The sequence below is a fragment of the Humulus lupulus genome, chromosome 2 (genome assembly GCF_963169125.1).
Source record: "Humulus lupulus chromosome 2, drHumLupu1.1, whole genome shotgun sequence".
Classification (NCBI taxonomy): domain Eukaryota; kingdom Viridiplantae; phylum Streptophyta; class Magnoliopsida; order Rosales; family Cannabaceae; genus Humulus; species Humulus lupulus.
In genome coordinates this window covers 100780100-100852188 of record NC_084794.1, presented here as the reverse complement: position 1 = coordinate 100852188, position 72089 = coordinate 100780100, and the positions used below count along the sequence as shown (strand labels likewise).

General features: G+C 40.1%; 1 long non-coding RNA gene across 1 annotated transcript; it reads right to left on the bottom strand.

The window, feature by feature from the left end:
- Positions 1–40090: 40090 nt before the first annotated feature.
- On the bottom strand, positions 40091–47054 carry LOC133816223 (uncharacterized). Its single transcript, XR_009885091.1, has 3 exons — positions 47037–47054; positions 40731–40816; positions 40091–40268 (listed from the first exon to the last, which is right to left on the bottom strand). It is a non-coding gene; the product is annotated as an uncharacterized LOC133816223 (long non-coding RNA).
- Positions 47055–72089: the final 25035 nt, after the last annotated feature.

Sequence of the window (72089 nt, the reverse complement as noted above, 5' to 3'; positions counted from 1 at the left end):
TCTTTCGGTGTCCCTCTTGACCACAGTTGTAACATCCTTTGGTGTTTTCCCGGCATTCCCCAGGATGTTTCCTTTGGCACTTAGCGCATGGCGGGTATCCTACATAACCCAGCCTACTACCTTCATTATTTGTCCGTGCCCTTTTATCGTTGTCGGACTGCTTATTATCAGGATGCCTTCTTTTCTGACCATTGCTGTTGTTGCTGCTGGACTGATTGTTGTTGTTGTGGTTGTTGTTCCGACTTGTTTGAGATTGACCCTGCTGTCTAGGCTCAGGCTTACTGGCTTCTTCTTTACTAACGTTAGCCTGCAGCCTTTCTACTTCTATTGCCGTCTCTAGAACGTCAACATAAGTAGTATGTCCTGGGTTCGCTAACTTCACCCCTAGCTCGATCTTCGGTCGAAGTCCTCTAATGAACTTAGACACCCTCAGATAGTAAGTTGGAACCATTTCTGGTGCGAACTTAGCCAAACAGTCGAACTGCCAAGCATACTCTGCCACTGATGAATTCCCTTGCGTCAGACCAGCGAACTCTTCAACTCTTGAGGAGATGACAGCCGAATTATAATACTTTTTGTGGAAAAGCTCCACAAATCAGGTCCAAGTCATAGCAGCAACATCATGCGTCTGCTGGACTAAGTCCCACCATATTCTGGCATCTTTCTTGAACAGAGACGAAACGCAGGATATGCGGTCCGTGTTGCTGAGGTTCATGTGCGTCAGGATTGGCTCCACGTTTCTTAGCCACTCTTCTACCTCGAAGGGGTCTGTAGTCCCTTCAAAGTTCGGAGCGTGTTGCTTATGGAACTGCTCGTAAACTGGCTCCATGTGCTGTACAGGATACGACGCATAATTCTCCACTGGCCATCCCCCATATGGACCAACTTGTTGGGGTACTGAGGCCATTTGTTGTGGCTGTGGCTGCGGTGGAGGCTGAGTCTGGGGCTGAGCCTGTTGTCGCTGTTGCTGCAATAGTTCCTCGACTTGTTGTCGCAGTCTGGTGATCTTCGTAGTGTTGTCAGCTGGCAGCGGCGGCGCATTGCGGCTGGCAGTAGCACGTACTCCCCTTCTGCGAACTAGAGGGGCTTCATTGTTCACCGGAGCAGCGTTGGAGGCGTTTCCGTTGGTGCGAGCAGATCTTTGAAGCGACATCAAAGCAGAGTTCTAACAGTTGAGAGAAACATGTCAGAACTTTACCCTAATAGGCTCTAAGGCAAAAACTTAATCTAAACAAACATAACTCGGACCTATTAATTATGACTTCTTATGAAAATTATATAAGCCTTTTTTATTATTAGAGTGGGTATCTATACTTAGAAAAATAAGCCATCTTTATTTTCTAAGTCTGTTTCTAATCATCCTATATGACTTAATTCTCAGGCTCGAAACTCATCTTTGTTCCAAAGTTAACCATATTGAGGGAGGGCTGGGATCAGTAAAATCGTTCCCACTACTATGGCCCCCTAACTCTCAATATAGAAACTCGGTTCATTGATTTGTATCCACCCTCACCGAACTTAGTCATTATTTATTTTATTCATTATTTATTATGATTGCAAAAGAAAATCAAACTCATAGAAAAGAAAGTTTTCACTATTTACAACCATAAATGAAAACAAATAATAAATTAAAACAAACAATGAAACTAATTATTCTAAAAATCAGGATCTTCTATATCTGATCCTTCATCTAGCATATCATCATTTAACTCCTCATAGTCCTCATTATCATGTGCCTCAAAATGCCTTCAAGGAAGGTTCGTAAAAATTCTATGCTTTTGCACATTTGTAAACTGAAATTCTATTTTTGAAGTGAACCTAATTAAGAGAAAATAATATCTCATTGCTACCGGTAATTCATCTTCATCATCCATTATTTCCCATATTTCCTCTAAGGCTGCAATTACAGTATGATAATCTCTAAATAGACTAATTACTAAAATGTATTGCTCCGTTGCTCTCATCATGATCTGCTTAGATTCTTAGAGGTGACCTATTTCTCTGTGGAACAAAAGCAGCCTCCGAGTGATTCTTTCTAGCACTCCTACGGTGTTTCTCGGTTCTCTAATTCTTTTTAAAGCCTTAATGGCTCGGATATCCTCATAAGTTAATGCTCCATTCATTCTTAACTGAAAACATAAAGACTAAAATTGTTAGCTATACATATAAACATAATAACTATAACTTAAACACTTACTTGGTGGTCAGATTCAGAGCTTTGAGTGTGTGTATCGAGGAGAACTTCATGCGAATGAACCGTTTCTCTGATACCAACTATAACGACCCAACTTATTCTAGACTTTGGACCATTAATAACTACTATACACAGACACTAATCTTAAGAAAACATACATATGAAATAACCATAACTTTATTATAAACTGTAAAGCAAAGGTTAAATACATGAAAATTTATTTAGGATATCGGATCCCATTGTTTTGAAAATATTAAAACAATCATAACTTTAAATCTTAAAATTTGTTACAAAACAAAGTGCGGAAAATACATGTAAAGCATAATTTTAAATGACTAGAAACAACTTCATCCTCGAATCGCTCACGCAGTCCACCGATTCCATTCTCCCTCAATACACATTCCCAAGCTGCCAAGAACCTTCCCACCACCATAACTATTTTCCTGCACATATAAAACATAAAGGAATGAGTCTAATGCCCAGCAAGGAAAATCTACTACAAGCATGAAACATAATCATACACATAAACTATGAACATATATCATATACTATACACATATATCATAATTCTAACCCATGTACATGGTAACTATTGGGGTTTGCTAACTAAGCAACTATAAGCCTCAAACTAAAATGAGGTTTGCTAGTTAAGCAACTATAAACCCCAAAAACATAAAAATTTTGGGGTTTGCTCTATAACAACTATAAGCCCAAAACATAAAAGTGTTAGGGTTTGTTATATAACAACTATAAGCCCCAAAACATGCATATATCATAACACATAAAATCATACTATAGCATAATCATAACACTTTTATATAAACATAGCACATATCACATAAGAACTATCATATTTTCCTTACCAAAATACCGGGATGATGAGAGCATGGTCGGGATTTCGGAACACTCCTAAAATCCATTAATAGTGAAGTGAGTATTCTAAAAGAAAAGAGATGAAAAGAATGAACTACACCATCAAAAAGATACTTACCAACAAGAACCTCAAGTTCAAAGAACTTAGATGCCTAATCAAGAATAAAGAATACTGGGTTAGGATTTGAGTAGAGAAAAACTATAAGAACTAATGAAACAATGAAACAATGCAAAAAGGAACTAAGAATAGGAATACCTTTGAAATTGCTATACCCGAACTACACCTCAAAATCGAAATACACACTATGAACCTTACTTCCCAAGTGTTTAATAAGCTTATAATGATAAAGCTTATAACCCCAACCCAAGTGTTTAACACTCTAAAGTAAACCTAGCAGCTTGTAGGCTCTGAACTCAGCTTGAAGAATGAAAGAAATGGCTGGGTACTAGGTCCTATTTATAGAGTTCAAGAATGAAAAGATCTTCTTTTAAAAATAATTACATTTTAATTTAAAAACATTTGAATAATCGTTCAGCAGAGGCTTAAGACTCGATCAAAAAGATTCTGAGCTTATCAAGAGGTTATGGAATAAAATGAGTTCGGTTTCAGAATTATTCAAAAATAATTCCCTAGAGCCGATATATCGCCCATGCTAGGCGATATATCACCTGGGCTTATATTCCCGAGGCTTGTCGAAGTGTTCGTGCAAAGTTACGTGTTTTTCATATTCCCCGAGTGGCGATATATCGCCCCCTAGAGCTGCGTTATATCGGCATACGCTGAAATATTATACACGTAATTTTACTTTTTCAGCCTAATTTGAATTGAGTAAACAGCTTTGACTGAGTCCTATAACGATTTCAAAGCTGCTGGCAGACTCTGGGGTTTTCAAATATTACTCTTAATAAACATGCACACGACAAGTGTCATCATCTTATTGGGTCTATCTAAATACTACTACTACTGCTGCTACTGCTACTGCTACTGCTACTGCTACTGCTACTGCTACTGCTACTGCTACTGCTACTGCTCCTGCTACTACTACTGCTACTGCTACTGCTACTGCTGCTGCTACTGCTGCTGCTCTGCTCCTGCTACTGCTGCTCCTCCTGCTACTACTACTATTGCTGCTACTGCTACTGCTCTGCTCCTGCTACTACTACTACTGCTGCTGCTGCTGCTGCTGCTGCTGCTGCTCCTACTACTACTACTACTACTACTACTACTACTACTACTACTACTACTACTACTACTACTACTACTACTACTACTACTACTACTACTACTACCTAACTAGCTAAGTAAAGTTCTTGGACTCTACAAGCGGAACGCCAGAACAGAACTTTATTGGAAATGGTTAGATGCATGCTTAGTTACTCAACTCTACCAACTTCATTCTGGGGACATGCAATAGAAACCGTGAACGACATTCTCAATGTCGTGCTGTCAAAATCAATCCCCAAAACACCTTTAGAATGCTGGAATGGTCGGTAGCCATGCTCAAATCCATTCGCATCCTCCTATCCATAGCAGCCGCTCTCGACTATGAGATCAGGCAAATGGACGTCAAGACAACTTTTCTTAATGGAAAGCTTGACGAAGTCATTTATATGGATCAAAGGATTTAAAGTATCTGGACAAGAAGGAAAAGTTTGCAAGTTGAATAGGTCCATCTATGGACTTAAGCAAGCTTCTCATTCCTGGAATCTTAGGTTTGATGAAATAATCAAAACCTATGGCTTTGAACAAAATATTGATGAGCCTTGTGTTTACCAACTGAAGGTAAATTAAATAGTGGTATTCCTGGTTCTTTATGTAGATGGTATATTACTAATTGGAAACAATGTTAAGAAATTATCAGATGTGAAGAATTGGTTGAGCACTCAATTCCAGATGAAGGATTTGGGTGAAGCAAGTTAAGTTCTAGGTATCCAAATCATCAGGGATACAAAGAACAGACTCTTAGCTCTATCTCAAGCAACTTACATAGACAAAGTGCTTGAACTTTTCTCAATGAAAAATTCCAAGAAAGGATGTCTACCATCTCGCCATGGAATTCATCTTTCAAAGAAGCAGTCTCCCCAGAATCCTGAAGAGGAAGATGCAATGAGAAAAGTTCCTTACGCATCTGCAGTTGGAAGTCTGATGTATGCCATATTGTGTACTAGACCAGACATCTGCTATGCAGTGGGAGAAGTGAGCAGGTATCAGTCAAACCCAGGACCGGAACATTGGATAGCAGTTAAGCATATCCTGAAGTATTTGAGACGGACTAGGGATTATATGTTAGTCTACAAGGGTGGTGTTCTGAACCCTGTAAGCTACACCGATTCAGATTTTTAGTCTGATGTTGATGACAGAAAGTCTACTTCTGGAATGGTGTTTACTCTTAGGGGTGGAGCTATGATTTGGAGAAGCGTAAAGCAGTCTGTATTCTCAAATTCCACCATAGAGGCTGAGTACATAGCCGCGTCAGAAGCAGCTAAGGAAATAGTCTGGCTAAAGAAGTTCTATTTGGATCTTGGTGTTATTCCAGAAATGGATAAACCGCTTGTGTTGTTTTGTGACAATACAGGAGCGATAGCCAACTTGAAAGAACCTCAAATTCACAAGAGGAGTAAGCATATATAAAGGAAGTATCACATTATTCGAGAATATGTGGCCAGGGGAGATGTGAAGGTTATGAAGATTGCAACTGAAGACAATCTTGCGGATCCATTTACAAAGACACTACCAGAAGCTACATTTGATAAGCATATCAAGGAAATGGGATTAGTAGAATTAAGGCATTAGTTTCAATTAGTGCAAGTGGGAGTTTTTTGGGGTTTTATGCTCTAATTAAAACCCAAATTCTTTGTAATCTCATTTTATTATCAATAAAAGAATAGAAATCATTTTTTGACTTGGTTAATCACTTTGCTCACATGTTTTATTTTCATGATTATTTGTTTAGTATAAACTTCTATTAAATCCCGAGCATATAGCTAATCTTATTTATAGTGACGTAATCATAGTGGGATATAAATATGATAATATGCTCAAAATAAGTTAGTCCTAAGATTAGTCAGTGCATCGGATTTACACTAATTTTCCAATCTACGATATAATCTACTTACACATTACAGTGTTATGTTATTTCCAGAACATTAGCAAAGTAGATTAGATTGGATGTATTTGTACATCGAACTTGACCGATATTGACAGTTGATAAGATAAGTAAACATACTGTTATTATCTATTGTAGTCATATCATATAGTTGACCATAGGTCAATTCAATCTCAATTCTGAGTGGTTAGTATTCTAACTGATTGTATTATTTGAGTTCTTTGACTTGTTCATTACCAGCTTACCCTACGGACTAGCCCATACTTACATCTTGGGAACTCGGTAGTATAATTGAGTGGGAGTGTTAATCATAGATATGAACATCTATAGCTTCTAATGCAGAATTGAAACGATGGTTTCCTTTTAGTTTGGTTCAAGGTGTTAAATGATAGAGATCTCATTTCAGTAATTAATATTAGTTTACTGAAATATCATTTACAAGGAACTAAATGTTTTAAGGATAAAATACAATGAGGGGTAAAACGGTATTTTAGTCCTATCTCATTGTAGACCGTCTATAGAGGATTGAGTGACAATTATGGTTGCAACAATGGATAATTAATAGCGTATCTATATTTGTTATGGAGTGTTCTATGAATTCAAGAGTGCAATTCCGAGTCTATAGTGGAGTCACGAGGAATTAATAAGTTAGTAAATTTATTTGTTAGATTTATGACAATTTATTGGAGCTTGATTTCATAGGCCCATGGTCCCCATTGTACCTTGGATAAAATCATCTAGATAGTCTCAATTAATTGATTTAATTATCAATTAGAATTATCAAAGTTGACCAGGTCAATTTTGGATAGTTTCACAGAGTTGTGTAATTTTGATAAGAAAAGAGAAATTATTGCAGATTTATTAATTAAGATAAATTGGTATCTAAATTAATAAATAAGTTTAAATTAAGGTTCAAATTATAAATAATTAATTTGATGAAGGATTTAAATAATTATTTAATTAATTAAATCAATAGAAAATAATACAGGCCTTGATTTTAAGTCCAATGGGCTTATAATCAAATGGGAAATTTCACGGGCCTCAAGCCCATGATAATTTCGACCTAGGGCTTTAAAATGGCTATTATTTTATGATTTTTTAATTAAATTAAATGGCCTAATTGAGTCTATAAAATGAGTGCTTAGAGAGAAGTCAAAAAATAAGTTTAATCACTGGTTTTTTGATAGTTTTAGATTCTCTCTAAACACACGTCCTTTTCTAAGCCTCTTTGTTATTTTCTCTTATTCTCTCTATATCTATCTCATGCGTTGAGAATTGCCCACACTAGTCTAGGTGATTCTAAGGATACATTGGAAGATTTTGAAGAAAATAGAAGATTGGTTCAGTTTCTTGATAATACTCTGCGACAGATAGGATACAAGAGTTAGACAAACTGAAGGAAGGACTCTTTCATTCCGTTGCGTATACTGAGTATTCTATTCTGTGTTTCTCTTTGAATTCAATTTTAGAAACATTTTTTAGGCTATCTCGTATTAATTTGTTTAATATTAGATATACATAAAAATAAATAAAGATCCTGTATAAGTTTTTATAGCAGTATATACAAAAAAAAAAGTTACAATCGGCCGACCTAAGTGGCAAAATTAGGGCTACAATCCTAGTTCCTCTGAGATATCCTCAGTCGTGGTGGATGAGCAGGCACATATGTACACGCCGCCACCGAAGCTTTCCAACTCATGGCTAGTCAAGCTTTCCTTTTTCCCTTACCTGCACCACATAGCACCCGTGAGTAAAGGCTCAGCAAGAAAACTTAAACATGTGCATGAACATAAAATACAAATTTCCAGATACTTATCAAGCATGCCCAGCAGTAATAACCTACTCACACAAGCCTACAATTACAAATAAATGGCCATTTGACCATTCTGGGGCCGCTGCCCTGAATAGTTGACCATAGAGCCAACCCCGGGGCCCTATGCCCTAACTATGTGACCATAGAGTCACCTGGGGCCCTCGCCCTTAGCTATGGGTAACTAGCCATAGAGCTAACCAAACACTTTTATTTTCTAATGACCATTGGATCAACCAACGTAATAGTACGTTGCTGATTTGGGCCTAAGCCTTTCGACCAGCGCGCAAGGCACTATTGTCGTCCTTGACTAATAAGTCAAGCCCTGAACCAGGTATTTGGATACAAATACAAAAACATATATAGATAAGCATACTTCAGACAATACAGGTATGCATACTTATTAATCATATAATATCATCAAGTAATTGCAAACATAATAATAACCATGCTCCTTAACAGGGCCAAGCCCTAGCTACGAAAACCATGTGAACAATCATATAACACTTAATCAAGTACAAAATATTCAAGTATGTTTAATCAACAAGCGAAACAATAACTTAAACATGTTCATTCCCAGGGGCCCGAGCTCTATTCATAATTATAATAAATAGTTAGGCCAAGCCCTAATCACATATCACGTATTGGGTGCAGTTTTCTTACCTCAGGTTCGAGTATAGCGTAAAATAAGAATGACTCTTGAGCACGATCCCAGTTCTGAGCTCCCTAGCGGTAACCTAGTCACAACCATAATATAGGATTCCATAAATAACGAGCAAATAAAGACTTCTAGACTGAGTCCTAGCCTCCAGGACCTTGAATTCTACTAAACTAGGTAGTAGAATCGATCCCGGGCCCTTAGGAATAAATCCATGTCTCTTAAAACCCACAATGGCCAAAATGGCCCAGGTGGGCCGCGACCTGCCCTTGAGGGTCGCGGCGTGCCCCTCAAGTCAAAGGCCCCCTTCCCCTGCAAATGGGATACGAGCCCCGACCTGCCCTTGAGGGTCGCGGCGCGCCTCCCAGACAGAAGCCCCCATGGGCCCTGGGCTGGGTTGGGTCGCGATGTCCCAATAACAGGGTCGCGACCTGACCCTGCGAACCCAGAATTCCTCCATTTTTCCCCATCCAAACTCAATAAAAACCACCCCAAATCCATCCTAAAACAAAAATTCATTCCTCATAACAGATTCAATATCCTCCCAATAACAAAATCCAACTAAAAAGTGGATGAAATACTCATTAAACTCAAGTTCACAACCTTGAGCCACAAGACTCAAGAACAGCCAAGCTAACACATAAATTCAGTTGAGACCAGGGTTTAAAGCTTACCTTAGTTATGATTTGAGTCCTCCTTACTATAGCTAATCCAATCCCCAAGTTTAGGCCTTCAATTCCCAAGCCTTCAGCCAAGAATCTCCTTAATTCCTCAAGAACTTCACTCACAATTGAGAGAGAGAGAGTCGGTTGTGAGAGCTGATAAGAGTCTTTGTTGTGTTTTTTTTTTTTTTTTCTTAAGGCTTAAGTTACTTAAGTTAATCCTGAGGCTCGGGGTACCAAAAATGTCCCCGGGGGCAAAATGGTCAAAATCCTCGGTATTCCCTCCTAATCTCACTAACTTCAAATATATCCTCAATTATTCATTTCTGTTTCCTGATAACCCGATGCTGTGCTAAATACCTAAAATACCCCTTGACTTGCCCCGAGTCGGGTACTGGGTCCCGTTGTGACTTTCCCTCTAACTTGCTCCCTAGGATCGTCTCGTGCTGAATAACCCAAATAAACCCACATAATAATGTGGTCTCTCACATATATCACATATATGCATATATATAAAATTATGCCCATAACGAGCCAAATTATGAAAATCACCCTTCTAATAAGAAATGAGCCCACATGCATACTTAATATTCCTAAATATGCATAACTAGTTATATTATCATATAACTCACATAGTCACATAATCATACACAAATATATCATATAGGCTTATAATTCCATATATTGCCATCTTGGCCCCCTAATCTATGCCCTAAGCCTTATTAGGAAATTTGGGAAGTTACAACTGCCACTACTACAAAAAAGGCTTTTCTCTGTGGTATTTTTACTTAATACACTGCGGTTTTCGAGAGTATTGAAAAGAGTAGTGTATTCGACCGTAGAGAAAAGTGGTACACGAACTGCGGAGAAAAGTGGGTGTTCATAAAAAAAAAATTCAATTTCGATTTTATATAATTATTTTGAATTCTGATTATATATATTTTTATAATTATAACCTAGCCTTTTTAATAAAAAAAATTAATTTTCAATTTTAATTATATATAATTATTTTTAATAGTATAACGTAATTTGTTAAATTGTTATATATACATTTCATAACTAATACAAAATAAATGGCTAGTAATGAATCAATTAATTTAATCTTTCTAACCAATATAAGTTAGCACTTTAATCTTACATACATATGAAAACTTAGATTTCATAAATAAATGGCATTAATCTTGCTAACCAATCACTTTGTAGTGGTAGTAGATCCTCTTTGACATTGTATTCATTTTTGTCATACCACTGTAAAATTGAAAAGTTAATATAGATTAGATAATTAAATATTATATCTAGTTTTTCTTAAGCAAAAAAAAAAAGAGTTTAAAATATAACATACTTTATTCTTGATAACTTCTGCCGGATTCGGTGCATTTACAAGATCATAAATGTATCTTAGTACATAATAACCACATTCATGACTTTCAGGTTGTTTTGGACAAGAACCTCTCAGCAATTTTGTAAATGTGCTGATGTATTCATTTTCAAAACATTGTGTGTATGCTCTACAAAAATTAAAATTAATTAAATACATAAAATACTCTCAACTTTTAAAAATTAACAATGCATACATTACAATTGAAGAAATTACTTTTCCATAACCTCCTTAATTATTGGTGGAGATTTATGATTTTTTAAAGGGTCCAAAATTATGGTCATCCCTCGCATCATCACGAGCACCAACATCCAATGTCGACTAAAACAATAATAAATTATGATTATCATAAAATTAAAATTCAACCATAGTAGTGATAATATTTAAGTAGTTCGTTCTTACTCAACAATCCAAGGAATGACATATATTTGGCCTCGTCTATCCATAGTCATCATCCATTTGGCTATAAGATCCACCGTATAATTTTTACTTTAATCATTGCCAATAGAAGGATGTTCGGTGTCAAAAAATTTGTATAATTGTCGTGAATTTGGGTGCATGCTTTCCCAAATGCATATGTAGAATCAATCATTCATATTACATTTTCAATTAATAAATTAATATCGTCAAAAAAAATTGGGCAGAGTTTCATCTGTTTCTATAGCATATCCAAAATTATTAGTACCTATAAATTCAATTCAAACAAAACATACAACAAACAACGTGCATGTTCTCAACCATAAGCCGCCGCATCACACAAAATTCGCAGAACCTACTTCACTAAGACACACATGTTCTCAACCTTCTGTTATCTCCGCAGCACACAATTTCATCTCATAACTTACTTTACTACGGATGAATATCTAATATATTCAAACTCCTCTAATAGTTTGTAATGACATAACAGATTAAGTTCAATTTGAATTGATACATACCTCATACCAAACAGCATAGTTAAGGATCCAATATTATCCATGGAGGTTGCTTGATAAACGTCTTCCGAAGTGATGAAGATAGCCTCGTGTTCTCCTATAAACTCCAGGTCAACGGGTGTAATGCCCTGAATTCTCCGTTATGGTTTAATGGCGGGAATAGTAGGCCGGGAGGGCCATACTTGCTTAATTATGCCATTAATTGATAAAATGCATGTATATGTGGATTATATTATAATATGATGTTAAATGTATGCATGTTGGTGATATATGTTGAGACCACATTATAATGTGGGTTTGTTCGAGCCATTCAGCATGAGACGATCTTGGAATGTCGATTAGCAGTCTAGTCACAATAGGTTTAAGATCGTGGCTCGGGTTGAGTCTCGGGGTGATTTTAATGATTAGAGCGTTACCGGGTATTAAAGGGTAACGGGATGTGAATTATTGGTGTTTGAGATTATCGAGAATAGTGGGAGTTGGAGAGCGTTAATTTTGATTAACGAGATAGGTGGAAAATACCATATATGCCCTTGGGAGCCTTTAGAAACTTTAAATTGACCTAGGGGTAAAATGGTCATTTCACCCCTAGGATAGATATAAGCCATTTTTGGCTGAGGTTGAGGTAGAAAAACAGAGCACGTTTGAGAGCTTTCCTGTATCATCTTCCCTTCAATTTTCTTTGTGATTTTTGAATCAATCTTGAGGATTCAAGCTTGGGAAGCAAGCCTTGGAAGTTTGGGAGTGTGTTCCTCCATTGAAGGGCTTCATAAGCTGAGCTTTGGGTAAGTTTCTAACCATAGAATTCCTTGATTTTCTCTGTTTTAGCTTTGTTTTCCAGCTGTGATTTCTAGGTTAAGACTTTGGTAGTGTTGGGAGTTTTGGCTAGGGTTCCTATGGTTGGGATGTTTGGGGTATGTTAGGATGGTTTTTGGGTTCATTTGGCATCAAAAATGGGTTTTGGAAGCTTTGGAATCAGGTGGGAATCAAAGGAGGTGAAGAAGGGCGTTTCAGGGCATTTCAGTGTTGGAGGTAGCGCTATAGCGCCCACTTTAGGGCGCTACAACGCTACTCAGGAGGCAGGTGGGCATGTTGGGGGTTCTGACTATAGTGCTGGGGCGCTAGGGGTTGAGCGCTGTAGCGCTACTCTGTTCCTTCAAAGTCCCGTTTTGAGTGTTTTTAAGGGTTTTTGACTTGGGGTTTCAATCCTTAAGGCCCGAGATCGAATCTACTCACCGTGTGGGAATGTTTCGAGGTCCCGAGAGTGGTGCTTAGGTTAAAACCCTATCCATGTTGATTCTCATTAATTGAGGTTATAATTGGTTGTGATTAGGTGACTGCTAAGGAATCAAAGGTCGATCTTTCTCAGGAGTCGTTCTTATTATTATTTCTCGCTCGAACCGGAGGTAAGAGAACTGCACCCCAAATGTGGCATGCATGGTTATTCATGAGGCATGTTGGTTGTATAGATGTGGACATGAATTGATTATGGAATACTTAGCAAATGTTGCTCACTTGTGCATGGTACTGACTCATTAGTCAGATTTGGCAAAGGTGCTAGTATCAGCTGTGAAGCTGTGACTCATTAGCCAGGTTCGGCAGTGGTACTGGGCACTGTTCACATAGCGCTGACTCATTAGTCAGGATGGCCCTAGCGTGTTCAACGCAAGCCAATAAAGATTAGATCTAATCGACTCTCTGCATTGAATGACTCAAAGAGCATTAATGCCGGACCGACCTCAAGTTCGATGAATATTATAAGCGCTTGAAGGCTAATGGCTTACCTAGCAGCCACTCTTCCATTTGAATTAGTGACTTGCTTGTCAGTCACTCAGTATGGTTTACCAGAACCTCAAGTGATACTCACTCATCTGTTTGGAAGCTATGAGCTCTGTGTGATTATAATGATAATCATTTGATGATGTTTATATATAACACTGTGTTTTCTTGCTGGGCTTTGGCTCATGGGTGCTATGTGGTGCAGGTAAAGGGAAAGAAAAGCTCACCCAGCCTTGAGTGGAGAGCTTAGGTGGTGATGTGTACATATGCGGCCGCTTGACCACCACGGCCAAGGAGTTTTCAGAGGAACTAGGGGGTTTACCCTATTTTTGCCGCTTAGGTCGGCGGGGTTTGAAATTTTGGAACAGTAATGACCTGTTGAGTTGTAAATAACTTGTAAATGTTCTTGTGGGCCCATGAACAGTTTTATGTATCAATAAAACATATCCTTTCCTTTTTACTGGTTTTCACCTTAACCTATTAATAACACTTAGAACACGTTTTTTACCAAAGGACTCAGGCAATGAGTCAACTTTCCGATTCACCGTTCACCGTAACTGTTCTAGGGTAACCAGGGCGTTACAACTTGGTATCAGAGCAATGCCAAGGTTAAGGTTCCTGTAGACTGGCTGGGCATGTACACACATCACTGAAGTCAAGCTCGACTCATGGTTTGGTAACTATTTATGTAGTTATGTGTATAACTGCCTAAATGTGGTGCATATGCTTTACCTGTGTGCATGAGACATTGTGTTGAACCTGTGCCCCTGAAATATTATGAATTGTTATGTGATACATGCTGAGTGCTGAATGCCATAAACATGTATATGCTTGTGAATATTGAATGACTGTGGAATATGATAATTGTCTGCTTGTTCTTGGACCGTGAGGCAGCAAGAGGTTTAGTTATTACTACCTGACTGGCCGTATTGATCAATGTTTCAGCAAGGTATCATATAAGAATGAATCCAGAACAAACAGATACTATAGCTGGCCAGAGTGATCAGGGCCAGAATAACAATAACAACCAGAGTCAGGAAAATGACCAGTCTCAGATTCCACAGCCAGCTCCTGCAAACTGGCAGCAGTTGTTTAATGACTTGCAGGCAATAGTGTTGAAACAAGGAGAGGAGCTTCGTCGTCAGAGACAGCAACAAGTGCCTGCAGTGGTTGGTGTATCAGAGGCACCTCCTGTGCCGGTGCCAGTAGTTGGATAGCTGCCTGAGGTAGGAAATAAATGGGAACCTCTTTATGAAAGGTTCAGAAAGAAACAACCTCTTGTTTTTTAGGGCAGTGCAGATCCTGCTAAGGCAGAACAATGGATGAGCATGATTACCACTATCCTTGAATTTATAAGGGTAACTGGTAATGAGAGGGTGGCCTGTGCTACCTATATGTTTCGGGAGGATGCCCGGATTTGGTGGGAAGTGATTACCCAGACCAAGAATGTTAATGCCCTGAGCTGGGAGGAGTTTCAGACCTTGTTTAATGAAAAGTATTACAATGATTCCATCAGGGCAGCTAAAGCTGAGGAATTCAATAGGCTACTTCAGGGAAGTTTATCAGTTATTGAATATTCCTTAAAATTTGACCGTTTGGAAAATTTTGCCAAGGAACTGGTGCCCACTGATGGGACTAGGAGAGAGAGATTCCTCCAGAGGCTACAGCCCAGACTAGCATGTGATGTACGTATCACCACTGTGGCAGGGGTTACTACCTACACATAGGTGGTTGAGAAGGCACTCACAGCTGAGAGTGCAGAGACCAAGATTTGGTGTGACAGTGCAGCCATAAAGGATTTCAGGAGGACAGTTCCTCCATTTGTGGGTTCTGGTAGGGGTGTTGGCCCCAGTGATCAGAAGAGGAAGGTTCCTAATACCTTCCCAGTTCCAGGTCCTGACAGGAGGCCCCGTGGTATTACAATGGGGTCGTCCTTGGGGTAGTGAAGCCTGGAAGACTCGTCCTGAATGCCCTAGATGCAAGAGGCGCCATTTGGGAGAGTGTAGGGCAAAGGCCTGCTACTTGTGTGGAGCAGTGGGTCATCTTAAGAAAGATTTCCCTCAGGTAGGGAAAGAAGAACCCAGGAAGGTGGACAGCTCGGCCCCAGCTCGAGTGTTCACATTGACACAAGCAGAAGTTGAGGCTTCCCCCTCAGTTGTTACAGGTCAGCTTCTTAGTGCTGGAATCCCTTATAACGTGTTGATTGATTCTGGTGCTACACATTCTTTTGTTGCTAGTAGCATTATTGATAGATTGTGTAGACCTTGTGATTTCTATGATGTGGGATTTGGTACTTTGTTACCCACTGGAGAGTTGGTGGTATCCAGGAGGTGGGTCAGATCTTTGCCAGTGTCAATAGAGGGCAGAGAGTTGTCAGTGGATTTGATAGAGTTAGTTATGACTGACTTTGATATGATACTGGGTATGGATTGGTTGGCAAAGTATGGGGCAATTATTTACTGCAGAAGAAAGATGGTCACCTTTGAGCCTGAAGGTGAGGATCCTTTTGTGTTCGTTGGTGCTGTGCATGGACCTCACATTCCTATGATTTCTGTGTTGAGGGTCAGGGATCTATTGCAAAGAGGTTGCATTGGGTTCTTAGCCAGTGTGGTTGATACCACCCAGGTCATGCCAGTGAGACCAGAGAATACCATACTTGTATGTGAATTCCTGGATGTGTTCCCAGAAGATTTGCCAGGATTGCCACCACACAGAGAAAATGAGTTCGTTATAGAACTGGCACCAGGGACGGAGCCAGTGTCTAGAGCACCATACAGAATGGCCCCAGCTGAATTGAAAGAATTAAAGGTACAGTTGCAAGAGCTGTTAGACTTGGGTTTTATTAGACCTAGTTTCTCACCTTGGGGTGCGCCAGTTCTGTTTGTGAAAAAGAAGGATGGTTCTCTGAGAATATGTATAGATTACAGAGAACTGAATAAGTTGACAATTAAGAATAAGTATCCTTTGCCAAGGATAGATGATCTGTTCAATCAGTTGCAAGGCAAGAAGGTATTCTCAAAGATTGACCTTCGTTCTGGTTATCATCAGTTGAGGGTCAAGGAGGGAGATATACCGAAGACTGCCTTTCGCACCAGGTATGGGCATTATGAGTTTCTAGTTATGTCATTTCGATTGACTAATGCCCCTGCTGCTTTTATGGATCTAATGAACAGAGTGTTCAAGGATTATTTAGACCAGTTTGTGATCCTCTTCATCGATGATATTCTGGTATATTCTCAGACTGAGTTAGAGCATGAGCAGCATCTGAGGTTAGTTCTACAGAGACTGAGAGAACACAGGCTGTTTGCTAAATTCAAGAAGTGTGAGTTCTGGTTGTCTCAGGTATCCTTTCTTGGACACATTGTCAGTAAGGAGGGGATTAAGGTAGATCCAGCAAAGATCGAAGCGGTCAGAGATTGGCCAAGGCCAAAGAATGCTTCTAAGGTTAGAAGTTTCCTTGGATTGGCAGGTTATTACAGGCGTTTCCTGGAAGGGTTCTCGAAGATTGCTAGTGCTTTGACTGAACTGACACGCAAGAATAAAAAATTTGTGTGGTCAGATAAATGTGAGAACAGCTTCCAGGAACTGAAGCAGAGATTGATTACAGCTCCGATTCTGAGTCTTCCGACAGATCAGGAGAAGTTTGTGATTTACTGTGATGCTTCTCATCAGGGTTTGGGAAGAAGGGCAAGCTAAGTCCTAGATTTGTAGGTCCATTTGAGATCCTGGAGAGGATTGGTCAGGTGGCTTACAGATTGGCTTTGCCTCCGGTGTTGTCTGTCGTGCATAATGTGTTCCACGTATCAGCTCTTCGGAGGTATGTATCTGATGTGAGCCATATTTTGAGTTATGAGGATCTGGAGCTTGAACCAGATCTCTCCTTTAAGGAGTAGCCAGTTCAGATACTTGATAGAAAAGACAAGGTCCTCAAGAATAAGACGATACCTTTGGTTAAGGTATTGTGGAGGAACAGCAAGGTCGAGGAAGTGACCTGGGAGCTGGAGTCAGACATGCAGAGCCAGTATCCTGAGCTGTTCAGTTAAATTTTGAGGATGAAATTTCAATAAGGAGGGGATAGTTGTAATGCCCTGAATTCTCCGTTATGGTTTAATGGCGGGAATAGTAGGCCGGGAGGGCCATACTTGCTTAATTATGCCATTAATTGATAAAATTCATGTATATGTGGATTATATTATAATATGATGTTAAATGTATGCATGTTGGTGATATATGTTGAGACCACATTATAATGTGGGTTTGTTCGAGCCATTCGGCATGAGACGATCTTGGAATGTTGATTAGCAGTCTAGTCACAACAGGTTTAAGATCGGGGCTCGGGTTGAGTCTCGGGGTGATTTTAATGGTTAGAGCGTTACCAGGTATTAAAGGGTAACGGGATATGAATTATTGGTGTTTGAGTTTATCGAGAATAGTGGGAGTTGGAGAGCGTTAATTTTGATTAACGAGATAGGTAGAAAATACCAGATATGCCCTTGGGAGCCTTTAGAAACTTTAAATTGACCTAGGGGTAAAATGGTCATTTCACCCCTAGGATAGATATAAGCCATTTTTGGCTGAGGTTGAGGTAGAAAAACAGAGCACGTTTGAGAGCTTTCCCGTATCATCTTCCCTTCAGTTTTCTTTGTGATTTTTGAATCAATCTTGAGGATTCAAGCTTGGGAAGCAAGCCTTGGAAGTTTGGGAGTGTGTTCCTCCATTGAAGGGCTTCATAAGCTGAGCTTTGGGTAAGTTTCTAACCATAGAATTCCTTGGTTTGCACTATTTTAGCTTTGTTTTCCAGCTGTGATTTCTAGGTTGAGACTTTGGTAGTGTTGGGAGTTTTGGCTAGGGTTCCTATGGTTGGGATGTTTGGGGTATGTTAGGATGGTTTTTGGGTTCATTTGGCATCAAAAATGGGTTTTGGAAGCTTTGGTATCAGGTGGGAATCGAAGGAGGTGAAGAAGGGCGTTTTAGGGCATTTCAGTGCTGGAGGTAGCGCTATAGCGCCCACCTTAGGGCGCTACAGCGCTACTCAGGAGGCAGATGGGCATGTTGGGGGTTCTGAGTATAGTGCTGGGGCGCTAGGGGTTGAGTGCTGTAGCGCTACTCTGTTCCTTCAAAGTCCCGTTTTGAGTGTTTTTAAGGGTTTTTGACTTGGGGTTTCAATCCTTAAGGCCCGGGATCGAATCTACTCACCGTGTGGGCATGTTTCGAGGTCCCGAGAGTGGTGCTTAGGTTAAATCCCTATCCATGTTGATTCTCATTAATTGAGGTTATAATTGGTTGTGATTAGGTGACTGCTAAGGAATCAAAGGTCGATCGTTCTCAGGAGTCGTTCTTATTATTATTTCTCGCTCGAACCAGAGGTAAGAGAACTGCACCCCAAATGTGACATGCATGGTTATTCATGAGGCATGTTGGTTGTATAGATGTGGACATGAATTAATTATGGAATACTTAGCAAATGTTGCTCACTTGTGCATGGTACTGACTCATTAGTCAGATTTGGCAAAGGTGCTAGTATCAGCTGTGAAGCTGTGACTCATTAGTCAGGTTCGGCAGTGGTACTGGGCACTGGTCACATAGCACTGACACATTAGTCAGGATGGCCCTAGCGTGTTCAACGCAAGCCAATAAAGATTATATCTAATCGACTCTCTGCATTGAATGACTCAAAGAGCATTAATGCCGGACCAACCTCAAGTTCGATGAATATTATAAGCGCTTGAAGGCTAGTGGCTTACTTAGCAGCCACTCTTCCATTTGAATTAGTGACTTGCTTGTCAGTCACTCAGTTACGTTTACTAGAGCCTCAAGTGATATTCACTCATCTGTTTGGAAGCTATGAGCTTTGTGTGATTATAATGATAATCATTTGATGATGTTTATATATAACACTATGTTTTCTTGGTGGGCTTTGGCTCATGGGTGCTATGTGGTGTAGGTAAAGGGAAAGAAAAGCTCACCCAGCCTTGAGTGGAGAGCTTAGGTGGTGATGTGTACATATGCGGCCGCTTGACCACCACGGCCAAGGAGTTCTCAGAGGAACTAGGGGGTTTACCCTATTTTTGCCGCTTAGGTCAGTGGGGTTTGAAATTTTGGAACAGTAATGACCTTTTGAGTTGTAAATAACTTGTAAATGTTCTTGTGGGCCCATGAACAGTTTTATGTATCAATAAAACATATCCTTTCCTTTTTACTGGTTTTCACCTTAACCTGTTAATAACACTTAGAACACGTTTTTAACCAAAGGACTCAGGAAATGAGTCAACTTTCTGGTTCACCGTAACTGTTCTGGGGTAACCAGGGCGTTACAATAGGAACTTGTACAACCCCATCTATTCCTTTAATGGAATAATACTCCTTCACTATAAATTTTAGACTCAGATCAATTTTGTCCCATTGGTTATCTGTTAACCAATTTGAAGGTTCTGGTTGAGTTATTTCAGCGGGGATGACTACGTGAGTCCAACTGATGATAAATGTGGGCTTGGTGATAGGGATTTGTGTTTAGATGAAGATGGACCCTACATAATAGCATTTAACATATCAATATAGTGTACCCATTTAAAAATAAAATTTAAATATCTAAGCAAATAATTTTATACCTGACAAGTCACAATTAAATTTTTTGGCCAAGGCAGGAATGTGTCTCATGCATCCCCAACATATCGTATGTTACCATAGGGAATAGGGATCTCATCTTCTTCTTGTAAGACATCTATAAGCCAAACCCTCGCAACTGAATAATCAAGCACATTTCCATGGATGGCAATTTGGCTACCCATGTTTAGTACAATGATTACACCCTTAGCCACTACATTGTCAATATTATCATAACTCAAATAAACTTCATAGCTCGGTGGTGGCGGAGACTCATAAATTGATGATCCATCATCTTCATCAAAATGTAGTCTTCGGTTTGATGAAAATGATCATCTGCATTGGGGGCAGGTCGATAGACTTCATCACTTGTATTCTCATAATATTGTCCCTCATCATTCTCATAATATTGTCCCTCATCAAATTGTCCTTCATTATAGTATCCACACTCATCGTTTTCCTCATTATATTCTTCATTTTGAGCTAATTCCTCTTCTGTCCTAAATTTATGTCTTTTTAGCTCTTCAATCTCAACTTTTAGCCGAGCAACCTCCTCTTTTGCAGTCATTGTTTTATGTTTTTTTCCAGACATTTTGGAAACGGTCGCAGTGAAACTACAAAATAATCAATAAAGTTCATCAATAAACCAATCTAAATAATTCTTAAAAGAAAACAACTATTATAAAGTATCATACCCGCCAACTCGAACACGACCTGGGTGTTCTGGTGTCCCTAATGCTTGAGTCAAGATGTCATCTCGACCCTGAGCTATAATTTCGCCACGACTCAATTTTTCTTTGACGTCCTCCTACTCAAGATATTGTTTGGTTAAATTAGTTTATATAAATAAAAACGATATATTGATTACAAAACCTTAGAAAACTTACTATCTTTTTGGCAATCTGTTGGTCCAGCTCTGTCACGAGAACTTTATTTTTTTCATGCGATCTAACCCAAACTTGATACCTCTCTGGATTTTGAATATTTCGTTTTTTTTCTGTAATGTACAAGATAATTATAGTTATATGTTGCGATAATATCAACCATTATTTAAACTTTAATATCAATTATACTTACCAAATCTTCTCTTATATTATCCATTCCTCTACGAGAGGTTCGATGCCTTGACTTCATTAGTAATGCACGTGCTTTTTGTTCTTGATGCACTTTTTGAAGCTCTTGACTTAGACGACCAGATACAAATTTTAACCATTCCCTCTCGTCAATTATATCGCTATACTTCTTCGGAGGAAATTTGAGTTCTTCCATCATACCCATTTCAGCCAAAGGGTTAATGTACTCGGTAGTGAGTTCACTTTTAAAATCTCTCGTTATTTGACCAGCTTTTTTCAAAATCTCACGTTTGAAGGTTTGAGGAATGTTGTGACCACCCTGAGAATACAATTAAGAAAAGTAATTATTAAATTTGGATATCACACATAAATAAATAAATATCATAATGATAATTTCTTACAATGATATCCTCCCATAGACCGTCTTTCAAATCTTGTGGGACCTTCCTCCAATCACCTGAGTTGATAGAAATCGTGGCTCGTACTCTAGAGCCAAGATATGATATCATGTTTGTATACACATCACCTATTGGTAGTCCCAAATCGTTCCATTCAAGATTTTCCCTGATTCCTTTGGCTTTTTGTTGGGTCATGTAACTCATTCTTGTTTTACCACGAACCTGATGTTTCTCTTTGTCATCTCTTTTATCCGCCATCTGCAACACACAAATTAATAATCACAAGTGTTAATGCATTATACAAATAAATAATCACAAGTGTTAATGCATTATACAAATAAATAATCACAAGTATTAATGAATTATATAACTTACTAAACATGTTTTCTTCTTTTTCTTATTTTATTTTTGGTCGATTCACAATCGACCCATATTCCTTCTTCGATGTCGTTTCTAAGATAATCACGATCATCGGTGTAATGCCCCGAATTCTCCGATGTGGTTTAGTGGCGGTTTAGTAGGCCGGGAGGGCCGTAATTGTTTAATTACGCCATTAAATGAATATATGCATGTTTACGTGAATTATATTATAATATGATGTTATATGCATGCATGTGGGTCCGCATTTGAATAATTATGATGTTTTGATAATTTGTCCCATTGAGGGTAAATTTGTGTATTTGGGTGCATAATGTGATTTGTGAATGAGATTCCATTATTATGGAGATATAATTGAGCTATTCGGCATGAGACGGTTTTATTTAGTGGATTAGCGGTTTTGTCATAACGGGGTCAATTATCGAGTAGAAAGAATGTTTATTTGATGATAAATTGGGAGTTATTGAGATCGCGATGAAATTCTGGAAGTTTTGACTATAATGTCCCCGGGGGTGTTTTTGGGACCCCGAGCACAAGGTTTTATTTGAGGTTACTTAAGCTTGAAGTAGCTTGTCAAATAGAACGTACGATTAGAAAACCTCTCGTTCTCCTTCATTAGTTCATATTTGCCATCCGAATCATTTTCGAAGAAATCTCGAGTTCTAGGAGTCAGAATCGAGCGAGGATCGAGGCATAGCGATCCTAGGAAAGATTAGAAGCTTCTTAACCAAATGATTTAATGGAAAACAACCTAATCGAAGGTAATCTAAGTTTAAAGTTTTGAGTTTTTAGAGTTTCTAAGCTTTGAATTGGACTTTGTAAATTGCTGAGTTTTCGGTTCATTTGAACCTTGGGTTTTGAGGGTTTTGATGCATTGGGAAGCTTGGGAACTTTGATTTGATGATTGCGGAATGTTTAGGTATGATTTTGGAGGTCTTGGAGTGTTAAGAACACGTTTGGGAATGGCCCAGGGTTGGGGGCCGCGGCCTTGTTCTTGGGCGTCGTGGCCCTAGTTCGATGAAGCAGGTGAGGTGGTTATGTTCTTGCTGGGCGCCGCGGCCCTTGGTATTGGGCGCCGCGGCGCTTGCTTCAGGTTTTTCTGGGGGCCGCGGCACAAGGTGCCAGGGCCGCGGCTCTTGAGCAGGGTTGAGCCCGTTTGCATGTTTTGACCCTTGGAACATGGTTTTAGGCCTCGGAATCACTCCTACTACTTGGATTGGTTTGGATTGATGTCTTGGAGGCTAGATATTGGTTTGAGAACCTATGTTGATCATGTTATTGATGGTATCCTTTAATGTGTTATGATTAGGTAACCGCTAAAGGACTAGAAGCTAAACCGTTCTCAAGGGTCGTTCTTTTGTTCATTCTAGCTCGAATCAGAGGTAAGAGAACTGCACCCCATATGTGACATGCATGGTTGTTCTTGAGGCATGTTGGTTGTGTAAATGTGGACATGAATTGATTATTGAATGCTTAACAAATCTTGCTCACTTGTGCATGGTACTGACTCATTAGTCAGATTTGGCAAAGGTGCCAGTATCAACTGTGAAGCTGTGACTTATTAGTCAGGTTCGACAGTGGTACTGGGCACTGGTCACATAGTGCTGACTCATTAGTCAGGATGGCCTTAGTGTGTTCCACGCAAGCCAATAAATATTATATCTAATCGATATCTGCATTGGATGACTCAAAGAGCATTAATGCCGGACCGACCTCAAGTTCGATGAATATTATAAGCGCTTGTGTGACTTACCCATCAGTCACTCATCTGTTAAGTTAGAGACTTACCCATCAGTCTCTCATTTGTTTAAGGCTAGTGGCTTACCTAGCAGCCACTCTTCTGATTAATTAGTGACTTGCTTGTCAGTCACTTAGTATGGTTTTCTAGAACCTCATGTGATATTCACTCATCTGTTTAAGAGCTATGAGCTCTGTGTGATTATAATGATAATAATTTGATAATGTTTACATATAATACTATGTTTTCTTGCTGGGCTTTGGCTCATGGGTGCTATGTGGTGTAGGTAAAGGGAAAGAAAAGCTCACCCAGCCTTGAGTGGAGAGCTTAAGTGGTGATGTGTACATATGCGGCCGCTTGACCACCACAGCCAAGGAGTTCTCAGAGGAACTAAGGGGTTTACCCTATTTTTGCCGCTTAGGTTGGCGGGTTTGTAATTTTGGAACTGTAATGACCTTTTTGGGTTGTAAATACCTTGTAAATGTTCTTGTGGGCCCATGAACAGTTTTATGTATCAAATAAAACATATCCTTTCCTTTTTATTGATTTTCACCTTAGCCTGTTAATAACACTTAGAACACGTTTTTAACCAAAGGACTCGGGTAGCGGGTCAAATTTCCAGTTCACCGTAACGGTTCTGGGGTAACCAGGGCGTTACAATCGGCATCGCTATCATTATCATTATCCTGAATATTCTCAACTTGTTCATGTATCGGTTGTCCAACAATGAAACAGTGATGATATAAATCATAATTTTCATCGTAATCTTCTTTTTCTGAGAACTTCCGCTCGGGAACGGATAAAACGATGGACCATTTATCATTAACTGGATCAAGTATATAAAACACTTGTTTTGCTTGGGCAGCCATGATAAAAAGATCGTTCTTGCTTAAATCAACCAGAGTGAATCCAAGTTCGTCAATTTTAACGCCAGTATTGTTGTCTACCCAAGAACATTTAAGAAGAGGAATACGAAATAATGAATAATCTAGCTCCCATATTTCTTCAACAATCCCGTAGTATGTCATTGTGCCTGAAATTGGGTTATTATCTTTTGCACTGGCAAAATGTATAGCTTCTGCAACTACACTTACTCCACTATTTTGAACTAGCCAAGCATCATCTCTTAACTTAGTATGAAATCGTTTCCCTTCGACAATGTAAGCTTGATGCTTTATTACATCAATGCTTTCTCCAAGAGATATGCGCTTCAACTCAGTCGACAGTCCATGATTTTTTTCTCCCAACTTCGCCAAAATTGTATTCTTCAGCCATTGGCAAAACATTTTATTATGCTCATCTATAACCCATTTTTGTTTATTTTTAACCTTGTTTGGAATCATTGACTGTAATAACTCTATGTGATCACTGAAACATAGAAGAAATAACAAAAAGTTTAAACAACAAAAAGAAAATCACTACTATAATATATATGATTGAAATATATTATCTACTTACATTATATATGATTGAATCTCAGGATTATTTTGCAACACAACTAATTGAGCTTGATCTAATTCTTCCCTAGACACGGTGATCACTGTTCCGTTCCCTCGTAGTCCTATATCAACTCCATCTGAGTTATTTCGTGGTTTGTTGATTCCGATTGCCTCAACCCCACTCATGTATTCTGAGAAAAATTCTACTGCCTCTTCCGATATATAACATTCAGCCATACTAGCTTCAGGACGATAATGATTACGCACATAACTTTTCAACACCTTCATACTTCTTTCAAATGGATACATCCATTTCACCCAAACTGGTCCACACAACTTGGCTTCCCTTACTAGATGAACCATTAAATGTATTTTAATGTCAAAGAAGGATGGCGGAAAAAACATTGCAAGGTTGCATAGAGTTTCCACTATCTTACAATGCAATGCATCCAATTTTTTCATTTCTAATTATTTTCCGCATAAATGATTGAAGAATATACAAACATTCGTCAAACGATCTCGAACTTTTTTCGGTAATACTGACCGAATAGCAATCGAAAGTAATTGTTGCATCAACATATGACAGTCACGTGATTTCATACCCATCAGCTTCAAATCTCCCATGGATACCAAGTTTCGAATGTTGGATGAATAGCCATCAGGCACTTTCATCTCTGCAAATGATTTACATACAACTTTTTTCTCTTCTTTGGACAACGTGAAACAAGCAGGAGGTAAATATGTGCGTTTACCTTTCTGTTCAGGTGTTAAATCAGTTCGTATACCCATTTCAACAAGATCTAAACGACTAGTTAAACCATCCTTAGTTTTACTGGGAAAATCAAGTAATATACCTATAATACTTTCGCACACATTTTTTTCTATATGCATGACATCCAAACAATGTCGAACAAGTAAATCTTTCCAGTAAGGGAGACGAAAAAAAAATTGAATTCCTTTGGAAACATCCATTTACTTTCTTGTTTTTCTACATTTTTCCATACTTGAAATCAATTTTCTCTACTTCTTTAAGAATTTGTTGCCCTGAAAGTGGCAAAGGAGCAACACCTTGTTCTTTATCACCATAAAATGCTTTTTTTTTTTCCCTATAATGATGATTTAGGGGCAAATATCGTCTATGTGTTAGGAGTGTGTCCTAAAAGCATGTAAAAGACATTTGTTTTTTCTGTGAATAAATAAATACAATGGTTTATTATTATTGTTATATTTAGAGTGTTAAATTATTTTTTGAATAATTTTGTAAATATCAGAAAAAATCCATATTCATTATTGAGGATGTGATCTTGTATTAGTACGAGAGAATTAAGATCACATGAATGAATAAAAATAGTCAACAACAACAAATTAAAGTTATGGAATTCTTTAATTGGAGTTATAAGTATGGTTTACTGAGTATCATAATGATATAAATAATCTAGATTCGGATTATTGATGTGGTAAGACATCTCAGTAAAGGTGCTTTATATAATATGATTATATATGACAAGGACCGATACGAATTAAAGTCTTTATCCAAAAACCATTTAACAATAAAGACTTGTAATTCATATCATAACTGATGATCATTTATAGATCAACCTAAATCTTGAGTGTTCATGAACTCCTGTTCATGTTTATTAAATCTTTTGATTCATTCGTTAAGGTCTCTTCAAAAAATGAGGCTAATGACTTTTGTTTTGGAGATTTAATATCATGGATGGTTGGGAACATGTATCAATAATAAGGAATCTAATCTTTCCTAACGGATCGTATATTAGTTCCCTTAAGGGTTAATTCTGGAACTGAATGATTTTGAGCTCAAATCTATAATTAGATTATAGATTAATTATTCACTAGTGAATTAATGGTACTTAAGGAATAAGAAGTAAATTAGAAAGGTAAAATGGTAATTCTTCCATTCTAATTTATGAACTAATTAATTAGAGGGTTGAACTATTGTAAGATGGTTATATCAATGGACGACTTAAGATAAGATTTTTGTAAAAGTATATCTATAACATAAAGAGTGCAATTCTTAATTTATAGTGGAGAAATATCAGAATTAATAAATTAACTATTATAATTAAAGAGTTTAATTATTTAATTTCAATTTATTGGAGCTTAATGTTATAGGTCCATGGTCCCCAAAATGACTCAAACAAACACTGACAAAGGTAAATACAAAAATGGGCAAAAATAACTTATTTGATAAGTAAAATATTTTTCTAAGTATCAAACATAATTATTGTATAATTATGTGTAATTAATTAATTATTTGATTTAACAAAAATATAATTAATTTTGAATTAATTTATTTTTGGGATTTTTGGTATTTAAATAATAATAAAAATTGGGAAAAATCACATGTCATCACTGGCATGTGGTACACGTGTAGCACAGTGCACAGTCACTGTGCTACATGCATAAGAGACTCAGAACAGTTTCTTGGTTCCACAATTTTAGTTATTTAAATATTAAATAAATAATGAGATATTGGAATATGATTAAAATATTATTATTTAAACAAAAATCGGATAACTGATTAGTGATTTTCAAATTGTTTAAAATAACTAAGATTTTATTTTAATATATTGGATATATTAAATATAGGATATAGAACGTAACTTTTCAGGGATAGAAAAATATCTATAAAACTCTTTCAGAGAAAGAGAACAGTGATACATACAAAAGTCACTGTTCTTCACAAAACCTAGGTCCAAACTTTATTAGATCTCATGTGTTGAGAACATCTGATAAATAGATTTTGCCTATTATTTTGTATAGCGAGCCCACACTTGTTCTTTGTGTGCTGAGAACATTTTGGAAGATCTTGGTGTGAGATCTCAAGGATTTTTCCATACAAAAAGAAAGCAGCAAGGAGGGGCCTGAGGTAATTTTTCTATTCTTGTCTTTGATTCAATATATATATGCATGTGAAGAAGTAGATCTAGAAATCTTGTGGGATTAAATTAACAATTTGATTGTTGTTCCGCTGCGTATAATCTCTGATTTGATCAATAAAAACCAACAAATGGTACCAGAGCCATCTTCACATATATATATATTGAATCTGTGTGGGTTTAATTTTATGCATTTATTTATTTTTGATGAATGAATGGATGGCTTAATATGATTGAATGCATGGGAATGTTGAATCGTTAATTGTATGGTGTTTTTGGGTTAGGATTTGTTTATGATTAGATCATTGTGTAAGCCATTGAAGGGCATAGGATTTTGTTTTTGACGCCATAAAATTGTAATTCCGATCACACAAAAGTCAGAACGGAGCCCGGGATTCAGAATTCAGCCACCGCTCCTCCGAGGCCACCCTCCGAGCCGCTGCCGGGACGTTGTACGAACGTCCGTACGAATCCGTACGGTTCCGTACATCCCGGCAGCACCGTTTGATGCCACGTGTCCCCGTCCTACTAGTCCATAATATTTTTTTTATTTTTCTAAAATTTTTCTGTTATTTTTTTAATTTTTAAAATGTTAAATATCCTATTTAATAGAAATTTGATATTTAAATAATGTGATAATTTTTTTATCCTAACAATTTTTTTAAAAAAAATCTTATTTCAAAATTTAATTTTAAAAATAACAGATTTTATTTAATTATTTCAGTTTCTAATTTTAATTAAAAGTTATTTTAATTAAAAAGAAAAATAAAAATAATGATTATTTAAAGGTTTGTTTTAATTAATCAAAAATAATTAGAAAATTGTTTTCTTATTATTATTCTGGACCAACAACGACACATATCCTACCAACAGTAAAGTAAAGAAGCCAGATGGAGATCAAGGCCGTTTTATTTTAATTTTTAATTTTATAAAGTGGTTGTAAAATTAGAAATACCCAAAAGCACCCGGTTCAACATTTATTGTTTATTTATTTAAATAATTTTTTTCATGTGATTGATAACATGTTCATGCATTTTATGCCATGCATAAAAACCCACACAGTCATAATCATGCATCTCATTTGTAGAAACATGATTATTAGGATTGTCCTATATGTTTATATGAATTGTTTTGCGAAATCAATTGCATGTAAATTACTTAGTTTTATTTTGAAAACTTGGTAAAATATCACACCAATTTTTAAGTCTTTATGACTTATTTTCTTTAAACCAACTTTATTTTAAAAGTGTTTTTTTAGTAAAGTTTAGATGAACATGATTGGTAATTTAAAATTGGATATGGACCTAGAAACTCGCTTTCTTTCCAATTTTAATTAGGTTCATAAGGTTTAAAGATGTTATAATTAATTTAGAATTAATTAGGTTAAAAACACTTATTTCAAAATAGTGAGTGAGAGAGGTTTAATATCTCAAACATAACCCATGGTCTCCATTATTAATATAACACTGTGAGATATGAATAGCGCCTTGCGACGGCTTTGTTTTCGTCCCCCTAAGGAAGGTGTCTAGACATAACAATAGCAAGGTTGTATTTCTTACAAAGATAGGAACTAATGATGTATTTTAGGCTTGACCGACCCTAAGGCGGCATGTCCTAAGTTAAGTCATGAACTCCGAAATAATGGGTTACACTCACAAAGCTATGATTAAGCTTTTGCAGTGGATAATCATAACTTGACCAAACTAAGCGGTACTTTAATGTTTAAAAGAGAAAATAAAGAGTTATTTTAAGTTTTAAACAATAAAGATAAGAATGTCTTATAAATTCTCTAAAATTAATTTGACCGACCCTAAGAAGGCACTTTAATTGTTAGAAAATTTTATCGTGGAAACTAATCTTTATTTTATGTGTTTTAATTGTGCTCATGCATCACGTTTAATTTCTGAAAACTTTGATATTTATTTTTCTAAATATAATAATAATATTTGTATTTTTTATTTTATTCAGAATGTGTCTATCTCTGGAAATCCCATCACTGCTTTGATCGCACAAGAAAAATTAACTGGTGATAACTTCATAAAATGGAAATCAAATATGAATCTGTTGTTGGTTAGCGAAAACCACAAGTTTGTCCTAAATGAGGAATGTTCTGAAGAACCTGGTGTCAATGCCCCGAAACATGTTTGGGACAAATTTGATGCATGGATTCAATCCAACAACAAAGCTAAGTGCTATATGCTTGTAAGCATGAGTGATGTCTTACGAACAAAGCATGAATCCATGGAAACAGCTTTTGAGATACTAGAATCTCTTAAGGAAATGTTTGGGTGCCCATCTGATTAAAGCCGTCATGAGGCTACTAGAACCTACATGAATGCTAAGATGAAGAAAGGTCAATCTGTGCGTGATCATGTTTTGAACATGATCAGTGTACTTCATGAAGCTAAGACGCATGGAGCAGTCATGGATGAAAAGACACAAGTAAGCACTATACTTGAGTCTTTAACTCCTGCTATTTCTACATTCACAACAAATTATGTCATGAACAAATTGGATTTTAACATGACACAATTGCTGAATGAATTACAAACTTTTGAGTCATTGAATAAGACCATCTCAAGTCAGGCTGAAGCAAAACCATCTTCTTCTAAGAAGAAAAGAAAAAGCAATAACAATGATTGCAAACCTAAAAAGGACAATATGAAAATGGAAAAGAATTCATCCAAGGCACCCGAGAACAAAAAGAACAATGACCCCAAACAAAAGGCACCCAAAGGAAAGTGTTTCCATTGTAATGTCGATGGTCATTGGAAGAGAAACTGTCCAAAGTATCTCGCCGAGCTAAAAGAGAAAAAGAAAGGTAAATCAGATTTACTTGTACTCAAAGCTTGTATGGTGGAACAACATAAATTATCATGGATAATTGATTCTGGTTCCACTAACCATGTTTGTTCTTGTTTGCAGATGCTTGAGTCCGCAAAGCAGTTGAAGCAAGGATAGATGACTATGAGAGTGGGAAGTGGAGCGCTTGTTTCAGCTAAAGCATGTGGAACAGTCCGTTTAAATTTTAAGAACAATTTTCTAGTTTTGAATAATGTGCTATTTATTCCTGAAATTACTAGAAACATTATTTCTTTATCTTTGTTACATGAACAAAAATTTGGCATTTCTTTTAATAATAATATGATTTTTATTTCAAGGAATGGGAACAATATTTGTCATGCAAAACAAAAGGATGGACTGTACATGCTTAATCCAATAGAAAAATCGCTCAATAATTCTGAATTATTTAAAGTAGCTGTTCCACAAAGTAACAAAAGACAAAAGGTTTTTAAAGAAAATGACACATATCTATGGCACTTAAGATTAGGTCATATTAGTCTAGATGGGATAAACTGGTTAACTAAAGATGGACCTTTAAGGGAACTAACAGTTGGAACCCTACCGGTTTGTGAATCCTATTTAGAAGGAAAATTGACTAAACGACCTTTCACTTCAAAGGGAAATAGAGCCAAAGAACCACTAGAGCTAATACATAGTGATGTATGTGGTCCAATTAACATTCAAGCTCGAGGTGGTCATGAATATTTTGTCACATTTACTGACGACTATTCTAGATACGGTCATGTTCACCTAATGCTTAAGAAGTCAGAAACTTTTGATAGGTTTAAAGACTTCAAAGCCTTAGCTGAGAAGCAATTAGGTAAATCTTTAAAAACACTCTGATCTGATCGTGGTGGTGAATATTTGGATTCTGAATTCAAAGATTTATTGCTGGAGCATGGAATTCAATCCCAACTCACAGCACCTGGAACACCACAACAAAACAGAGTTTCAAAAAGAAGAAATCGGACCCTGTTGGACATGGTCAGGTCTATATTAAGCTACTCTTCACTTCCCTTATCATTTTGGGGATATGCACTTCAAACGGCTAATTACATTTTGAATGTAGTTCCGTCCAAAGCTGTGACAAATACACCTCTAGAACTATGGAATGGAAGTAAACCTAGTTTATGACATTTCCGTATTTGGGGTTGTCCTGCTCATGTGCTAAGATCTAAATTTGGAAAACTGGATTCTAGGTCTGAAGTGTGTATATTTGTGGGCTATGCTCCAGAAACAAGAGGTGGATATTTCTATAGCCCAAGTGATCAAAATGTATTTGTTTCGACAAATGCAACCTTTTTAGAACACGACTATATGAATGATTTTAAACCTCGGGGCAAAGTAGTTTTAGAGGAACTAATGACAGATAAAATTTCATCTCCATCTTCTTCATCAGTTAATGATAAAACAACCAAAGAAACCACAATTCCTGAAAAGGAAAAACCAGTGCAACGTCGTAGTGGGAGGATTGTGAGACAACCTATTCGCTACGAACCTGAGGCACACGTTCTTGTATCAGATACTAAAAAGGACGATCAATTGACTTTTAAAGAAGCAATGGAAGACCCTGATGTTGATAAGTGGCAAGATGCCATGAATCAAGAAATGGAATCAATGTATTCCAATTCAGTCTGGGAACTTGTAGATCTTCCTGACAATGTTAATGCCATTGGATGCAAATGGATCTACAAGAAGAAAAGGGTGCAGATGGAAAGGTAGAGACCTATAAAGCAAGGCTTGTGGCCAAAGGCTACACACAGAGAGAGGGTGTGGACTATGAAGAAACATTTTCTCCTGTGGCCATGCTTAAGTCCATTCGCATACTTTTATCCATAGCTGCCATCTATGATTATGAGATATGGCAAATGGACGTCAAGACAGCCTTTCTGAATGGCCACCTTGATGAAACCATTTATATGGAACAACCAGAAGGGTTTATAAAGAAGGATCAAGATCAAAAAGTATGCAAGTTGTTGAAATCCATATATGGATTGAAACAAGCATCAAGATCTTGGAACTTAACATTTGATGAAACTATTAAAACATATGGTTTTGAACAAAATTTTGACGAAGCATGTGTTTATAAATACATCGAAGGAAAAATTGTGGTTTTCTTAGTTCTTTATGTTGATGATATCCTACTCATTGGGAATGATGTAGAGACATTATCAAATGTAAAGAAATGGTTGGCTGACAAATTCCAAATGAAAGATTTGGTAGAAGCGAGCTATGTTCTGGGCATTAAAATTCTAAGAGATAGAAAGAACAAGCTCCTAGCACTTTCATAAGCAAATTATATTGATAAAGTGCTTGAAAGATTCTCTATGGAGAATTCCAAAAAGGGTCAATTGCCGACCAGACATGGAATTACTCTTTGCAAAGATCAGTGTCCAAAGACACCACAAGAGCAAGAGGATATGAGAAAGTATCCCTATGCATCAGCTGTAGGGAGCCTAATGCATGCAATGTTATGTACTAGACCTGACATATGTTATGCAGTAGGGATTGTCAGTCGTTATCAATCAAATCCAAGTTTGGAACACTGGATTGCGGTGAAACATATTCTCAAGTATCTCAGGAGAACGAGAGACTATATGCTAGTATATTCGGGTAGTGACCTCAAACCTACTAGATACACTGATTCAAATTTTCAATCTGACAAGGATAGTAGAAAGTCTACTTTTGGGTCAATATTCACTCTTGGTGGTGGAGCAGTTGTCTGGAGAAGCATTAAGCAATCCAGTATAGCTTATTCAACCATGGAAGCTGAATACGTAGCAGCTTGTGAAGCAGCTAAGGAAGTAGTTTGGCTGAAAAAGTTCTACACAGATTTGGAAGTAGTTCCAAAAGTGGAGAAACCACTTGTTCTTTACAGTGACAACAGTGGAGCAGTGGCCAATTCCAAAGAACCAAGAAGCCACAAGAGGGGAAAGCATATAGAGCGCAAATACCACTTGGTCAGAGAAATCGTACATAGAGGAGATGTGTCCATTCTGAAAATCGCGTCAGAACACAACCTAGCAGACCTGTTCACGAAGACGCTTCCAGCAAAGCAATTCGAGGGTCATGTACGAAATATGGGATTGAGAGAAATGTCTCACTTGCTTTAAGTACAAGTGGGAGATTGTTAGGAGTGTGTCCTAAAAGCATGTAAAAGACATTTTTTTTTCTGTGAATAAATAAATACAATGGTTTATTATTATTGTTATATTTAGATTGTTAAATTATTGTTTGAATAATTTTGTAAATATCATAAAAATTCCATATTCATTATTGAGGATGTGATCTTGTATTAGTACGAGAGAATTAAGATAACATGAATGAATAAAAATAGTCAACAACAACAAATTAAAGTTATGGAATTCTTTAATTGGAGTTGTAAGTACGGTTTACTGAGTATCATAATGATACAAATAATCTAGATTCGGATTATTGATGTGGTAAGACATCTCGGTAAAAGTGCTTTATATAATATGATTATATATGACAAGGATCGATACGAATTAAAGTCTTTATCCAAAAACCATTTAACAATAAAGACTTGTAATTCATATCATAACTGATAATCATTTATAGATCAACCTAAATCCTGAGTGTTCATGAACTCCTGTTCATGTTTATTAAATCTTTTGATTCATTCGTTAAGGTCTCTTCAAAGAATGAGGCTAATGACTTCTGTTTTGGAGATTTAATATCATGGATGGCTGGGAACATGTATCAATAATAAGGAATCTTGTAGAGTCCCAGAATTTACTCAACTAGTTAGATAGTAGTAGTAGTAGTAGTAGTAGTAGTAGTAGTAGTAGTAGTAGTAGTAGTAGTAGTAGTAGTAGTAGTAGTAGTAGTAATAGCTAGTATTAGTTGTAGTATGTTTATAACTGTGGATTTTGGTTCAGACCGGGAATTAATTGGACACTCATAGTAACACTTGTAGATTTTCTAAGTTTAACCTATAGTTTAAGAATATTAATTTTAACCTAAGGTTTGATTAATATGACTGATATTGATGGTGATATTTATTATATTATAAGGTTTAGATAGACACAATAAGATAGTAGCACTTATCATATGTATGATTATTAAGAAATTATTATTTTAATGATAAAATAAGAGAAATATAAGACTTAGTCTTCACCAAAATCTGATAGGAGGATGACATTTATCACAATTTTATTTATTTGTGGATTAGGTTGATATTTAGATAATTAAATAGATTTTTCGTAACTTTAGGGTACTGTAACTTCCGACTTGCTTTTGACCCAGCTATATTAGGAATTTCGAAAAATAGTATTTCTTAAAAGTTGTAGATAATTTAATGAGCTTTCTAACGATATAAATAGAGTCCAAATCGGAGTTCTACAGCTCCAGATATGTTGATTTTACTGAAGGGGAGTTTAGAGTTACGAGATTTAGGGAGTTAGAAGTTAGGATTCTATTTGTTTTTATTATTTTGAAAATCAAGTTTTGAATCCTTAAATCTCTCTGAAAAATTTGAACAATTCCTAAGCCTTTGGCTGAAGGATATTCAAATATTTTCAATTAAATTTATTATTTTTATTCAAAGCCAAAAAGAAGATTTTTATTCCTAGAACTCTATAAATAGGACCTAGCACCAAGCATTTTTCATTCATTCATCAAGCTAAGTTTAGAGGCTGCAAGTTGCTAGGTTATTGTGAGAGTGTAAACACTTGGGTTGGGAATTATAAGCTTAATCATTATAAGCTTAATAAACACTTGGGAAGTAAGGTTATAGTGTATTTCGGTTTCGAGGTATAGTTCGGTCATAGAAGCATTCAAGGTATTCCTAATTCTAGTTCCTTTCTGTATTGATTCTTATAGTTCTTCTCTACTCAAATCCTAACTCAGTCTTTTCTATTCTTAGGCATCTAAGTTCTTCGAACTTAAGGTTTTCATTGGTAAGTATCGTTTCGATGGTGTAGTTTATTCTTTCCATCTCTTTTCTTTAGTATACTCACCTCTATATTATGGTTTTTAGGAGTGTTCCAAAATCCTGACTTTGTTCTCATCATCCCGGTATATTGGTAAGGAAAATAGGATAGGATTTATGTGCTATATGTTTTATATGTTATCTTATGGTTTTTATGTTATGAAATATGTTATGATATGTATGTTTGTAGACTTGGGCATATGACCCATATGACTAACAAGCCCCAAACAGATTATGGGCATATGACCTGCTTAGCTAGTAGGACCCTACTAATCTAATGGGCATATGACTTGTTTAGTCTATGGGACCCTAAGTAATAATGGCCATTATAGTATGTATGTGATATATGTGTTATGGTATGTTTTTTTTTATATTGCACTATGAATTTTTATGTATATGGCTATATGTTAGATTTTCCTTGCTAGGCATTAGGCTCATTCCTTTTTGTTTATATGTGCAGGAAAATAGGTCTTAGTGGCGGGGAAGGTTCTTGGAAGCTTAGAGAATGTGTATTGAGGCGGAATGGATTCAAAGAGCCGAGAGTTTCGATTCGAGGATGTAGTTTTGTTTTTATGGCTTTTACATGTATTTTTACGCATCTTATTATGTAAATCTCTTTTTAATTATGTCATGTTTTGATTTTAAAACAATGGGATCCCATATCCTAACTTGAATTTTATGTAAGTTTAACTTTTATTTTTACAAGTTTCTTAAATAAAGTTATGGTCTTTTCACTTGTAAGTTTTATTAAGGATTAGTGTTTATGTATAGTTTTCGTTAATGGTCCAAAAGTCTAGAGTAGATGGGTCATTACAAATCTAATCTTTCCTAACGGATCGTATATTAGTTCCCTTAAGGGTTAATTCTGGAACTGAATGATTTTGAGCTCAAATCTATAATTAGATTATAGATTAATTATTCATTAGTGAATTAATGGTACTTAAGGAATAAAAAGTAAATTAGAAAGGTAAAATGGTAATTCTTCCATTCTAATTTATGAACTAATTAATTAGAGGGTTGAACTATTGTAAGATGGTTATATCAATGGACGACTTAAGATAAGATTTTTGTAAAAGTATATCTATAACATAAAGAGTGTAATTCTGAATTTATAGTGGAGAAATATCAAAATTAATAAATTAACTATTATAATTAAAGAGTTTAATTATTTAATTTCAATTTATTGGAGCTTAATGTTATAGGTCCATGGTCCCCAAAATGACTCAAACAAACACTGACAAAGGTAAATACAAAAATGGGCAAAAATGACTTATTTAATAAGTAAAATATTTTTCTAAGTATCAAACATAATTATTGTATAATTATGTGTAATTAATTAATTAAGAATTAATTAATTATTTGATTTAACAAAAATATAATTAATTTTGAATTAATTTATTTTTGGGATTTTTGGTATTTAAATAATAATAAAAATTGGGAAAAATCACATGTCATCACTGGCATGTGGTACACGTGTAGCACAGTGCACAGTCACTGTGCTACATGCATAAGAGACTCAGAACAGTTTCTTGGTTCCACAATTTTAGTTATTTAAATATTAAATAAATAATGAGATATTGGAATATGATTAAAATATTATTATTTAAACAAAAATCGGATAACTGATTAGTGATTTTCAAATTGTTTAAAATAACTAAGATTTTATTTTAATATATTGGATATATTAAATATAGGATATAGAACGTAAATTTTCAGGGATAGAAAAATATCTAGAAATCTCTTTCAGAGAAAGAGAACAGTGATACATACAAAAGTCACTGTTCTTCACAAAACCTAGGTCCGAACTTTATCGGATCTCATGTGTTGAGAACATCTGATAAATAGATTTTGCCTATTATTTTGTATAGCGAGCTCACACTCGTTCTTTGTGTGCTCAGAACATTTTGGAAGATCTTGGTGTGAGATCTCAAGGATTTTTCCATACAAGAAGATAGCAGCAAGGAAGGACCTGAGGTAATTTTTCTATTATTGTCTTTGATTCAATATATATATGCATGTGAAGAAGTAGATCTAGAAATCTTGTGGGATTAAATTAACAATTTGATTATTGTTTAGCTGCGTATAATCTCTTATTTGATCAATAAAAACCAACACTATGACCCATACAACAAATTTTGTGCCAATTCGACAAACGAATAGCCCTTGTGTTAGTACAACATAATTGACATCCCTGGTAACCTTTTGTGCTTAACCCTGATAGATTACCATAAGCTGGGAAATCATTAACAGTCCACAACAAAACAGCTTTTAAGTTAAAGACTTCTTTCTTAAAACCGTCATATGCATCAACACCATTTTCATACAAATCTTTCAAATCATCAATTAATGGTGCCAAATAAACATCTCACTACTACAAAATTGACATGAGACGATGGTTTTAAACCGTCGTATGGACTCTCGTATGGTGGTTCTAATACCGTCGTCCCATGCAATGTCATGCCATGTAAAGCATGAAACGACGGTTTAAATAAAAGCGTCATGTCCTATCGTACATGAGACGATGGTTCCTATACAAACGTTGTCTCTTGTGGTACATAAGACAACAGTGTCTGTGCTAGCGTCATCCACTGTAGTAAATGTGACGACAGTTCCTACTCAAGCGTCATCCTCCTGCAGTACATGAGATGACAATTTATGTGCAAGCATCGTCCCCTGCAATACATAAGATGGCAGTTTTGTGGAGACCGACGTCCCATGTTAAATATGGGAATTTTTTCATTTCACTATTTTCATCCACTATATTCATTCATAATTTATTGTGTAATTACAACATAGTTCAGACGGAATCATCAAGCAGACAAAATCAATAAAATTCAGTATGTTCCAAATCTAATTACAAGATAAAAATATACACTTGGAATAACTATGTAAGTGCTAACTAAAAACTACAATTAGTATATTTTTTTAATTCTAATTTCAAAATTTACTCTAGCTATGACTCATCCGCTCAAGAAACTCTAGTTATAATTTCCAAAGGTAACTCTAGCAAGCCTCTTAGATCCCCCCCCCCCCCCCCCCCCAATCCCAACAGGCTTATGAAAGTAGTCTCTTTGTGTAACACCTCGACTCTGGCCTTGAACTCGACCAAGGTGCTTAGCAGTACCTAACACTTGTGTTAGGATGTCATTTGTTCCGATCTCAATCAATTTGCCCTCTTTTCTTTGCTCAAGCATGTCTTCTTGTACAAAATTTAATCAATTATTTGTTTGTTACTAAAATATAAAACAATTACCAAAAGTCATTTAATGTTTTACAACTTACAATGGCCTCTCCCATGACCTGGTCACGGTCAGTGACACAGTTACCAGAAGAATCTTTCCTGGCCTCCTTCCAGAGTATAGATCGATCTATCTGCTCTGTTGTGCCCCACTTAGCTTGCTGCATATAATAGAATTAGGTCAAATTTAACATCAAATGAAAAAAAAAACATAAAATCAGGCATAATTCGTTCTATATATGTACTTACTAAATCAGCTTCCAATTTAGTATAGCTATAGCGTGAAGTCCTATGAGGGTATTGTAAATGATTACGCCTTTCTTGTTGTAATTTTCTAAAATCTTGAAACTCTCACAAATACCACAAGTAAACACTTCCACTCTCACAAATAAATCACAAGTAATAAAACACCACATTCAAAGAAACACATACTCAACAAAATCATTAATATTCAATCATTATATGCAAATGAAAGAACTCCTCACAGAGTTAGCAATGCGCCACCACCAAAGCTAGAAATTCATATATTTCATACTATACTCGTTTAACATAAGATGATCTATATATGTACTCGAAGCTAGACTTTTGTACATTTGGGGAGGCTTCTTTGTCCTCACTATGTGCAATTAAGTAGACTAAACCAAACCCAAAAACCAAAACAAAACATGAACCAGCTCCCATGTTCTTTGGGGAGGCTTCACTTACTATATATAAAATCTCATGCTTTGATGCAATACGTGAAGTTCATACTGAATAAGACAACTGATATATGAGTTTGAAAAAAGCTCATGATTAAAGGCAATACATTGAACTACTATTATGGCTTCTAAACCAGACAAGCCACAACATTTTACTTTTGAAGGCCTTTAAATGACAAGTAAGGTTAACAAGAAAAATAATAATAAATACACGATAAAAATGCTCAAACATGTGACTTTTGAATGCAAATGGCGCATTTCCTCTCTGCCACGTGTATGTACTTCTTCTATTAGTTTATTGTATTTAATAATTTGATGGCGCCTAATCTCATTATGTTAGCTCTATATATTTTTATATTCATCAAATTTGTATCTATAGCCTTATTGAATGATTTATGGATATAATAGGATTGTAAGCCTAAAGTTTGTGTTGTATTAAATGTTTGAACGAAAACCATTTTGTTTAGAGATTGTAATAGGCCAAACTAGATATATTATTCACTCATTAACGTTGGCTTTGCATCAGCTATTCCAATCCCTTGGGAGTTTCCTCCATGAATCACGTAGTTTTTTATCACATGACTCAATGCCATCCCTTTAAAGAATCCTTTTTGACTGAAAAACCAGTTGATTAAATATTCTTCCAAAGTATAACATAAGACAACTATCACAAAGAATGGAGTAGGCCATATCAATATTTGGACCACCGGTCTCATTAACTAACTGAAAGATAAGCATACTTATGGCAAACAAAATGCCTTCAACAAATATCGTCCTAAAAGCATATCGCCCTTACCCATACCCACAAATGGTAAAGAAAAAGAGGGTTAAATAAATCAATAATATATGTTTCCTGATTTAATATTTTGAACTTAAAACTCCCTTAATTGTCTTTAATAGTCTAATCATCATTAGATTTTGGTCAGAACATTAGTGGAATAGTTTCTATCTCTCTGTTCTTCATTTCTATCACTAGCTCACTTTATTTTTAAAAATGGCTTTGAAGAATGAGAAGACACAAAATTACACATACAGACCACAGATACAAGCTTACAAAAAACAATAGGAGATACTCACCACAAGTCAAGGAATCTATCAACGATTTTTGGAGAACCGTCCTTGAAGAGTTCCACTGTTATATGACCTTTTGGCGTCTTTATCATCTATTGAAAAGGCAGAAGGGATGAGAACATAGTCTTAAATGTTAACAGACCACTAACTAGCTGATTTCCAAACCAAATTAAATCACCAAATATAACAAACTACCAACAATGCATTCAAAGAACAAATCGTAATATTTTACATTGAGACCAGCTCCATAACAATTACTAATTACTCAGAAAAAGGGCAGAAAGGTGTCAAAACCAAAGTTTCCAGCAATAGAGGAAGCTCATTTTCATAGAATTGCACCCTAAATTATAATTCCCATTAAACAAAATTAGAGTTATAGTGTACTGATTAAGAATTTTGTGAAAATTTCTTTCATACAGTTTATCCTGTTGTTATGTCAAATTTGTTAAAACAAGCAAGGATATTTCTGTTAACCTAGGTGTTGACGGTGAGAACTCGTCAACTAAGTTGAGTTGGAAGAAATTATCAAGTTAGGATCGTCAATAAAAAAGCTATAGAAATCAAAGCAATAACTCAAGAATTATGACAGAATAACAATGGAGAAATCAATCAATCTCTCATTAACTCTCAAGCCTTTGCTACAGTAGAACTCCCAACCCCCTTTCAGGTGGTCTTAGAGTTCCTTTTATAGTAGGCTATAATGGCCCTTGGTACTTGGTGGTCCAGAAGACCAAGGGGTACATAAGTACTATGTCAGGGGAGTGGCTTCAGAGGTTGTGGTCGTACATCCAGTACAGGAGCAGGTGTCAGGAGGATGTCTCCACTACTTGTCCGTACCCATGCCAGAGGAGTGGTGGCAGACGTAGTGGTGCAGGTGGTAGTGGTGTCGACTCTGACTCCTGGCTATAGACGTACGGGCTCTAACTCATATCCTTGCATTCCCACTCCTGACGTTCCCACTACTTGTCTGGTAGGGGTACCATATCCGTACTCTGACTTCTTTAGGTTTGCAGGTACATTCCACATTCATGCGTATACCTTGCCACTTGTGAGTATTCTCACCTCCAAGGCCATGGACGCGGGACCATGGGGCCGAGGCCATGGGCGCGAGGCCATGGATCGTGAGGCCATGGGCGCAAGGCCATGGGCATGAGGCCATGGGGCGCGAGGCCATGGGGCCGAGACCATGGGGGCGAGGCCACGGGGCCGAAGGCATGGGCATGAGGCCATGGGGCCGAGACCATGGGGCCGAGACCATGGGGGCGAGGCCATGGGGCCGAACGCATGGGCGCAAGGCCATGGGCATGAGGCCATGGGGCGCGAGGCCATGGGGGTCGAGACCATGGGGGCGAGGCCATGGGGCTGAAGGCATGGGCGCAAGGCCATGGGCACAAGGCCATGGGCATGAGGCCATGGGGCGCGAGGCCATGGGGCCGAGACCATGGGGGAAAGGCCATGGGGCCGAGGGCATGGGTGCAAGGCCATGGGCATGAGGCCATGGGGCGCGAGGCCATGGGGCCGTGACCATGGGGGCGAGGCCATGGGGCCGAAGGCATGGGCGCAAGGCCGTGGGGGAAGGGCAGCCTTGCGTAGCGAGGCCCCTTAGGTCTTTCCGGGCCCTTTCGCTAAGGGCTCCTGTGAGACATGGGTCTCGTGTCGGACAAGATATTAGGCTGCTTTGCTTGCTCAAGGATAATTGAGGGAAACTGTTGACTATGGCTCTGGTCCATTTTTTGGCATTCACACTTGCCCCCCGAGTCTATGAGGAAGTCTTTAGGCTTCCTGGTAGACTCATATTAATGCTACACTCCCTATGCTCTGGTGGTATTGATGGGTGATCCGTGTCCGTTGGTGCACTTTGATTACTTGTAAGGATATATTGACCCTTTGGGTCTTTGCTATCCTTTTATGTGTTTTTCTTATTCTTCTTCTTTTTCTCTCTCTTTTTGTTTTTTTATTTATCATGTTCGAGGTCCTTTGGAACCCACACGAAAGGGGGTTCGTTAGGTCTCTCTTTGGTGCATCTTGATTGTATCTATAAGGATATATTGACCCCTTGGGTTCTAGTTATCCTTTTATATATTTTTGCGCGCGCTTATTATATCTTGCGAGAAGCGTCCTTCTCGTCATTAGGCATAGTACTATTTTTGCAAGCGCCTTCTTTGAAACCCTTTTGCAAGCGTCTTCTTTGAGACCCTTTTCGGAAGCGTCTACTTTGAGACCCTTTTTGATAGCATCTACTTTGGAGACCCTTTTCGGAGGCGTCTACTTTGGAGGCCCTTTTTGGAGGTGTCTACTTCAGAGACCCTCTTTGGAGGTGTCTACTTTGGAGACCCTTTTTGGAGGCATCTACTTTGGAGACCCTTTTTGGAGGTGTCTACTTCAGAGACCCTTTTTGGAGGCATCTACTTTGGAGACCCTTTTTGGAGGTGTCTACTTCGGAGACCCTTTTTGGAGGCATCTACTTTGGAGACCCTTTTTGGAGGTGTCTGCTTTTGAGGTGATTTCCCCTCGGGTGGGGACTTTCATGGCTAGAGGGTCTTCGTTCGATTTCAAACATGGTCAGCGACCCCTCTAGCACGATGCCCCCTCCTATATGGAATCTCCAGACGTATTGGTAGTATGGCCACTGGAGGAAGGTTTGCTTTCTTCGACATGGAAGTTCTTATGGCCCTCTTCCACACGTATGTACTTCTGTGCTCTCTCGAAGAAGTCATCCAAATTCGAAACTTCTCTTTTAAGCATGCTTCCCCATAACTTGCTTCCTGGACGAACTCCGGCTGTAATAGCCATCTTGAGCTCCGCTTTGGTTAAATCTCCCACCTTTGTTGCTTCCATACTGAACCTATGGACGTAGTCCTTCAGACTTTCATCCTCGCCTTGTTTTATGTTAGCGAGGTTAGTAGTTGGCATGACGTAATCACAGGCTGCATGGTGTTGCTGCAGGAATTCATCAGAGAGTTGCTGCCATGATTTGATTGTTCCTGGCCTTAACCTCTTGAACCACTTGTACGCCACTCCTTTAAGCATAACGACGAAGCAATGACACTTTGCCCTGTTGTTGACCCCTCTTAACCTCATCAAGTTATTGAAGGAGTCTAAGTGATATTTTGGGTCTGTAGTACCCTCGTACGGAGTCATGCGAGGTTCTCTGAAGCCAGTGGGCATTCGCTCAGCCTGAATCTCCCTCGTGAAGGGTGAATCACGGTCAATTTCTTCGTCATCCATGTGCCCCCCAAGTGCAATGGTGATCTTGCCTCGAGGGCTTCGCATTTTGGTGTCTAGCCCCCTCCTCTTTTTGCCTAAGGAGTTTCGCGGGGTCTCGGGCTGATCCCTTGCCTTGGTTGTGTCCCTCGGTGGAACCGCGGGGGGTACGTCTCTTACTTCTGACCTCTCCCCATGGAGCTCTTTTCTTAGGCCAGGGGGTGCCTCTTCTGAGGGGACTCCGGTCGCGCTCTTACGACCATCACCTTCCCTCTGCCTTTGCTCCTGGGGACCTTTTGTTGGCCTAGGTCCCCCCTGATACCTTGTTTGGGGGGTTTTACTGGTGGAAAGTTGGGTTCCCCCATCATCTACGGGGACAGTGCTTTCCCATTTTTCATGCTCCTTCCCTTTACGCATAGGAGGGGGTGTGCTCGACTTTCCTCGCAGTAGGTCATTTAGAACCTCTTGCATGTTCTCTATCCGGGTTTCCAGCTTTCGAGTCTTTTTGTGTAACTCTTGAATCTCATCCCTGTAGAGGCGAGTCCTTGAGCCTGAACTTGCTGAGCGTACCTCGGGACCCTTGCTTGGCCCGTGCGCTGATGGACCTGGGTCTTGGTGGCCTGAGCGTGGTGCTACCGGAGGCCGGTGAAGTGAATGCACTGGCAGCTCCAAATGACCTCCGTCGGGCCTGATGGTCGGAGATGAGGCTTCCTTCTCCTCCCTTGGGGGAAGAGACTCCTCCGGTCTGCCTCCATGTTTAGGCGGAGGGGGGTCTTTCTGGGTAGCCCTCCGCTCTACTTCATCCCGGAGAACCTCATCATCTTGCATTTGCCATAGGCGTTTTGAACGTCTTAGCATCTTTCTTTGCTGGGAATGATGGAAGAACGCTGGCTTGATGCTTGTTCTTCCCACAGACGGCGCCAAACTGTTGACGGTGAGAACTCGTCAACTAAGTTGAGTTTGAAGAAATTATCAAGTTAGGATCGTCAATAAAAAAGCTATAGAAATCAAAGCAATAACTCAAGAATTATGACAGAATAACAATGGAGAAATCAATCAATCTCTCATTAACTCTCAAGCCTTTGCTACAGTAGAACTCCCAACCCCCTTTCAGGTGGTCTTAGAGTTCCTTTTATAGTAGGCTCTAATGGCCCTTGGTACATGGTGGTCCAGGAGACCAAGGGGTACATAAGTACTATGTTAGGGGAGTGGCTTCAGAGGTTGTGGTCGTACATCCAGTACAGGAGCAGGTGTCAGGAGGATGTCTCCACTACTTGTCCGTACCCATGCCAGAGGAGTGGTGGCAGACGTAGTGGTGCAGGTGGTAGTGATGTCGACTCTGACTCCTGGCTATAGACGTACGGGCTCTAACTCCTATCCTTGCATTCCAACTCCTGACGTTCCCACTACTTGTCTGGTAGGGGTACCATATCCGTACTCTAACTTCTTTAGGTTTGCAGGTACATTCCACATTCATGCGTATACCTTGCCACTTGTGAGTATTCTCACCTCCAAGGCCATGGGCGCGAGGCCATGGAGCGTGAGGCCATGGGCGCAAGGCCATGGGCATGAGGCCATGGGGCGCGAGGCCATGGGGCCGAGACCATGGGGGCGAGGCCATGGGGCCGAGACCATGGGGGCGAGGCCATGGGGCCGAGACCATGGGGGCGAGACCATGGGGGCGAGGCCATGGGGCTGAAGGCATGGGCGCAAGGCCATGGGCACAAGGCCATGGGCATGAGGCCATGGGGCCGAGACCATGGGGGCGAGGCCATGGGGCCGAGGGCATGGGCGCAAGGCCATGGGCATGAGGCCATGGGGCGCGAGACCATGGGGGCGAGGCCACGGGGCCGAAGGCATGGGCATGAGGCCATGGGGCCGAGACCATGGGGGCGAGGCCATGGGGCCGAAGGCATGGGCGCAAGGCCATGGGCATGAGGCCATGGGGCGCGAGGCCATGGGGCCAAGACCATGGGGGCGAGGCCATGGGGCCGAAGGCATGGGCGCAAGGCCATGGGCACAAGGCCATGGGCATGAGGCCATGGGGCGCGAGGCCATGGGACCGAGACCATGGGGGCGAGGCCATGGGGCCGAGGCCATGGGCGCAAGGCCATGGGCATGAGGCCATGGGGCGCGAGGCCATGGGGCCGAGACCATGGGGGCGAGGCCATGGGGCCAAGACCATGGGAGCGAGGCCATGGGGGCGAGGCCATGGGGCCAAGACCATGGGAGCGAGGCCATGGGGCCGAAGGCATGGGTGCAAGGCCATGGGGCGCGAGGCCATGGGGCCGAAGGCATGGGCGCAAGGCCGTGGGGGAAGGGCAGCCTTGCGTAGCGAGGCCCCTTAGGTCTTTCTGGGCCCTTTCGCTAAGGGCTCCTGTGAGACATGGGTCTCGTGTCGGACAAGATATTAGGCTGCTTTGCTTGCTCAAGGCTAATTGAGGGAAACTGTTGACTATGGCTCTGGTCCATTTTTTGGCATTCACACTAGGCATCACCCAGGTGTTTAGACAGCCATCTAACCTGCCGCAAGTCCACGACACATGCATAACTATTATGTAGCAACTAGCAAGTATAATTCACACTTTCATGCAACATAACAAAGACAAAGTAGATATAGATAAAAGCTTAAAACCTTTAATAAACTAGACAACCAAAAAAGGTAAAGCCGGTAATCTTTTCTAGCATCAAAAATGGTAAAGCTACTCTGTCACTCAATACAATTCGAAAGTAGGTAAACGGTAAAAAAAATAAAATAGCAGACTGAGAGACTTACAACAAAACCAGGTATATCATACTTCTTTGGCTCTGAAAAGCTATCACTCTCATACTTCTTAGAAGAAGAAAAGGCATCATAGTTCTACACCAAAAAAGGTATCAAGCTCTAAACACCTCTAAAGGACTAGCTCTTTACCAACTAATATATCCAACTAATGTTTCAAACAAACAAAGAAATAGAAAAGTGAAATTGTAGTTTACAATCATTGACGACATTGTAAAGTGTGTAGTTAGTTATTATCGAATGCAATCTTTATTTAGTGCTTACTATTGTTTGAAACAAAACACAATCTGTATTCACAGAGGATAAAGAAAAAGTGGAAATCTTACTTCACTGTTGTCAATCACTGTACGCCCTAAATATCCACGAGTTATTAGCGAGCTGGAAAAGGGCATAATTCAATCTGCCACGTGGAAACCGTCTACCCGGAGCTACTGTTACGAGTCTCCACCTCTTTAGCCCGAGCTAATCAAAGGGTTAGCAAGTATGCTCGAAGGCATCGGGTCAGCAGTATGGATATCATGAGCTATCGCTACATCAAGCTCGAGGTGCGGCATAGATCTGGCACCCCCGACCATTTGTGAAGTCAACCACGCAATGTAAACGTGCGCATATCAGACATCACGTGTATACTCCATTCCTGAATTCTCGAACACGCAGCATAAACGTGTGTGTTCAGGCACCCCATGACTGGTTTGGGCCATGCGGCCCATTATCCCACTTACCTATTGATTAGACAACACTTCATTGTCAGGTTTTAAGAATTAATCATAAGTGTCACATTGGTGACATGATGGGTAAGAAGGTCACGGGATGACCCCCTTTACCAACACCCAGATATCCTCTCCCTATAAATATGGAGACCCTGGACGTTGCAAGGGGTTGGCGTTTTGATTGTAAAGAAACATCCTGTAAGGAATACTCGAGAGATATCAATAATATTGACTGGTGGACTAGAGGGATTTTAACCTTCGAACCACCTAAAAGGAAAGGAGTGATAACCTTCCCACCATACTAATTTTGCCAGTTTGGAATATAAATATTTACATATTACGGTTCACTATTTAGCACTAATCCATCCCGTTTATTCGTATAAATATCTGTTGGCGAAGAACCGCGTCAACAGTTTGGTGCTTTCATTGAGAGGATTTAGATTGGTGCTATTGCAGAAACCTAACCATGGTGGTTACTCATTCGAGGCATGGTAATGAAGCGGATCAACGTGATGGGCAGGAGGCCCACCATGCCGCCATATCTGATGAACAAAATCCTGAGGTTCAGCAGCGACCGGGAAAGCAGCCAATGGGCCAGGGCAGCACCGGAAGTTTGGCTCCCCAGCCGCCAAATCTGAACCCGGATTTCTACACAGCGATAGAGATGGAAAACGCACAGTTGAGAAGTCAGCTGTCAAAAGCAAACAAGCAAATCGAAGTTACCCCCTCTTACAACCGACGCTAACGTTGGAAAGAGGCATAGTGGGACTCATAAGTCCCGCCGGGATAACCAGTCTAGGCCCAGCCGATCGGTCAGAACCTCGACTCCGAGCTCTACTCCCACGTCACACCACCACCAGGAAACTGTGTTTGAGGAATTTCCTAGGGCCGATCAGCAATTCAGCCGATCGGTCCAGACCTCAACTCCTAGCTCAATTCCACCCTCGAACGCACCCAGGAGGGCCCGAGCAGCTCGAGGAGGAGATCCGGGGAGGGCTCGCGAAGACAGCCTGCCCCAGCCAGCCGTCCTGCACCACGGTCAGACTGTCGAGCACAGGACGCATGGAATGGTAGAGTGGAGCGGCCGTGACCTAGCTTGATCCACCCAGACTGGACTAGGATCGCGTCACCAGTCAGGCATCCCCCATCCCCAATAAGATACCCGTCTCCTCCCCGTCTAGTCCGAGACATTCCGACTCATGGGAGCAGTAGGAGAAATCCTCCTTCCGCCGGTCCTTCCTATCGCAACCGAGCGCACGGGGAAATCTCGGGTCCTCACCCTCAGCGGCGGGCTCCTAGTTTTTCAAACGGGAGTTACTGAACCGGGAGTCATCGAAGTGGCATGTCCGGCGAAGACCTGCACCATTGTTTGAGTTCGGCTCAAAGCCCTCGGGCCACCCCGAGGGCCGATCTTCGAGATCGCCTCAACTCTCAGAGAGGAGATCCAACTAGAAATGGTAGTCGTGCTCACCAAGGGGAGGGTCTGTCGGAAGTACGTGACCGTGGGAATGCCCCACCTAACCTAGCTCAAGCTAGGAGGGACAATAACCCGCCTAACTCTTACAATGGGACTAGAGCTGTTGAACAGCCCCAGAACAACCAAGGAAGTAAGGACCAAACCCTAGAGCGTCTAGCTCAGATGGAGGAGCTGATGAAGAAGCTCTTATTGGAAAAGGAAAAAGATGAGTACGACTCGGGGGACGAACTCGAGCTCTTCGCCCCCAGCATAGCAGCCACGGCGTATCCACCTGGTTTCCGTATGCCCCACTTGTCCAAGTTCGATGGAGACGGAGACCCGTCGGATCATTTGGGTATGTTCAACACCCTGATGATGGCCCACAACATCGGTCCCGAGCTAAGGTGTTTGATATTTCCTTCCACCATGACTGGGCCGACCAGGCAATAGTTCAAGCAGAATAAAAAGTAGTCCATCAACTCGTGGAAAACCTTTTCTGCCGACTTCAAGAGGGCATTCCGAGCTTCTCAGGCTGCCCGCGTCAAAGCTGACACCCTGGCAAACGTAAAGCAGCAGCCCAAGGAACCTTTGAAAGCTTACTTGAGCAGATTCGCAAATGTCGTGGCTCGAGCCAGGGATGCGAACGATAATTCCAAGCTTATGGCCTTGAGGACTGGGATCCTCGTGGGAGGTGGACTCTGGACAGAGATACAAAGAAAAGGTTCCAGCACCGTGGACGAATTCCTAAACAAGGCCCAGGGATGGATAAACCTGGAGGAGGCGCGAGCATCGGTCGCGGGGACCAGCCAAGCCCCTGATCAGCCCGCTGGAGTGGGAACGGAAGTCATGAAAATGACTCAAATCGTTGCACAAAATAACCAATTGCGTGGAGGCAAGAGAAAAGGGAGTAGCGAGGGCGGCCAGCACGGCCCAAAGAAGAACAAGCCTGTGGAAAAATTTAAACCAGTCTACGCGACTTACACCGAGCTCACAAACACTAAGGAGAACATTCTCCTAGCAAACTCTGCTCGCCTTCCCTGGAAGAAGTCGGAGCCTTTGAAGCACCAAAAGGCCAAGCGGGACCCCTCCAATTTTTGTCGATTCCACAATGACATTGGCCACAACACTGACGATTGTAGGCATTTGAAGGATGATATCGAGACTCTCATCAGAGCCGGACCCTTGGCTCAGTATGCGCAGAATAGAGTTCCCGCCGGTCAACCGGCTTCAGAAGCTCCGATAAGTCAGCCCGGGCCCCGGATAAATCAGGACACCCCTCCTCCTGTGATAGGAGGAGAGATCTCCACGATCTCTAGAGGCCCCCATCTGGCCGGCACGAGCAGAGGTGCCCATAAGAGATATGTTAATGAATTGAAGGCTCATAACGGAGTGGAGTTCGTCCAGAGCAGCATCTACCCAAACAGCAACGACTGGAGAGGCAACCAATCATATTCACCGAGGAAGATGCTAGTCACGTCCAATTCCCCCATAACGACCCTCTGGTCATAGCCGCCCAGCTCGCCAACCAGAGAGTTAGGAGGATACTGGTCAATAATGGGAGTTTGGTGAACCTGCTGTTCTGGTCTACGCTTGATGCGTGTCGTATTGCGTACCAAATTTAACAAATATTTTATTTACTCTAAAACCAATTACTTAGTATAACGGCAAATAGAGGTCGAACCCAAGGGAACTATATTCAGTTTATTATTCACAAAAGCTTAACAAAGTTAAATTGGAAAAGGGGGGTTTTGGAAAGTAAAAGTAAAAGCAAGAATTAAGAAAACAATTGATAGCAAGAAGAGATTAACAACGATTTTAAAGATGGTTAAGAATTATTCTCCACCTCAGACAATCATGCATGAATATCAAAAATGAATATTATTCCAATTCCCAATTAAACTATTAACCCTGTAGATAACGCTTAAGCAGTCAATTATCCCAATCTCCCTATCACAATCAATTACGACTAAGCGCTCAATAATTAATTCTTTTTACCAAATAACAAACCTATTAAGCATACAATTCATTTAATTTAGTAAAAGCCTTAACAACAGTGGAGATAGGTTAATCTAGGCAATAAATCAATGAAGCATTTAATTCATTTAACCTAGGCTCTATTTTTCATCACAATCAACAACACTTTTGACCACATCATTGATTGCAATTTATCACAAATACTTAGAACCCTAAACTATTAGGTGAATAGAAATTCTAAGATGATAATGAAATAATGTAAACCCTAATTAGTTGTACACCCTAATAAGGAATCACAAAATTCATACAATAGGCATAGAAAAATAGAATCAATTTAATATTAGGGAAATCAAGAAATAATATTCACATCTGAATTCAAACAATCATGTCTGGGTTTTGAATAACCCCTAACCTAAAAGAAACTTAGCCAACAATCATGATGAAAAACATAACCAGAAATCAAAGAATAGAAGAGTTTAGAGAAGAAGAAAACTATTGAAAAAGTTGAATGCGATCCTCCTTCTTCTCCTCCGCTCTCTCTGTGTTCCTCTCTCTAAAATCGTGTATCTAAAACTTAATTCACGAATATGACCTAATCCCCCTTTTATTTCCCATCCAAAAATTAAGAAAAATCGAATTTGAATTTGAATTTTAATGCGTGCCGCGGCAGCCATATTTCCTTGCCGCGGCACGAGACTTCAGATATGCGATATAGGCTTTGCGTGCCGCGGCAAGCAACTTTCCTTGCCGCGGCACGAGACTCTCTGCTTCTCTTGTAGCGGCAGGGACTTTTCCCTGTAGCGGCAAGGACCTGTCTGACTTGCCTCGTAGCGGCAGGGACTTTTCCCTGTAGCGGCAAGCTCTCAGATTTCTCGTACTTTTGTTCTTTTCTCGATTTTTCTTCACTTTAACACTTTACTCCAATGGTTAGAATCCTACAAAATCATCATTCAACCAAAAATCATCAAAAATATACAATTATCCTTAAAAATAATGATTTAGATTAAATGAAACAAATTAACAAAACGATTCTAACTATCCCCAAACACACTACTTATGAACACAAAATCTGATAAGTAGAAAAGTAAACTTTATACAAAAATATACTTATCAAATTCCCCCACACTTAAACTTTTCTAGTCCCTTAGCAAACCCACTAGACTCTAAACAAAACTAAAAACTAACACAAAGGCAGTCTCACTGAATACGATGATTGTCTCAGAGAATTACACTAAAATATTATGCTATAGTGACTTTGAATTTCATAACCATCAGATTTTCAACTCCTAAATTGATGAACCACTTGAAATTTGTCTTAAACCACGAGTTATAACAGTCATACTTACCAACTCACTTGAATCAAGATGAATTTATACATGTCGTTTTATTCATATTTTTTTTTTAAAAGCAAACTAGCCCCTCATCAGAAAATGAGTATATATATAAAAAGGACAACCACTCCATAGACAATAACCAATTACTCTCCACTAATATAAACACACAGAATCAAGAATCAAAAGGTCTTTATCAGCTTATAATGTATGGCTAAGGTACAGGGTAGATGAGAATGATACATTTTAGGCTCATATTGCACCATAGCATACCTAATACATATACTTTTCTATTTCTACTTTGGATCTTCTTCAACAATTCCCTCATAAATTTCATACATTGTTGATCTCTCTATTTTCCCCCACACTTATTTTCATGCAAGAAAAAAAATTTCTTTTCTTTTTCTCTTTTTGCTTTTAACATATTTCTTGGGGATAAATAGGAGATCTTTACACTTATAACCACATCATAAACAGAAACTCTTACTATACTTTTTTTTTTTTTTTCTTTCTTTCTTCTCTTTTTTTTTTTTTTTTCATATAACCTCTCATCCCATAGTAGAAATTTAACTAGCTAAGCCATGGTGCAATGGGTTATCAACACAGATAAAGAAAAAGAAAGAAGTTTAGGGTTAAGTAATGAGTTTTCATCGAAAAAATATATGGTCAATAAGGCCCAAAACAGGGAACTAAGGATACATTATTGATAAGGTAGGCTTGAAAGGCTCAAACGATCCAAAGAAATTGCCTTTATCATTTTCCTAATTCTGTGCACTTATGATTTCGCCTCAAGCAATTTACTAGTGTGTTCTAGAGTGGCGGGGCTAAGTTGTATATATCTATATTTCTTTTCTTTTTTTTTTTTTTCGACATGCATAAACTATTCCTAAAACAAGTAAGTAGCAAATCTATCTGTAATAAATCGCTATTTAAATCACAAAAGTAGTCATCAAAACAGGAGTCAATCACACGAATCATAATTTATCCATCATCTTCTAGCATTCAAGTTTAGTGTCACTCATAAACTCATCATCGACCATTGCATTCAATAAGACCAGCCCAAGACACAAGACAAAACAACACACACACAAACATTTATAAACAAAGACAATTAACCAGACAAACAATTTGTTACCCGTCCCCCACACTTAAATTGAACATTGTCCTCAATGGAGATAAGTACAAATTGAGACAAGAACAGTAAATGAAAGAAAAATAAGAAAAGAAAATAAAAAAAAATAAGAAAATACGAAAAAAAAAAAAAAAAACTCCCTCATCAGTTGCGACTAAAAGTGTCATCCTCATCATAGTTGAACTCCTCTGTGCCAGCTGCTTCATCAGCATCTCCATATTCCTGAGTGTTACTCGGCTGTACTGGAACAGCTGGAGGATAAGGTGGCAACCAATTTGGGGCCGGTGGGAATGCAGACATATTCGCCCCTAAATAGGTTTGCTGCATCCTGAAGCATAGGTCTTGATAAGCAGCAATCTCCATCATCCGTTGGTTGTGGGCCACCATTTCATCATGATATGCTCGCATGTCAATGCGAGCTCGGTAAAGTTCCGTCTCCATGGCGGCAACCCGATCAGTAAGTGACCTGGATCGGCCTGTGTGAGGCTGCAAAGGTACATTGGGAACATTATCGGGTTGTGCGGATGATGTGGCGGTGGGCTTGTCAAATCTCTGAATAGTATTTCTGTCAATAATGTGCATTGGGTTTAAGACCTCTTCATTATCATTCCAGCGCACACCGGCTTTCTTGCATAGGTCTGTGATTAATGAAGGATGGTAGAACCCGTACTGTGTGCTAGCCATACTTTTCAATATAGAGGCATGAATGATCTTGCCAACGTCAATAGATTTGTTGGTGACAATAGCAAACAACAAGTTCCCATACGCCACGTCCACTGTCCCAAAGTGTTTTGTGGGGAACAATTTTGCCCCAACAAAACGGTGCCACGCCTTGAGTTCATAGTCCATATACTTGGACTCCAATTTGTGTGACAAGGCATTCTCTGTCGTCCTCCACCGCGCCCCGCTAATGCCAATGGCTTGGATAATGGCATTAGGATCCAGATTTGATTCAGAAGCATTAAATTCGTCATTGGGAATGTCTGGCAAGCCATAGTAACGGTTAATGGCAGAGGCAGAATAGGTAACGGGAACACCCCTAACCATTACCTGTAAATTCTTGCGGTCGATTGCATTAGCATAGAACTCACGAACAATCGATACAACCGCGGGCTGTGGTTGGGCACACAGTCTTTGCCAACCCCTCTGCTCGATGATACTCATCAACCTTGGATAAGGATGATGCATGTCTAGATCAAAGCCCCGTTCTGCCACCCATGCCTTCTTCTTATCAATGGCATCCTTGTAGCTTTCAAACGCTTCTTTTGAAGTGAATTTCTTTGCATCATACTTGACTTTGGCTGTGGTAGACGGGCCTGCATGGTCAGTGCGTGATCTCTTGCTCGACATTATATCACAGGCAATAATTGAGGATTAACGCCTTCAAAGTGGTAATGATTAATAATTAATGGCACAGCACAGAGTAGAAGATGTAACACGCTCAAATCTGACTATTCAACTCACTGTGGCATTTCATCGAGCATGTAGAGTGCACTTTTTAAACTTCAGAGATCACAAGTTTATGGCTTGATCAACTACCCCCAAGATGTAGATACACTCAATATACACGCATTTTCACCACAGAAATCAAAATCAAAGAAGGAGATCCAACAAAACCCGTTCACTCTAATAATGGGTTTGAATGATGCCAAGTCTCAAACAAAGGAGGGCAAATGAGAATATTACCTTGAATCCAGTTAAAAGCTGTGATAATGTGCTTGATTACTCCTTGATTCCTTGCAAAGACTTCCAAATGAGCATGAATTGAAGAGAAGAAGAGTAGGTGGCAAATGATGATGAACTTGAGGAATGGGAATGGATGATGGGTATGGTGGGGTGAGGCAATGATGATGGTTTAATGAGGATGGTGAGGTTTGAGGAGGATGAGGATTAGAGTAGAATGTGATGAGGTTTAATGGAGATGGGAGTGGTCTTTAGGGCTGAGGAGAAGAAGAAGAGAGTGGGGATTGTAAGATAGGTTTGTGTTTTGAGAGATGGGTGAGTGAATGGGAAAAATGAAAGAAAAAGGGGGTTTTAGGGATTTCTGGGCGCGTGCCGCGGCAGGGGGTTTTACGTGCCGCGGCACAGAACTCTCGGATTTGGGAGTTCTGAACGTGCCGCGGCAGGGCTTTTCTGTGCCGCGGCAGAGGGGTCTTGGCCTGGGGGATGTGCATAACGTGCCGCGGCAGGCAATTTTCTGTGCCGCGACACAGTGGTCTCGGGTTCGGGCCTTCGTATCGTGCCGCGGCATGGTGCCTTTTTCTGCATTTTCTTACTTTTTTTTTTCACGTTTTTCACGGTTTAAAGAGAGAATCAGAGTACAGAAAAAAATTGAAAAAAACTAAATGTTTAACTTAAAAATAAAAATAAAAATAAAAATAAAGAAAATAACTAAAACTGAAAACAATAAAGATGGCTACGTTTAACGTCGCTAGCTCGACTCAGAACTTCAATCTTCATCAACATAAACTGGGTCTTCAAGGTACATCACATGAACTTGCTCCTCCTTGGCCATTGACTCATAATAAGGCTTCAGTCGCTGGCCATTCACCTTGAAAGACTTCCCCGTGCTTGGGCTTACAACTTCGACCGCTCCATGAGGAAAAACCTTAGTAACAATGAACGGACCTAACCAGCGAGACTTCAACTTCCCAGGAAAGAGTTTAAGGCGAGAGTGATACATGAGGACTTTCTGACCTTCCACAAAGCTCTTCCGAAGAATATGTTTGTCATGAAAAGCTTTGGTTTTCTCCTTATAGATTTTCGCGCTCTCATATGCTTCATTGCGTATTTCTTCTAACTCATGCAATTGAAGCATTCTTTGTTGTCCTACAGCAACCGTGTCCAAGTTACACTTCTTTACAGCCCACCACGCCTTATGCTCTAGCTCCACCGGTAGATGGCAAGGTTTACCATACACCAACCGATAAGGTGACATACCGATAGGTGTTTTATATGTCGTTCGATACGCCCACAAGGCATCATCAAGCCTTGTACTCCAATCTTTCCGGTTTGAATTTACAGTTTTCTCAAGGATCAATTTGATTTCACGATTAGAAACCTCCGCTTGCCCGTTGGCTTGTGGATGATAAGCAGCTGTCACCTTGTGAGTTACACTATAGCGTCGAAACAATGCTTCTATACTCTTGTTGCAAAAATGAGTGCCTCGATCACTAAGTATAGCCTTAGGTGTACCAAAACGCACAAAAATGTTAGAGCGAATGAAATCCACTACTGTTTTTGAATTGTCCGTTCTAGTTGCAATCGCTTCCACCCATTTAGACACATAGTCTACCGCCAATAAAATATATTCATAGCCGAAAGAGGATGGGAATGGTCCCATGAAATCCATACCCCAAACATCAAAGATCTCAAGAATTAAAATGGGAGTTTGAGGCATTTGATCCTTGGCCGTTATGTTACCCACTCGTTGACAACGATCACATGCCTTACAATAAGCATAAGCATCTTTGAAAATTGTGGGCCAATAGAAACCGCTGTCAAATATCTTACGAGCTGTCCTCTTAGGTCCAAAGTGTCCACCACAAGCATAAGCATGACAAAAAGCAAGGATGGAACGAAATTCAGATTCCGGTACACACCTACGAATGATTTGATCAGTACAATACTTCCAAAGATAAGGTTCATCCCATATATAGTGGCGAGCATCATGCTTAATCTTGTTTCGTTGTGCTTGTGTGAGATCACTTGGTAACTCCTTTGAAGCAAGGTAATTTACAATGTCGGCATACCAAGGAATAACTTCTTGCATGGCAAGGAGTTGCTCATCTAGAAACCGCTCATGCAATGGTAAGAACTCCTCCTCCCGAATCAACCGACTCAAGTGGTCAGCCACTAGATTTTCCGAGCCGCTTTTATCTTTTATCTCCAAGTCAAACTCTTGTAACAATAAAATCCACCGAATAAGTCTTGGTTTAGCCTCCTTCTTTGCTAGTAGATATTTAAGAGCAGCATGGTCGGTGTATATGATTACTTTCGTCCCAATCAAATAAGAACGAAACTTCTCCAAAGCAAAGATAACCGCCAATAGTTCCTTCTCAGTGGTAGAGTAATTTAACTGTGCATCATTTAGAGTTCTAGAAGCATAGTAAATCACATGAGGAAGCTTACCAACCCGCTGCCCTAGGACTACTCCCACTGCATAATCACTAGCGTCACACATAAGCTCAAAAGGCATCTCCCAATTCGGTGGCTGGATAATAGGCGCTGTAGTCAAAGATTCTTTTAATATGTTAAAGGCCAGTAGACACTTCTCATCAAACTCGAACTTAACATCTTTTTGGAGGAGCTTGCACAGTGGTGTAGAGATTTTAGAGAAGTCCTTTATAAATCTTCGATAGAAACCCGCATGACCAAGAAACGACCGTATTTCCTTGACACTAGATGGAGGTGGTAAAGACCGAATGAGATCAACTTTGGCCTTGTCCACTTCAATTCCTTTTTCCGAGATAACATGTCCCAAAACAATCCCCTGCTGTACCATAAAATGGCATTTCTCCCAATTCAAAACTAGATTGGTCTCAATGCAGCGTTTGAGAACCAAAGTAAGATTATGCAGGCATTTATCAAATGAATCGCCATATACACTGAAATCATCCATGAATACCTCAATAATGCTCTCAATGTAATCTGAAAAGATACTAACCATACATCTCTGAAATGTAGCAGGAGCGTTGCATAAACCGAATGGCATTCTCCGAAAAGAAAATGTGCCAAAGGGACATGTGAAGGTCGTCTTCTCCTGGTCTTCTGGGGCTATGACAATCTGATTATACCCCGAATAACCATCTAAGAAACAGTAGTAGGGGTGGCCAGCCAATCTCTCGAGCATCTGATCAATGAATGGTAGGGGGAAGTGATCCTTCCGAGTTGTTGAATTTAGCTTGCGGTAATCAATACACACCCGCCACCCTGTTTGAACTCGAGTTGGGACCAGCTCATTCTCATTATTCTTCACCACAGTAATGCCAGACTTCTTGGGTACCACTTGAACTAGACTCACCCATTTACTGTCAGAGATTGGGTAAATCACACCCACACTAAGGAGCTTCAGAATCTCCTTCTTCACAACTTCCATCATTGGTGGGTTTAATCTCCGTTGCGCCTCACGTGTTGGTTTAAACCCTTCTTCAAGTAAGATTCGGTGCATGCACATGGAAGGGCTAATCCCCTTAATATCCGCTATAGACCAACCAATGGCTGTTTTATACTCTCGGAGTACTCTCATTAATTTTTCTTCTTGACCTTGGTTAAGATTTCTTGCAATTATAACAGGAAGTGTCTCGTTCTTCCCCAAGTAAACATATTTGAGATGCTCCGGGAGAGGCTTCAATTCAAGTGTAGGAGCTTCAATAACTGATGGCTGCAATTTCTCATTAGAAATCGGCAAATTAAGAAATGCAACCTTCTTAAAAGTCTTGTCAAAACCACTGTTGAGTGTGGTTATGACATCCATGATCTCATGAGACAAATCTTCATCGGTCAACACAAGATGCTCTCTCAACACAACCTCCAAATCATCTTCACTATGCAAATCTAAAACTCGTTGAGAAAGACTATCCAACACATCAATAGAGTAAACAGCGTGCACATCACTTGGATATCTCATAGCCTCAAAAATATTAAATCGAATAGTTTCCCCATCAAATTCCATGGTCAACATACCGTCATGCACATCAATTTTAGTTCTCGCAGTTTTCATGAATGGCCTTCCCAAAAAAATTGGAGTGGAGCATGGAATAGATTCATCTTCCATATCAAGAACATAAAAATCAGCCGGAAACACCAATTCATTTACTTGAACTAAAACATCTTCTATTACACCCCTGGGATAAGCATTCGACCTATCAGCAAGTTGAATAATCACCCCCGTTTCTTCAAGTGGACAGAGATTCAATGAAGCATAAATGGAGAATGGCATGACATTGATAGAGGCTCCCAAATCCAACATACACCGCTCAATTCTTTTATTCCCAATAGTGCAAGGGATAGTAAAAGTACCAGGATCCTTACACTTTGGTGGAAGCTTCTTTTGTAGAACTGCGAAAACATTCTCCCCCACACTAACTTTTTCATTACCCCTCAACTTACGCTTATTAGTGCACAACTCTTTCAGGAACTTGGCATAGCGCGGCACTTGTTTAATAGCATCAAGAAGAGGAATATTCACTTCTACCTTTCGGAATGTATCAAGAATCTCCTTGTCAACCTCTTCCTTTTTAGTCTTTTTCAGTCTGCTTGGGAATGGAGGTGGAATGACAATAGTAGGCTTAGGGCTGAGTTGTGTAGGGGTGGTTGGCTTTGGAGGAACATCGTCATTGACTGAGCAATCAACTTGTGGCTTGGATGACAATGTACTGGGCACTTGAGGATTAGGTGGATCATATTGCGTCCCACTACGCAAAGTTACTGCACTAGCATTCTCTTTGGGATTCATCTCAGGTTGTGAAGGCAATTTATTTGACAGATGAGCCTCCAACCGGTTATATGATGCCGCTAATTGTCCCACCTGATTCTCCAAACTCTTGATGGAAGCTTGGGTGGTTTGCTGAAATTGAAGAGTATTTGTGGCAAGAGCATTGATTAAATCCTTAGTAGAAGGTTTAGCATTTGGTGGTGGAGCAGCCTGCGGTGGTTGTGATGGTCTAGGTACATAATTATTTTGAGACCTCTGTTGTGTAGTGAAACCAGGTGGTCTTGCTGCTGTTGGTTGTGGAGCTAGTTGTTGTTGATTCCCATATCGAAGGTTTGGATGATCACGCCAGCCAGGATTATAGGTTTGTGAAAATGGTTCATAATACATTTGACGTAATTGACCAGGAAAATTTCCTACAGCGTTAACACCCGCAGTTTCTCCCTCTACTAGAATGGGGCACATATCAGTAGGGTGCCCCACTACTTGACAGATTCCACATGGCCGCACCTGTTGGCCCAAAGCTAGTTGTTGTACCACTGAAGTCAGTTGAGCTATCTGTTGACCAAGTTGATTATCAACAGTAGTTTGCACCTCGTTAACCTTTCTTGAAGATGACATATGCTCTTGGCGAGTGCCAAACTGTTGGGAATTAGCTGCCATATTTGAAATCAAGCTCCTGGCTGCTGCAGGAGTCTTGTCCACTAGTGCCCCTCCACTGGCTGCATCAATCATACTTCTGTCCAACGGCAGTAATCCCTCATAGAAATATTGAATCAATAGTTGCTCACTGATCTGATGGTGAGGACAACTAGCACACAACCGCTTAAAGCGCTCCCAGTAATCATAGAGTGATTCTCCCACAGCCTGCCTGATGCCACAAATTTCTTTCCTTATACTCCCCACTTTAGACGCTGGAAAATACCGCTCCAAAAATAGGTCTTCATAGTGTTCCAGGTCTCCACAGTACCAGGGGGGAGATAATACAGCCACTCCTTTGCTGAATCCTTTAGAGAGAAAGGAAAAGCTCGGAGTTTTATTTGTTCTTCTGTCACTGAGGCTGGCTTCATACTAGAGCATACAATATGGAACTCCTTGAGATGATTATTCGGATCCTCACCAGGCAGCCCATGGAACGATGGCAATAGATGAATGAGGCCCGACTTAAGCTCAAAATTCACATCAAGAGGTGCATATTGAATGCATAGCGGTTGTTGATCAATATCTGGCGCAGCCAACTCTTTCAACGTCCTATTTTGTGCCATATCTCTGTAAGATGTAATAGAATCGTCTGAATCTGAGTCGTGAGATGGTAAGGGCACTTTCACAGGATCCACTTGATGAGCAAGACGTTGAAAGAGTGGATTATCAGTAATAGTCCGCGAAGTCCGAGAAGAAGATGAAGTAGCAAGATACTGTTTGATTGCCTCCAACCTGTTCTGAGTGTCTTCGCCAGACATATAACTCTGCAATGCCAAGAGAAATCAAGTTAGTAAGCGTAAACCAATATGAATAATAAAAAGAATTAAATAGTTCCCCGGCAACGGCGCCAAAAATTTGATGCGTGTCGTATTGCGTACCAAATTTAACAAATATTTTATTTACTCTAAAACCAATTACTTAGTATAACGGCAAATAGAGGTCGAACCCAAGGGAACTATATTCAGTTTATTATTCACAAAAGCTTAACAAAGTTAAATTGGAAAGGGGGGGTTTTGGAAAGTAAAAGTAAAAGCAAGAATTAAGAAAACAATTGATAGCAAGAAGAGATTAACAACGATTTTAAAGATGGTTAAGAATTATTCTCCACCTCAGACAATCATGCATGAATATCAAAAATGAATATTATTCCAATTCCCAATTAAACTATTAACCCTGTAGATAACGCTTAAGCAGTCAATTATCCCAATCTCCCTATCACAATCAATTACGGCTAAGCGCTCAATAATTAATTCTTTTTACCAAATAACAAACCTATTAAGCATACAATTCATTTAATTTAGTAAAAGCCTTAACAACAGTGGAGATAGGTTAATCTAGGCAATAAATCAATGAAGCATTTAATTCATTTAACCTAGGCTCTATTTTTCATCACAATCAACAACACTTTTGACCACATCATTGATTGCAATTTATCACAAATACTTAGAACCCTAAACTATTAGGTGAATAGAAATTCTAAGATGATAATGAAATAATGTAAACCCTAATTAGTTGTACACCCTAATAAGGAATCACAAAATTCATACAATAGGCATAGAAAAATAGAATCAATTTAATATTAGGGAAATCAAGAAATAATATTCACATCTGAATTCAAACAATCATGTCTGGGTTTTGAATAACCCCTAACCTAAAAGAAACTTAGCCAACAATCATGATGAAAAACATAACCAGAAATCAAAGAATAGAAGAGTTTAGAGAAGAAGAAAACTATTGAAAAAGTTGAATGCGATCCTCCTTCTTCTCCTCCGCTCTCTCTGTGTTCCTCTCTCTAAAATCGTGTATCTAAAACTTAATTCACGAATATGACCTAATCCCCCTTTTATTTCCCATCCAAAAATTAAGAAAAATCGAATTTGAATTTGAATTTTAATGCGTGCCGCGGCAGCCATATTTCCTTGCCGCGGCACGAGACTTCAGATATGCGATATAGGCTTTGCATGCCGCGGCAAGCAACTTTCCTTGCCGCGGCACGAGACTCTCTGCTTCTCTTGTAGCGGCAGGGACTTTTCCCTGTAGCGGCAAGGACCTGTCTGACTTGCCTCGTAGCGGCAGGGACTTTTCCCTGTAGCGGCAAGCTCTTAGATTTCTCGTACTTTTGTTCTTTTCTCGATTTTTCTTCACTTTAACACTTTACTCCAATGGTTAGAATCCTACAAAATCATCATTCAACCAAAAATCATCAAAAATATACAATTATCCTTAAAAATAATGATTTAGATTAAATGAAACAAATTAACAAAACGATTCTAACTATCCCCAAACACACTACTTATGAACACAAAATCTGATAAGTAGAAAAGTAAACTTTATACAAAAATATACTTATCAACGCTGGAAAAGATGGGTTTATCTGTCACCGAGTTGAAAGCCACCTCCATGATGCTATATGGATTTTCCGAAGAAGGGTCGGCAGCAATAGGAACAATCGAGCTAGTGATTACCTTGGGAGAGAAACCCTGGACTGTCTCAAAACTCCTCGAGTTTGTGGTCATCAATTGTCCCGCCGCATACAATGCTATTCTGGGCCGACCTACATTGATAGCATTTGAAGCCATAACCTCCATCCTCCACCTCGCACTAAAATTCCCCTCTTCCACAGGGATATGCACGGTCCGAGGTGATCAGCTCACTTCCAGGGAATGCTATAGCATTTCTATGAAGGGAAAGTCAAGACCCGGGCAGCAGACGATGACAATCCAGGGCGGAAGTGAGGAATCTCAGGAAATTGTACCTATTCCTGAGATAGAAAAACCTCAGAATGCCAGAGGGGAGAGTATCATCTTAAATAATGATATCGACCCCATAATAGCGAGGATAACTCTGAGCTCCAGGCCATCGAAGAGCTCGAGGAGGTGAATATCGACCCACAAGACCCCTCGAAGGTGGTAAAGCTCGGGAAAAACCTTTGTAGCGAAAGGAAGGCGAAGCTGATTAGGTTTCTACAAGAAAATCTAGATGTGTTCGCCTGGTCTCATGTAGACATGGTAAGGATCAGCCCGAGTGTCATCATGCACACCCTCCACTTGGATAAAAACGTGCCTGCAAAGTCCAAGAAACAAAGGCTCCTAGGGACCACCCGAGCTGAGGCCCTAGAGAAGGAAGTAGCCCGGCTCTTAAAGTGCGGCTTTATCCGCGAGGCAAAGTTCCCGATCTGGGTCGCCAATCCTGTGTTGGTCCCGAAGCCCAACGGGAAATGGCGGACCTCATCGACTTTTCCGATCTAAACAAAGCCTACCCCAAAGATTGCTTCCCTTTGCCAAGGATTGACCAATTGGTAGATGCCACGGCGAGGCAAGAGCTCATGTCTTTTATGGATGCGTACTCGGGCTATAAACAGATCGCCATGAATCCGGCAGACCAGGAACACACTAGCTTCATGACCCCAACTAACGTTTATTGTTACAAGGTCATGCCTTTCGGGCTGAAAAACGCAGGAGCTACGTACCAGAGGTTGGTAAATAGGATGTTTACCAATCAGATCGGGAAAAATATGGAAGTGTATGTTGACGACATGTTCGTCAAGTCAAAAACTGCTGATAACCATGTCTCCGATCTAGAGGAATGCTTTAAGATTTTGAGAGAATACGGCATGAGGCTAAACCCCCAAAAGTGTACTTTCGGGGTTGCGTCAGGAAAATTCCTGGGTTTCATTGTCAATACTAGAGGAATAGAGGCGAACCCCGATAAGATCAGATCGCTACTCGAGATGCCCTCACCCCGGTCGCGAAAAAATGTTCAAAGTCTGACAGGAAGGGTGGCGGCCCTTAATCGATTTATTTCCAAATCTACCGACAAGTGTTTGCCATTCTACAACTTGCTCCGGGGAAATAAAAAATTCAAGTGGACCGAGGAATGCGAACGTGCCTTCCTTGACCTGAAAGCACATTTAGCCGAGCCGCCCGTATTATCCAAACCAACAGCAGGGGAACCTCTTTTCCTTTACCTAGCTGTCACGAAAGATGCGGCTAGCGCCGTACTGGTTCGGGAAGAAGACCGGTCTCAAAAGCCAGTCTATTACATCAGCAAGAGGCTTCTCGGAGCTGAATCCCGGTATCTGTTGATGGAAAAGATGGCTTTCTGCTTTATTATGGCCTCCCGAAAGCTCAGACCGTATTTCCAGTCCCACTCAATACACGTCATAACCGATCAGCCTTTAAGGTAGGTTTTGCAAAAACCTGATGCATCGGGACGTCTATTGAAGTGGGCTATCGAGCTCAGCCAATTTGAGATACTGTACATGTCGCGAACTGCTATAAAAAGCCAAGCCCTGAATGATTTTGTGGCAGAATGCACAGGATTCCAAGAAGACCCGGTGGAAGAATTAGCTCAAGCGTCATGGATAGTCTTCGTAGATGGCTCATCTAACAAAAACGACTCTGGGGATGGAATCATATTGATATCCCCAGAGGGACATCAATTCCACTCAGCGTTACAATTCAGATTCAAAGCGTCCAACAACGAGGCCGAATACAAAGCTTTATTGGCTAGGCTAAGGGTGGCCCAGGAGCTGAGGGCCAGCTCCGTCCAGTGTTACAGCGATTCCCAGCTCATGGTAAACCAAGTGTTAGGAGAATACCAAGCATGGGGAACCAAGATGGGTGCTTACCTGGCCAAGGTAAAGAAAGAGCTATCCGCATTTGAGCACAGCTTAATCGACCAGATACCTCGGGAGCAGAACGCCAACGCTGACGCCCTGGCAAAGCTCACCACCTCCGGGGACGCAGAGACTTTGGGGCTGGTGCTGGTATAGTTCTTGGAAAGACCAAGCATAGAGGAAATCGGGGCGGAGGTCGAAATGATCAACACCAGACCGACTTGGATGACTCCCATCCTCAAGTATCTCATAGCAGGGAAGTTACCCGAGGAGCGAAACGACGCAAGGAGGGTACTTTACCAGGCTCCGAGGTATATAGTGATAGACGGGATATTGTACCGGTGTGGCCTCTCTTTACCTCTTCTTGTTGGATTAAGCTTATACAGGATCTTTATTTATTTTCATGTATATCTAATATTAAACAAATTAATACGAGATAGCCTAAAACATGTTTCTAAAATTGAATTCAAAGAGAAAAAAATAATATAATACTTACAGTATACGCAGCGGAATTAAGAGTCCTTCCTTCAGTTTCTCTAACTCTTGTATCCTTTCTGTCGCAGAGTATTATCAAGAAACTGAACCGATCTTCTATTTTCTTCACGATCTTCCAATGTATCCTTAGAACCACCTAGACTAGTGTGGGCAATTCTCAACACATGAGATAGATATAGAGAGAAGAAGAGAAAATAACAAAGTGGCTTAGAAAAGGACTTGTCTTTAGAGAGAATATAAAACTATCAGAAAATCTGACTTGTGACTTATCTGCCGTCTCTGAAATCTTCTCTCTAAGCACTCCTTTTATAGACTCAATTAGCCCATTTCATTTAATTAAAAAATCAATAAAATAACAGCTATTTTGAAGCCCTAGGTCGAAATTATCATGGGCTATAGGCCCGTGAAATTTCCCATTTGATTATAAGCCCATTGGACTTAAAATCAAGGCCTGTATTATTTTCTATTGATTTAATTAATTAAATAATTATTTAAATCCTTTATCAAATTAATTATTTATAATTTGAACCTTGATTTAAATTTATTTATTAATTTAGATACCAATTTATCTTAATTAATAAATCTGCCATAATTTCTCTTTTCTTCTCAAAATTACACAACTCTGTGAAACTATCCAAAATTGACCTGGTCAACTTTGATAATTCTAATTGATAATTAAATCAATTAATTGAGACTATCTAGATGATTTTATCCAAGGTACAATGGGGACCATGGGCCTATGAAATCAAGCTCCAATAAGTTATCATAAATCTAACAAATAAATTTACTAACTTATTAATTCCTCGTGACTCCACTATAGACTTGGAATTGCACTCTTGAATTCATAGAACGCTCTATAACAAATATAGATACGCTATTAATTATCCATTGTTACAACCATAATTGTCACTCAATCCTCTATAGACGGTCTACAATGAGATAGGACTAAAATACCGTTTTACCCCTCATTGTATTTTATCCTTAAAACACTTAGTTCCTTGCAAATGATATTTCAGTAAACTAATTTAATTACTGAAATGAGATCTCTATCATTTAACACCTTGAACCAAACTAAAAGGAAACCATCGTTTCACTTCTTCATCAGAAGCTATAGATGTTCATATCTATGATTAACACTCCCACTCAATTATACTACCGAGTTCCCAAGATGTAAGTATGGGCTAGTCCGTAGGGTAAGCTGGTAACGAACAAGTCAAAGAACTCAAATATACAATCAGTTAGAATACTAACCACTCAGAATTGAGATTGAATTGACCTATGGTCAACTATATGATATGACTAGAATAGATAATAACGGTATGTATACTTATCTTATCAACTGTCAATATCGGTCCTGTCCGATGTAACAAATACATCCGATCTTATCTACTTTGCTAATGTTCTGGAAAGAACATAACACTGTAATGTGTAAGTAGATCATATCGTAGATTGGCAAGTCAGTGTAAATCCGGTGCCCTGACTAATCTTAGGACTAACTTATTTTGAACATATAATCATATTTATATTCCACTGTGATTACGTCACTATAAATAAGATTAGCTATATGCTCGGGATTTAATAGAAGTTTATATTAAACAAATAATCATGAAAATAAAACATGTGAGCAAAGTGATTGACCAAGTCAAAAAATGATTTCTATTCTTTTATTGATAATAAAATGAGATTACAAAGAATTTGGGTTTTAATTAGGGCATAAAACCCCAACACTTCTACGGTGTGTTCTGCCAAGCGAGGCGAAGACCATTTTGCAAGAGGTGCACGAGGGTTTTTACGGAGATCACGCTGGGGGCAAAACCTGGCCTTGAAGATATTGAGGCAAGGGTATTATTGGCCCACTCTGTCAAAGGACTTGATTTCCTACGTCCAAAAATGTAACAAGTTCCAGCGATTCACCACAATTGCCCGGGCTCCTCCAGTCGAGCTGAAGATGATCTCATCCTCATGGCCGTTTGCGGTCTGGGGGATTGACCTAGTTGGTGCCCTCCCCACTGGAAAAGGAGGAGTTCGCTACGCGGTGGTGGCTATCGACTATTTCACAAAGTGGGCAGAAGCATAGCCCCTGGCAACGATCACTTCAAGGAGGGTCCTCGACTTCGTGGTCAAGAATATTGTCCACCGATTCAGGCTGCCAAAGAAGATCGTGTCAGATAACGGAACGCAGTTCGATAGCGATCTCTTCACCAAATTCTGGGAGAAGCACGGTATAGTTAAAAGCTTCTCCTCCATAGCCTATCCGAAGGCCAATGGGCAGGTCGAGGCTGTCAACAAGACGCTAAAAGCAAGCCTTAAGAAGAGACTGGATGAAGCCAAGGGAGTTTGGCCCAAACAGCTCCCCCAAGTACTATGGGCATACCGGACCTCGCACCGAACTTCGACGGGTCACACTCCTTTCTCCCTGGCTTTCGAGAGTGAGGTCGTCCTTCCTATCGAAGTAAAGGTAGCCTCGCATAGAGTCCATACATTCGACCAAGACCGGAATGACAATATGCTCTGCGCATCCCTCGACCTAATTGACGAAAAACGAGAAGCTTCATAGCTGTAGCTCGCGCATTATCAACAAAAGATCACTCGTTATTTCAACTCAAAGGTCAAGAAACGCATCTTTACCATAGGTGACCTGGTACTCAGAAGAGTCTTCTTAGCCGAGAAGGATCCCAAGGACGGAGTGTTGGGACCAAACTGGGAAGGGCCTTATCAAATAACAGAGGTCGTGAAAGAAGGAACCTTCAAGCTAGCTCGGCTTAATGGAGAAGCAGTCCCACGGACTTGGAACGCGATACACCTGAAGAAATATTATCAGTAATACTTTTGTAAGGCTTAATTAGAAAAGCCACCTTTGTTTATTGAATAATGAGAGATAGACTTTTCGCGTTGTCATATATGTTTGTGGATGTAATGTTAAAAAAAAAAAAAAGGTGTACGTTTCAAGTAACCACGAAAGGTCCCTTCCTGATTACTTGGGGGGCATATATCCTGGATATGACCAGGTCCTAAAACTTAGAATTTGATTCAAATTGATTAATCGATGTTTTTCTTAAAAAGCACGAGATATCAATAAAGGATTAACACAAACTAAGTTTTTTAAGTTAATGTCCTGGATACGACCAGGTCCCAAAGCTTAGAAGTTGATTCAAATTGATTAATCGATGTTTTTCTTAAAAAGCACGAGATATCAATAAAGGATTAACGCGAACTAAGTTTTTTAAAGTTAATGTCCTGGATGCGACCAGGTCCCAAAGCTTAGAAGTTGATTCAAATTGATTAATCGATATTTTTCTTAAAAAGCACGAGATATCTATAAAGGATTAACGCGAACTAAGTTTTTAAAAGTTAATGTTCTGGATACGACCAGACCCTAGAACTTAGAAGTTAAGTTTAAATTGATTGACCAATATTTTTCTAAAAAATCATGAGATATCAATAAAAACACTAACAAAAACTAAGTTCTTACCAAATGCGTTGAAAATGAATAACAATAAAGGAAAAAAATAGATTAAAGTGAAATCTGGGGAAACCAATTGTCTCGAGGAGAAAAAACCTCGTGGTAGAAGATTACAAATAAAAAATAAAAAAGAGAAGGATCAAAAGTCCTAGGCCCCTTCAGGCCGCTCCGACGAAGTCACCCCTTCGACATCCTGCTCGGCTGCAGCGGAAGTCTCCCCAGTCTCAGAGGGCACCTCTTGTTGAAGTCGAGCCTTAACCTTCTCGAGGAAGGGCTCCCACACCTCCGGTGCCAGGAAGGAAAAATCACCATCCTGGTTGAAGGCCCAACAATGATAAAGCATGGCCTCCATGGAGGAGCTGGAAGATGCCCTCTCTGCCACAAGGGTGGCCTTGGCCTCCTCAAGCTCAACCTTCACAGCATCCAAGGCGACCTGTGTAGCCTCGGCCTCCAGTAGCTTAGCCCGGTTTGCCTCCAGATCAGCCTGCGCAGCGACCAAGGTGGCCTGCACGACCTTCTTGCTTTCCCTGACAGCCGTCAGGGCAGCCTTGGCATCTCGCTCTTGTTGTTGAGCAGACGCAAGAGCGGCCTTAGCAGTCTGGAACTCGCCCCTGACCTCGTCAAACCTGGCCCTGGAACGAGCTATGCTTTGGTGTAGGGCCAAAGCCGCCTGCAAGGTCAAAATATGATAAGGCATGTGCTTTAGAAAAAGCAAAGAGAACCATTGATTAAGCAAACTTACCGTGAGGGTCATCCCCAGTGAAGACTTCATAATGTTCTCGGGGCTCCTTGTCTCAATCTCCCGCAAGTCCCTTGGGGTGGCATTGTAGCAATGATCCACCATATAGGTCACGGTTTCATAAACCGTCCCTTGAAAGGCCTCGGGGATTTTCTCCAGGGCTTGAGTGTTGACCGGGATGCGCACAGTGGGAGTCGGAGCTGGCAAGGTCCCTGTTGGTACCTCCAGTTCCTGATTAGAGACCGGAGGTCGCGGGGGAGGTGGGGGCATCTTCTCTGCGATGAGAGGATCTTGGCCCTTCCCCTTGGCGGGAGACTTGGAGGTGGTCCCGGGAGGGGGAGTTTTCTTGGTCAACCGGGGCTTCTTTACCAATGATCCAGATGACCCGAAGGGAGGATTTCCCCCTGGAAAATGGATCACAGGACGTTGTCCCCGGGCTGTGACATCTCCTCACCTAAAACAAAGACAATGAAGCGTTAGTATGCGTGTAAACATACTTGATAAAAAAAAATCTCTAAAGAATCTAAAGAATGTATTGAAAAGGTCCTACCCTCCGATCTAGAGGAGGAATCTATTGCCACGACCTCTGGCCGCGGAGCTTCTACGGAGGAGTCTAAGATTATAACTTCACGAATGAGAGGGGGCTCTAGGTCCGGATTCGCCTCAGGACTGGACTCCTCTACATACTGCCTAAGCCCCGGAGCTACTACACCTTCCAGAAGGGAGGGCCACGACCTAAGGTTGGTCCCATACTCCTCAAAAAAAGGCTGACCTAAAGGCCAAGGTATTGTCTACTACTACAGTGCCCCTAGGGCGGCCCATGACATAGCGCAACACTAGTTGATTAACGCACTGGAGTAGAGTTATGTTACGGTCTGGGTCATTTTGATGACGATGTACGAGTTGGCTGGGGTTAAACCTAGCAAGTCGTAGGTCTGCGGCAGCCCTGTCTAAGTCCTTAAACAAGTATGGATTACCTTGGCCGGAGGGACCGGCTGCTACCCCGGACTGGATCCGCTTCGCGTCGACCCCCTGGGCGATCTTAAGAGCCCACTTTTGACGCACGAGCGGCACCTCGTCTTCTTCGTCCTGCTCGTCGTCATCCACAGCACCCCCCTCGGGGATGGGCGCCATCTCGTGAGCTGCTGGGACGATTCACGGCCTCCTCAAGGCCAGGGTCTGGCCCGGAGAAATTAACTTACACGCCATCATCGACTCATCAGACACGAGCTAGCGGTAGTCTTTTTTGCCTAGAGGGAGCCCCGCCAAGGTTTCATATTGACCCCCGAGGGTCACCGATTTAGCCGTCCTTGCAAAAATAGCTGCACGATGGTATTCAAGTCAATACGCATGGAAAGAAACAAGTCAGCGATGATTTTGCGAGCTAAGGATAGAAAGAACTTACGAGGACGGTTGAAGTAGTGGTGTTCGCAGTTGCGAAACCCCGTTGACATAAATAACTGGTCCTTGAAGTCGTTGGGGTGGCTGGGCAGCTCGATGACTGCGACAGAGTTGGGAAAATGGGTCAAGTAATAGGATCCATCCCCTCGCCCCCATTGATCTAGGCTGGTTTTGAGGCAGAAGAAATAGAGAATGTCCGCCGGTGTAGGGACCTCCCATTCCTGCTTCAGGAACAGATACCTCAGCCCCGCTAACAGGCGGTAGGAGTTAGGGGGAGTTGAAAGGGGGCCAGCTTCACAAAGTTCAGGAAGTCCGCGAAGTACTGGTCCAGAGGAAGAAAGGCCCCGGCCTTGAGGTGTTCATCACTCCAGGTCGCGAACTCCTCGTCGAGCGGTGTGTAGCTCCGCTCTCCCTCGAGGGGAGGTCGAGCAACAAGAGCGCCTATCCCTATTTCGATGTTGTGGGATAGCAGGATCTTGTTGACCTTCCCCTGAGTTGTAACCTTCGAGACAATCCTCTCAGCCTCGAAGAAGGCGTCAGGTCCCACCTCAACCTCTTTCTCCACGGTGGGACTGAAGTGGGGGATAGGGGATTCCGCTACCACCTCCTTCCCCTTGCTGGCCTGCTGGGATGACAAGCCGGCGGCGTTCTTTTTGGGCATATTCTTCCTGGGTCCCATCTGGTTGCCTAACGAACAAAGATGAAGAAAGTTTAGAAAGGCAACCTAAAAATAGGAAAGGGAATCTAGCGCGAAGAATGATTTTCCTTACACGGGCTGAGGTAATCTCAGCCCACAGTGCGTGAGGCCACGCGGTTCTATGAACACGTGCCTATGTTCCCAACGGGTCCCCGATTGCTCGAGATCCATGTGTCAGGAGGGTCAGGATAATGCTTATCTTGGAGGGAAAGTTTCAAAAAGCAAAAC